The sequence below is a fragment of the Labeo rohita genome, chromosome 3 (assembly GCF_022985175.1).
Source record: "Labeo rohita strain BAU-BD-2019 chromosome 3, IGBB_LRoh.1.0, whole genome shotgun sequence".
Classification (NCBI taxonomy): domain Eukaryota; kingdom Metazoa; phylum Chordata; class Actinopteri; order Cypriniformes; family Cyprinidae; genus Labeo; species Labeo rohita.
The window spans coordinates 7,879,647-7,930,684 of record NC_066871.1 but is presented as its reverse complement, the minus strand read 5'-3'; the positions used below and the strand labels follow the sequence as shown (position 1 = coordinate 7,930,684).

At 36.9% G+C, this 51,038-nt stretch overlaps 5 protein-coding genes across 6 annotated transcripts; 3 read left to right on the top strand and 2 right to left on the bottom strand.

The window, feature by feature from the left end:
• Nucleotides 1-360: 360 nt before the first annotated feature.
• On the top strand, nt 361-32,178 carry kank2 (KN motif and ankyrin repeat domains 2). Of its 2 annotated transcripts, none has more exons than XM_051105651.1 (13): nt 361-661; nt 12,019-12,104; nt 17,807-17,869; nt 19,082-20,467; nt 22,621-22,833; nt 22,918-23,023; nt 23,229-23,969; nt 24,074-24,161; nt 26,158-26,377; nt 27,192-27,334; nt 27,409-27,609; nt 30,296-30,394; nt 30,513-32,178. In XM_051105651.1, exons 3-13 carry the CDS (start codon nt 17,824-17,826, stop codon nt 30,567-30,569), a joined length of 3,300 nt encoding a protein of 1,099 aa, XP_050961608.1. In that variant the 5' UTR covers nt 361-661; nt 12,019-12,104; nt 17,807-17,823; the 3' UTR covers nt 30,570-32,178. The 2 variants fall into 2 exon arrangements, with proteins under 2 accessions (XP_050961608.1, XP_050961609.1); XM_051105652.1 differs by lacking the exon at nt 361-661 and adding an exon at nt 11,366-11,928.
• A 4,384-nt stretch (nt 32,179-36,562) lies between these two features.
• Nucleotides 36,563-37,405, top strand: hbae3 (hemoglobin alpha embryonic-3). Its single transcript, XM_051105952.1, has 3 exons — nt 36,563-36,812; nt 36,900-37,107; nt 37,194-37,405. Exons 1-3 carry the CDS (start codon nt 36,718-36,720, stop codon nt 37,320-37,322), a joined length of 432 nt encoding a protein of 143 aa, XP_050961909.1. The 5' UTR covers nt 36,563-36,717; the 3' UTR covers nt 37,323-37,405.
• Nucleotides 37,406-39,814: 2,409 nt separating this feature from the next.
• LOC127162979 (hemoglobin subunit beta-1-like) lies at nt 39,815-40,821 on the bottom strand. Its single transcript, XM_051105939.1, has 3 exons — nt 40,730-40,821; nt 40,434-40,656; nt 39,815-39,943 (listed from the first exon to the last, which is right to left on the bottom strand). Exons 1-3 carry the CDS (start codon nt 40,819-40,821, stop codon nt 39,815-39,817), a joined length of 444 nt encoding a protein of 147 aa, XP_050961896.1.
• A 1,535-nt stretch (nt 40,822-42,356) lies between these two features.
• Nucleotides 42,357-43,011, top strand: LOC127163358 (hemoglobin embryonic subunit alpha). Its single transcript, XM_051106556.1, has 3 exons — nt 42,357-42,483; nt 42,568-42,775; nt 42,858-43,011. Exons 1-3 carry the CDS (start codon nt 42,389-42,391, stop codon nt 42,984-42,986), a joined length of 432 nt encoding a protein of 143 aa, XP_050962513.1. The 5' UTR covers nt 42,357-42,388; the 3' UTR covers nt 42,987-43,011.
• A 1,799-nt stretch (nt 43,012-44,810) lies between these two features.
• On the bottom strand, nt 44,811-45,541 carry hbbe1.1 (hemoglobin beta embryonic-1.1). Its single transcript, XM_051106555.1, has 3 exons — nt 45,395-45,541; nt 45,079-45,301; nt 44,811-44,960 (listed from the first exon to the last, which is right to left on the bottom strand). The coding sequence occupies exons 1-3, from the start codon at nt 45,484-45,486 to the stop codon at nt 44,832-44,834; spliced, it is 444 nt and encodes a 147-aa protein (XP_050962512.1). The 5' UTR covers nt 45,487-45,541; the 3' UTR covers nt 44,811-44,831.
• Nucleotides 45,542-51,038: the final 5,497 nt, after the last annotated feature.

Sequence of the window (51,038 nt, the reverse complement as noted above, 5' to 3'; positions counted from 1 at the left end):
CAATATATTATAATGTACAAACACAGTAGATGGTTGAACATGTTTCTTTAAAGCAGTTTTCGAGCCCTGTTTTCATTGCAGCTCTTATTAATCTCCTCACAGCTTGATTGTCTGCTCTTCAAAGCGACCTCCATATGGTCAACGTGTCACTGATATGTAACGAGACAAAGAAAAAACGCGCCTGTCCATCTGTGACCTAGTAACAAATTAATATTAGCTTAATGTGGCCCATATGGGCGATGGATGTCCTCACAGATCGCTCTGTAGCGGCACAATGACGTAAGGCCAATGTGACGTCATGTCGCCAGCATATTACCAGCGTTATCAAATTACAGCGATTCAACATAACCGCGTTAAAGCTGAATTGTAATGTAATGCATGATTTTCCAAACGCTTCCCGAACGTCTGTAGCATTTAATAAGTATGAGCAAGCGTTGTTGTTTTGTCGTTTTACTGAACCGCTCTTCATCGCGACGGGTTGTTTTTAAGTGAAAATAAGAAAGGCAAATATTTGACGAGGATTATGGGATTAAAGGAAGAGTGGACGCATGTGTTGGCTCTTTAAGAGCAGAGGGAGGGGTTCGCTTCACGCTTCGGCTGCGGTGTTTTTGTCTCTGTCAGTGAGACTGCTGGCCTTATCGACTGAGGGGACTGGAAGGGGGTAGGTGACAATACACACATGCTTTATGCTTAACCTTGTGATTTTAACAGAGGGAAAAAACATGCAGTTATACTGTATACGTGTATACTCTCGTTTTTCCATTTGCTTTCACGGTTGTGATGCTTCAGTCTTTGTGCTGCTCGGTTTTACTGTGAGTTACAAAGTAACGGTACTAGGATGGGGATTCACCATGCAAAACGGATTTATTGCTACTATACGATTTATTTCTGGAATATTGCGTTTATTTGAAACACCAAAAAAAAAAAGCTTGCTTTTATTGGTTTATTATTATAGGCATATGAAAATGAAAAAGCATCTTGAGAAGCGCGCACAATGCCTTAACTGATACTGAGAGTTCAGATGCAAGCTTGTGGAATGATATTTAATTCATAAGAAATATTATCAGCTGATTATTTAACAAAAAACACTGGAAGTGTTAAAACATTTGTTTTAATGCAATCTGGGTTTATTTGCGGGTGCGCGCCTTTTTGTTGTAGTCAAATCAGGTCATAAAGCGCCTTTTACGCGCTTTATCTGAACTTCTGTAATCGTGTGTTTAAACAGGCACAAAGGAGGTGATGGGTAAACGAGTGCTGATGGCGGTTTGGGGTAAATTCTTCATTAAATAAAAGCCCCGTGACTGCTGTGACTCTGGGGAGAGGGTGGGTCTGCTGGAGTTTTTCATGACTTCCAGATGTTCATCACTTTGCTGCAGTGGTTTTGAATTCACGGGCCTTGATTTTGGTTGGCCAGAAACTGTTGGGTTTAACACGTGCGCTTTAATGTCTGATTTAAATTAGCATGTTAGTGATTGTTGAACACCTCTTGAACGTGTGAAACTAAGAGCGCATGCATCTCAGCAAGCTTGCGAAAACGTATAACAATGTTTTAGTTGCATTTCTTTTGTGTACGTTTTTACTATATTGTTTTAGTCACGCCACGCGACTTTTTGTTTTTGTTTTGGGGGGTTACTTGCATGCTTTCTCGCCTGTCTTGTGTTTAACTAACAACTAGTGAAGGTTGTAAAGCGATCACCGCACGCGTCACCAGAGCTCCTGAGACGCGCACGGAGCAGGAATGCGCGTCGTTTGGCGAGAGGGGTGAAGTCGTGGAATTCCTCGCACAGGAATGCGCGGTTATAAACCCCATTTGTACGGGTGGACCACACGCTGGGCGTCTAAAAGTTGTTTGCAAGACTAATGAAATTAAGCCACCGGATTACGCGAATCTGTCCCCAGCGCTTTTAATTTCCTTTAATTGTTGGTGTTTCTCAGGGTGTCACTTAATGATTGACATCCTCTCAAGACCCCGCCCACCCACAGGAAAGAAAAACCACAAATGGGATCTGTTTAGCATCTCTGTGGTTTCTCTTTGATAGTACTGACTCTTCTCTATTTCCTAATGTAAAGACTCCAGTAGGCTATCTCTCACACACATCTACTCTAGAGTTCATTAAAGGGAACCCTGGGTATTAGGACTTGTGTGGCTTAATATAATGTCTCTTAACCCCTAAAAGACTTAAATTATTTTTAAAAATCCACATCGTTTTGTAGTGAGCTGCTGAAAATAAAATACTGTTACAATGCCACTTTGTGCGGCTTTTGGTTGTAATTTTAAGTCGAAGGGCAACGAGAGAAGCGATGTAAGTCTTCACTGCTTTCTCAGCGATAAGAAGAGGAGAAAAAAATCTGGACGAAAAGAACTTCGTAAAAATCCACGTCTTTATTATCTCCATTTTAGCCATGGTGCATTTGAGGCTTTTAGTAGAGCACAGCTGCTAAAAGAACTTACAAATGGCAGAGACAAGAAACGCTAGATGCCATCCTGGCAGGATGTAAACATGGCGAAGCTTGTCATGACGCCTCAGCCAATGAAGGAGTTTCTCAGTGCGGATTTCACTCGATATCCGAGTGTGTTTAGACTTTTTGCCGGGAAAAATCGATACGGCATTTTGGTTTAAGATTATATCCATTGCCACCTGTAAGCTCTTTCAGTGGCCGTGGGTCATTGTATCAGTATTTTATTTTCAGAGTTGTGTTGTGGTAAAAATTGCAACAGGAAGCACCATTAGTTTACTGATTGCAACCATTTCTCATCATAATGGCTCCCCCCAAAGTTCAAAATATGTATAAAACGACATGGATTTTTTTTTTTAAATAACGTAAATCTTTCATGGGTTTTCTACTACATATTTTAGTAAGAGACATCATTTACTTTATAAGCCAAGCCATATAAGTCATAATACCCGAGTTTCCCTTGAAGTGATTTCAACTTGCTCTCCAAATTCATTCAGTCTTTAATAGCTTACTATCCAACCTTTTCCTGAACGCAAAAGTCTCTTCTGGAACGGTGCTTTATATTTCCGGTCTCTGGTGTTTTTAGTCAAATTAACATATTTTCCAAGCCGATAACATAACGTTAAACCTCTGCACATTTTTATATTTAGCAATATTGAAAAAGTTTCAATTCAGTCTTTTTTTTTTTTTTTTTACCCCATTTTAACATGGATTTCTATGGAGAAGGGAATAAAAAGCACCCAAGTGGAACTTAAAATCCTTCATGGCACCACTCATCGGTTACTCAGGAAAAAGGTGGATATGGCAGAATTAGTCTTTTATTTGTGACTTTTTGTAGTGTTCCTCAGGTTTTTTCAGAAAATGCTCCTGACTACAGTATTTCTCCTGAGCATCCTCTGAGAGATATGGATCTGTGTGACAGTGGGCAGCATTTGGTCTGATTCTCAGCAATTTTACAGCTTGTCATGTTCACTTTAACTTACCCCCAGCAGGCATTATTCTGCTTGATAGCTGTGTAAATCGTTCTGTCACTATAAATGTGATGTTCAATTCATCTTAGACAATGCCAACAATCATCAAGCAAGCAAACAATCACCATCATTCTGTTCATTCGGCAATAATTTCTAACTTTTTTGGGTTCAATAGCCTGTTAGTTCCTATTGAAACGGCACATCACCCAAGGATAAAATCGGTGTAGTTTCCATTGAAAAGCATGAGTGCTTGCCATTACCACATGCTTGTTTGCTGTATGTTCATTTTTTACTTTTCTTAGTTTATTTGACAGTGACATCGCTCATTCATCAACAAAAACAGGGCTGTAAATGAGCCGGAATTAGCCCTACAGACTAAGTTTCATGTGTTAAAGACGAGCGAAAATTACAATTAAATAATTTATCACAAATATCTTGTGTAAAATTATGCATACCAATTTATGCATAATGCAAAACCAATATGATGCACACCCACCAAACAAACTGGAAATTTAGTAGCACACTACAAAATATCAACAAAAGTCAACAACAAGCAAACAAAGCCAAGTGTTTGCAAAAATGTCAGTAAGCAGCTAGCATTTTGTTGTTTACATATCTGATTAACAGTCCACAACTTCAGCTGAATAGAAACTGAAGGGCAAGTACTAATTCCACTGTTGCAGAAAATGCAGACTCACTAAAAGCATTAAAATGCAATAGATTAGCATATTTAATTACATATTACCAACTCAAAAGTATATGTTTATTTAAATTCTGACCACTATGAAACCTGTTAAGGAGGTTTGTTTATATAAAATTTTATATAAACAAGGTTTGTTTATGTAAAAAGGTCATGTAATTAGCCCCTTTCACACAGTAATACAGTAAAATTACTGGAACCACTTTACTGGCAAATACAAAAAGGTGCTGTTCACACAGGCATCGATGTCTTTTTACCGGTAAAGCACCATTCACACATCAGTTTCAAAATACCTGTAAATTCTGTGATGTCATTAACTGGCAATAACCTCTAAACAGCTGTGCCTCCCGGTTTTTGTGAAGGGGTAAACACGGTCAGGCCTTTTGGTAATGATTTCATTTTTGTATAAAACGTTCATGTCGGCACCAATAGCCCAATGGTTGGTGTGCAACTGTGCTGCCGACTACCCGAGTTCGATTCCGCTCTCAAGGTCCTTTGCCGATCCCGCCCCCTCTCTTTACCCAGTGCTTTCCTGTCTGCTCTCAACTGTCCTGTCAAATAAAAGCAAAAAAAACGTTCACATTCATGCAGCTGCTTTTGGCCCGGAGACATCGTAATAGACAATTTCCTGTGAAAAACAACTCCCGATGATAGAGCTGAAAGATTAGAGATCAAAAACAAGCTAAAACGACATGCCTGCTATTGCGTTTTTATGTCACATTCACCTTTGTTCATACTATTGGGTAGGATTAGGTGTAGTGCAGATGGTGTTATTTTAAAACGTCATGGAGCATTAGAGTTATAGTGCCACTCAACGGACATTTCAAGTCAGAACTGCGGTGACACGTACAAAACCAACGTAACATAAAACGTACCATATGTACATTCATATGTTCCGGCTTTCAGCACTACTCAGTGGACATTTTTGTTGGAAACTGCAGTGATATGTACTTATCGGGACATATTTCGCGAAAATGTTCCCACAGGTACATTTTTGACATGAGACCAGGTTGGTGAAAGGGGCTATTGTCTATGTTAGCCCATGCTCATCTTTTTTAAACAATATGTGAAACAACCGATGAGTAGAACCAAGTCTCCACCCTTCATGTTTTCTGTTTCGACAGTCTGTTTTACTCTGTTGCATGTCAAAGTATGGAAGAAAACATCTGCCGCTACTTCCATTAAATAACTTTTTCCCACATATCATAATGTCTGTTTGTGACGTAATACATGACCTTTTAAAAAACGCACCCTTTTGGTAACATTTAGCTGAAGACACAATCGATTTAGCCATGTTGTAATATAGCTCATTACACAAATAGTTTTGGAAGCACCATGCTCCTTTTCGCAATATATGTGCCTTGTTTTTTGGCCCAACAGAAAGAAAAGCTTTCTAATCCAGAGAAGACATTAATCTGAAAGGGAGAATGGAAATTTTAGAACAGACTGGAGTCCCTAGAGTGAAGGTGTGTCTCAATGTTTGTGTGCTGCATGTGTGGGACATGTGTTCTGGGGTGTGTGCTGAGCCTCTTCCAACCTAGAAATGCTCAGTGAAGTCTCAAGCAAAGGTTCTGAGCAAACTTCAACGCACAGCCGTCATTTTAACGTAACTCTATATTCAGCTCCATTAGGATGTGTGAGAGTTGCCCTCTGGAAAAGTTTTGGTTTCCACGTGAGAGGTCTGGAACCTGGAAATGGCCGAGGCTGTGAACGTTCCCTGTGAAATCTGCTTCCCTTACTCTTTGTTTACATTAGCGAGCAGAGTCTGACTAACCCACCACAGCTGCCCCGACCGCAGTGATGAATCGGCACTTGTGACCTTATCGCTGCTGCGTGACACTACACTTACAGCACACCTCTTCTGTTTGTCTCTTACTTCTTCTGAGCATTTATATTCCCTCCCAGCTTCTCCGTGCCATTCATCACCCTTAATCCCGGTTTTCTCAGGAATTTGCCTTTAATTCTTTTTTGGAGGGGTAAATTTGGATGTCTGTGGTGATTCCTGTTGCCCGGCTCCACCCCGCAGGCTGTTTCCTGTTGGAGGTCAGCACAATGACCAATGGCGACGCGGCGTGTGTTTGTTCTGCTCCCGCTCCGGCGGTAACGTGAGCAGAAAGAGGCCCCTCCCTGGGCCTTGAGCTTTGGCTTCAGGCCGTGGTGTTTCTCTGGATGCCGTCGTTTTCTCCATATACCACTCCCTAATGTCAAAAACAGCCCTGTATGTGCAGGGCATGCGGACTGTTTCCATCATTGGTTGTAGTTCTCTATAAGGTCCTGGTTGGAGCTTTGCGACAGCCTATATTTACGAAGCTAGCAGGTTTGTTACGTAACACCTAACCCAGCGGAAATGTCTCCAGACGGTCCACAAATTAAGAAGAACTGAGCACCGAGTTACATGTGTTATTCTTCCATGAATGGATATCAACAAGAACTGGTCGCACAACAACAGCTTTGGACCACCAGTGGAGAAGTTTTCCTCCCAGAACAGCTTCGTCTTACTCAGGGTCAGAAATTAACGGGGGCTTGCCTCCCTAAATGGGAAACTTTTCTTTCAAAAGGCAATATTTGAATTTGCCCCCTGGAATTGATTTACATGGGCATTTTATAATTACTTTCCCTAGAAAAAAAAAACAACCATCACAAAATTTGAAATGGTTTTACTGGTTAAACCCTATTGTAATTGTTAGAATGGCCAAGGATCAGCAATCTCCACATAAAACTGATCAGGCAGAACAAACCGTAAGTCGTAGAGACTTGAAACTTGGAGGGTTGGTAGTACTCACACCGTCTACAACGTCACCAAGGCTCGCCCCAATCGGCCTGACGGGGGTGCTACAGCGATCAAAAGTACGAAATCGCTCATAACTCCTAAACTGTACATTGCAGTTATGTCTTATGTTGGAACCCTTGGCTCACGTCAGACAAAACACATGCCTGTTTTTGCCCGATCGGAACCAAACCAGTGCAGGAAGATTCTCCGGGGAGGGATTATCAATACTTATCAAAAAAAAGATTAACTTTCGACTCTCTGTCACAAAGGGATGCCAAAACGTTTGAAAGGCGCAGGGCTGCTTTTACTAAAATGGCTATATCTTCTGAAGGGAATGAGATATCTTCACCAAACTCACAACGTGTATGTAAGAGCTGAATTTGGGGTTACATGAAAAAAGTTGGAGAGCGTGACCACTTGGTGGCGCTATAAGGGGGGGAAAACATAAAAATGGCCATAACTATGCAACCGTTTGTCCTACCGATTTGAAAATCAGTATGCACAGTCTTGGTCCAAAGTGCCACACGTAGCTATAAGGACATTTCGAAAAACATGAATTTTGAGAACCTGTTAAACAAGGTTAAGGTTAGAGGTCGATCAGAACAAAACTTGGTGGGCTTGTTCGACTCACGGCGCTAAAGGTCTGTGAGAAATATGAAAGAAATCGGCCACTGGGGGGAAATATCACACTTTTAAAGAGCGTGAACAATTGTATATTGCGTCTTCACATGTACACACAATTTTTGTATCATACAATAGATATGATATGATATGATTCTGAACAACTTAGCCTTTAGAACCACTCACGTCAATTAAATCGTTTGTTAAATGATTGAGGAAACGTAAAAAAAACCCTACTTTTCCAAACTAATCTTAGGTTTTCACTCAATCTGACAAAAAACACTGCAGTGCAATTCTCTGGACTCTCTAGGTCAATAATTATAAAAAAAAATGTTTGGGAAAATCTTTGGGAAGCTATAACGGTGCCGTTTAGAAAAGGGGACTGTCCAAATAAACCCAAAAAGCTATAAAGCCTAAACAAAAACTCAAAAACTTCACAAAACCTGGTGAGCACATGCAACAGGTAATTCTAAACAAGCATTCTATTTCTGTTTTAAATCACCTGGATTTGCCCAAAATATTTTTTTTAAATCATTGATTTAGGAGGTTACAGACTTGCTAAATAATATGTACTGTCTTTTTTCATATATGCTTAAATGCCTTAAAGCACTTGAACCCGGGTAATCGCTACAAGCCCCATTATGATGAATGATAAAAGCTTGAGTTGAAAGAGCTTGAACATTTACAATAAAACACCAGTATGCGCTTGTAATAACAGTCAGTTATCGTCCACTGGTGTGCATGCTAATAAAGTTATCTTTATAGTTATCATTCTTGGGGCCTTAAGAGTTGTCAAACTTCCATAGTTCAAAGGTACAGCAAAGTCCCAGCTTTGTCTTGTATTTTCTTGAGTTGTTAGAGGAATGCACTAAATGCAATCACAATCTGAGCCTTTTTAAACTGTGCTAAGACAGTATTTTTATCACGTCGTCCTGACACTTAAGTTTTAGTTTAGCTTTCCTTAAGCCTCATCTAGTCCTGGTGTGCTTTTTTAAAGCATATGGTCAGCAAAGAGCACAAAACGTAAAGCCAATGGCATTCGAAATGACTCACACTGGGTTTCTTAGTCTGAAAGCAGACGAAAGTATTTTTGTGCTAGATGTTTCCATTTAAATATCACCCTTTGCTGTTTTAGCCTCTCCTGGTGTCCATCCTGTACCTACTCCCTTTGTCTTTCTGCTCTCCTTCCTGCTGAATTTGCTGTGTTTTTTTTTTTGTCTGCTCTGTTACTGTTTCTGTCTTTTCTGTTTTTCTCTACCTCCCTGATTTTTGACGTCTCCCCTTCGCCTTGGCTGGGAGGAAGTGACCGACTACTTTCTGGGTCCTTGGGGAACTATAGCTCCCTTTCCTGAAACTCTTTCTGAACCTGAACTCTATGTATGTGCACTGTATGTACACATGTACACACTTCTTTTCAATGGACCGTATCCCTCATGTAGTTTAGAGCACACTATCGTCCTCATCTCTCTGAAGTTCATGAACTTTTGTTGAGTACGTGCTTGAAAGTGTGTGGCTACATGTGAGACATTTGTGTTGTCAAGTGTGGTGTCAATCTTTCAAACGTCAGTTTTATGTGCTCGCGTTGGCCTTCTCTAAATTTATCACTATCCACATAGTCTTTATGCTAAAAATGAGATAGACTTTATAGTATGGTATGTGACACAGTGTATGATATAGAGTGTGGTTTACTGAATATACAGTCTAGCATTCTTCTTATTTGTAACCATTCAAAAGTTTGGGGATGGTGAGATTTTTTTTTTTTTTTTTCAATGAAATAATTGAATCCTTTTTTTTTCTTCTGGAAAGGACACATTATCAAACACAGGATCAAACACAACAGTGAAGACATTTATAATGTCTTTATAACAACTTATTTTAATATCAAATAAATGCTGTTCTTTTTTTACATTTCTAGTCATAAAAGAATCATCTTGGTTTCCATGAAATATGAAGTAGAACTGTTTTCAACAGTGTTAAAAATAAGCAAATTAGCATATTAGAATGATTTCTGAAGGATCATGTGACACTTAAGACTGAAGTAATGATGCTGAAAATTCAGCTTTGCATCACAGGAAAACATTACATTTTATAAGATATTAAAATAGAATACAGAAAACATTACTTGTAGTGGTATCGTTAAATATTATTGTTTTTACTGTATTTTTAATAAATAAATGCAGCCTTGGTGAGCATATGAGACATTTAAAAAAAATAAATAAATCTTATCAGTTATAACTTTTGAATGGTCGTGTAGATTATAAGCATAATAATTTGAGCTTGATTAACAGTGATTTTTTTTTTTTTTTTTTTTTTTTTTTTTTGGTTTCTCCCTGATTTCTTTAATGAAAACAGTACTCAAGCTGCACGTAAAACGTTTATTTTATATCAGTGTTTTGTTTTACATAGACCTAAAAGACCTAAAACAGTCTGTTTATTTGCAAATTTAAGTTTGATTTTGAATCTCAAATTTACACTACCAGTCAAAAGTTTAAAGATTTTTAATGTTTTTTTTAAAGTCTCTTCTGTTCACCAAGCCTGCATTTATTTGATTCAAAGTACAACAAAAACAGTAAAATTTTGAAATATTTTTAAAATAACTATTTTCAGTTTGAATATATTTTAAAATGTAACTTATTCCTGTGATCAAAGCTAAATTTTTAGCGTGTTTACTCCAGTCTTTAGTGTCACGTGATCCTTCAGAAATCGTTCCAATATGCTGCTCAAAAAACATGTTTATTATTATTATAATAACAATAATTATTATCAATATTTAAAACGATAGGGTACATTTTTTTTCAGGATTCTTTGATGAATAGAAAGATCCAAAGATCAGCATTTATCTGAAATCTGAAAGTTTTTGTAACATCATACACTATACCATTCAAACGCTTGGAGTTATGAAAATTGTTGTTGTTGTTGTTGTTTTTTTTGTTTTGTTTTTTGTTTCGGGGAAAGACATAGAAATGAACACTTTTATTTGGCAAGGATGCTTTAAATTGATCAAAAGTGATGATAAAGACATTTATAATGTTACAAAAAAATCTGTTTTAGATAAATGCTGTTCTTCTAAACTACTCAGCTGTTTTCAACATAATAATAATAAATGTTTTTTGAGCAGCAAATCAGAATATTAGAATGATTTCTGAAGGATCATGTGACTGGAGTAATGATACTAAAAATTCAGCTTTGAAATCAGGAATAAATTGCCTTTTAAAATATGTTCAAGTAGAAAACAGCTATTTTAAATAGTCAAAATATTTAAACATTTTGCAGTACTTTGGATCAAATAAATGCAGGCTTAGTGAGTAGAAGAGAAAAAAATCTTACTGTTCAAAAACTTTTAACTGGTAGTGAGTATATTTGGCATTTTATTTGTTTTGATGACATAAAATGATGTAACACAAACACACACATATTTACTCATAAACCACTAGCGAATACATCCAGAAAAAGAAACCTCGCATTGTAAGAGTTTATGGTTACGGTAAGATACTCTTTTTGTTTTCCAGAAAGAATGGGACTTTCTCAGCAGTGGGCAAATGAGAAGCATTACGTGTGTTTTAAAGGCAGTCTCTCTCTCTCTCTCTCTCTCTCTCTCTCTCTCTCTCTCTCTCTCTCTCTCTCTCTCTCTCTCTCTCTCTCTCTCTCTCTCTCTCTCTCTCTCTCTCTCTCTCTCTCTCTCTCTCTCTTTCTCTCTCTCTCTCTCTCTCTCTCTCTCTCTCCCTCTCTCTCTCTCTCTTAACCGTGCTCCTCCCAGCTCTATATTAGAACCAGCTGTGGAGTTTGAGGCTGAATGAATGGCTCTTTGTGATTTGGCTGTCACTCCTGTATAAGGCTCTGTTTCTTTCTCTGGCATGACAAAAGTGTTGGAACAATGTAACCTAATGTTCCCACTTTGACATTGTTACTCCATAAAATCATATCAATTCACCACTAAGACTGTCGAGAAAAGCTTGAGAAGAACATGCACTTGATTGTAAACTTAATGTGTGCATGAGATCAAGAGGAATCAATTTCCAGCCAGCAGATTTTTAACCACAAGGTCAGCTGAACCCCGCTCTTGAGGAAGTCTTTGAGGTGTGTTTTTGCGAAGGTCCACGATGTTCTGGAATGTTTTTGGGTGCCGTCTGGTGTCCGGCAGGGGTGTGTCCGTCTCTTTGGGTTTTAGGCGGGTGACTCAGTAGAACTCTGGACCAAAAAAACATCCGAGCTTTCCCAGGCTCGGAACGAATTGCCGAGTAACAATGTTGTTGTGGTAGAGGGAGATGAGGGGTGTGTTGTGGTGGTAAGCAATGATGATAGAGAGCCAAGACGAATTAGTCTCTCACAGTAGAGGCTTTTTTGGATCAACAGTCTTGAGGAGTGGCTCCTCTAGTGCTCGAGATGACAGCGAACGTCTAAAATGAAGGGTGCGACCGACATCATACAAAAAAATCTGCCAGTGCTAGTTATAATTTGAGGTGTTCTGTAAACAATTCATCTTTTTCTCCCCTTTTTAGGATTTTGACGGCACCCATAAGAGCGTCGAAGGAATCGAAAGAGGAGAGCGAGGAGGTTGGGGAAGAGAGACCATCATTGCAGCACAGTGAGTTATTTAACTCTGCCTGCTATCTTTAGACATGATACAAATTACTCAAGCGGTTCCCTTGAGTTTAAGGAGTCAATTTATTCCCAGTTCGTAGATAAGCGTCCCAAATTCCACGTCATAGTCAAGAAAAATGAAGCAGCTTGTTGCAAATGGACCTTGGGTTTCACACAGTGATAAAGAGACCTTTGAACATCATCCTCAAAACTAAACACCCCTTAATGTTTATCCGTTATCCGTGAGCGAAACTAATTTTCTTGACATGTTTTCATAATATGAAACAAGCTTTGAGGAATTTGGTTTTCCTGACTCCACAAACACGACGAAATTACTCCTACTGGCCGCCAAATGTAGAGATTGCTAATCTTAATAATGTGGCGGTGGGTGTGGGACACCCTGGAGGCAGGAGATGTCAACTTCCGCTGCTCTGGAATGTAAAGCGAGGGAAGTCGGGTGAGAGGTACGGAGAGAGGGGCACGGGTTTAGGGCGACGCATTCTTTCCGGAGGAGGGTAGAGACTGGCTGTGCTGGTGAAAGGTCTGCTGCATGCCACTGAGAAATGGCAGGGCGCTGCTAGGGAGGGGGGCACACTGTGTTCTGTTCACTGTCATCTCAATGGGACACTGTTTATGAGCAGACAAAGAGCGAGGAAGGTCAGCGCCACACATGCACGCATGTCTCGGCAGGAGAGGGTGGACGCGGTGGGCTGGAGAAGGGGATTGTTCGGGAGCATAAGGCACAGCGCTGAAACGACTAGGTTTCTGCATTTACTGTAATGTGAATGCCAGTGTGCGCTGTTTGATTTCCAGGGTATTGCTGCGTTTTTGCTAAGGTGTTGTAAGTGGTGTGCATTTTTTATTTAAGTGGATGTTGATGCGCAGCTGCTGTTTCGAATCAGTGACTAAGTGTGATTATCAAATCCAAAAGATTGCGATTAAATGAAATATGCACTACCAGTCAAAAGTTTTTGAACAGTAAGATGTTTAATGTTTTTTAAAGAAGTCTCTTTTGCTCACCAAGCCTGCATTAATTTGATCCGAAGTACAGCAAACACAGTAAAATTGTGAAATATTTTTACTATTTAAAATAACTGCTTTCTATTTGAATATATTGTAAAATATAATTCATTTCTGTGATCAAAGCTACATTTTCAGCATCATTACTACAGTCTCCAGTGGCACATGATCCTTCAGAAATCATTCGGATATGCTAATTTGCTGTTCAAGAAGCATATTATTATTATTATCAATATTTAAAACAGCTGAGTACATGTTCTTCAGGATTCTTTGATGAATATAAAGATCCAAAGATCAGCATTTATCTGAAATAAAAAGCTTTTGTAACATTATACACTATTCAAAAGCTTGGAGTCAGTATTTTTTATTTATTTATTTATTTATTTATTTATTTATTGGGAAAAGCAATTATAGAAATGAATACTTTTATTTAGCAAGGATGCTTTAAATTGATCAAAAGTGATGATAAAGACATTTATAATGTTTCTAATTCAGATAAATGCTGTTATTCTGAACTCTCTATTTATCAAAGAAACCTGAAACAATTCTACTCAGCTGTTTTTAACAATAATAATAATTTTTTTTTTTAGCTAATCAAAATATTAGAATGATTTCTGAGGGATCATGTGACGAGTAATGATACTAAAAATTTATATTTGAAATCACAGGAATAAATTACATTTTTTAAAATTTTCAAATAGAAAGCAGTAATTTTAAACAATAAAAAAAATCATTTTTTTATGTTTTTGCTGTAATTTGGATCAAATAAATGCAGGCTTGGTGAGCAGAAGAGACCTTTAAAAGTCAGCAAAAAACTTTTGACTGGTTATGTAACATAAAATGATGTAACATAAACACACACAAATTTACTTGTAAACCACTAGTGAATACATCCAGAAAAAGAAACGCATTGAAATAGTTTATGGTAGTGTGTGTACGGCTCGTTCTGGAGCTAAATATGACACTTTACTTTAAACTTTAACAGTTTATTTTTTATGTACAGTGAAATAGTGTTACAATAGTGAACTGTCTTATTTTTTTTTTTTAATATTTTGGTAACACTTAGACAATAAGGCTCATTAGTAAACATTAGGTAGCTACTTTAGCTAACGTGAACTAAGAATAAAAAATACTTCTACAACATTTATTAATCTTAGTTAATAATAATTTCAACATTTACTAATGCATTATTATATTCAAAAGTTGTGCTTGTTAACATTAGTTAATGCACTGTAAACTAACAATGTATGTATTTTCATAAACATTAACAAAGGTTAATAAATACTGTAATAAATGCATTGTTCATTGTCTGTTCATGTTAATACATTGACATTAACTAATAGAACCTTATTGTAAAGTGTTACCCATATTATTATTATTATTATTATTATTATTATTATTATTATTATTATTATTATTATAATCACAAATTTTTGACCAAATTGAGTAGCCCTGCATAAAAACGTAAAAATCTTTTACGTCTTAGTGTTTAAGTATTCAAGTCTTTCCTATTGTATTGTTTGTAAAATGTTGAATAACTTTTTTGCATTTTATATATTTTATTGCATTTTTTACATTTTATATTTATATTTTATTAGAAAAAATTAGAAAAAAAGAAAATGGTTCCTATATTTATATTTATATTTACATTTATGTATAATAATAATAATCATATATAAATGTTATATTTACAAGATTATCTATTACATATATTTCTTAAATCTATACATGTATGTGTGTATTCATATATAAACATATAAATATACAAAGCACACACACACATATTATGTTTAATAAAAAATATAACAATTAGTTTTTATTTTATAAAGCAATTAATCATGATTAATTATGATTAATTGATTTTACAGCCCTAGTTTCTAGGTGTTGCTTGGTGGATGAAAGTCAAAAGAGAGCATCCCTTTGGCTCTATGAAATTTTAGTCTTTAGATATGGAGTAGATAAGGGTGTTTTTTGCCTGTTTTATCAGTTAATAGGAATGCCTTAAGTAGGTTATGGCTGCTGGAAAAAATCAACAAGCTGATAATTTGACTTAGTGCTAAAAATGCAGTGCAAATGATACAAGATGAGTTGCACACTAACGTTTAACATATAAGAGTTTGTTCAAATCTTAACCCTAAATATGAAAAACAACAATAACGATATTAGATCAGAGAAATATGAGCGAGAGACAAAGAAAGATGTGTTTGAGGATAGCAACACAGTGAGAAAGACAGGGATGTTTGTGCGTTGTTGCTGTAGGCTGGATGTTTGTCATGCTGTGTGCCTTTACTGGAGTCTCTAATTATGGCACATCAACCGTCCCCCTGTCAACACTCCTCACAGCACTGACGCTCAAATTTTCACGCATACACACACAAGTGTGTGTGTTCACGCTCACAGTGACATTTCTCAAGCGTACTCAACATTCACTTGTGGCTGTGGCGGGGGAATAAAAAAACCCACTAATTAAGATGGTATTGACTTAAGCAGCTCGGCATGTTTTAATAAAATAATTTTATCCTGCATGGCCTCATTATCATCTTTCTACACTGTAATATATTTAATGGGCACACTCAGAAACAACATGCAGTGTTTATTTTTAAAGGACCTTACAAACCTGCAAGGACAGGTTTTAAATTCCCTTCTAATAATAATGGCAAAACTGCATTTTTTTTTTTTTAGTTCTTTCTGTGTTTTTTTTTTATTTGCATAGTTTTTCATTCTGCTTTGACCTCATTTGCATTAAGAAAAACGTCATATTTATGCTACATATCCCATTTAATGAACTAAGGCAATCTTATTGTAAACTTGCACTGTTATGAAAAATATGTGTACACTATATGTAACTGTAAGTTCAAATAAAATATCCCACATAGCTGTTTACGTCCTGAAATTATGCAGGTGACACTGCAGTGAAAACTAGTGTATTTGTTGTGCTTTGCAACTTGAATGGTAGTGATACTTCAAAAATATTAATTTAATACAAAACAAATACAACAGGATATGAAATGAGTATGAATGAGTGAGATTTCCAGTGAAAGCCAGCAAAAGCACACAGGATGGGTAGTGGGCAAGAGAGCTCATTTTGTCAGCTTAAGATCTACAAAAATACCAAATCAGTTCAGTCAGTGTTTCCGTATGCCCTACTTTCTCCTCAAAAAGGCAAGAACATAAACAGACTGAGAGGGTCATGAGATTAGACAGAGGGGAAAAGTTTTGTGTGAGGCAGCAAGGGAGAAGCAATTTCCCATTATGAACCGAAATGACTGAAGCAGTCAGCACTTCTCTTTGAGATGTCTGTGAAGTTTAAGCCCAACTCTGTGGTCTAATATGCCGTTAATGTCGGGAACAGAGATAGCTCGTGGCACTGCACCCCCCTTCCCACTGACTAATGACCTAGAAAGTTAATCTTTGGCAAAAAGGCACGCTAGCTGGGAAAGATGCAATGCTGAGGGGAAAAAGAGAGCAGTCTAAAAGCACAAAAGCCAGATGAAAAGAACTAAAAAAAATGGTTATAGCAAGGCCTGTGCGTGTAATGCACTGGTTTCGTTTTACCTAATTGATTTAAACCTGGAATGCTTTGCTTTGGTCGAAATGCGCAACTGAGAGAGCGGAAGAAGAAAAAGCGGACAGAGATCAGCTGCTATCTCCTGATCATCAGCTGACAGAGTGAGGGGAAAAATAAGAGGAGATAGAAAGCATGGAAAAAGTGTGGGAGAGAAAGACCAAGCAACAGTGCCTGTGTCTGTCTTTTTTTACAGTACCTCGATTCTGAGAACCACAGAGAGCGTATTCAGATGATTCCTAATAAGGCTGTAACTAGACGCTCTTTCTCCTGTTGTCGCCTGCCAGAGAACTTTCCCCTCTTTTTTTCCCCCTCTCCTCCAAACAAGAGAACTAGAAACAAACAGAAACTGAACAGTCTAACTTTGTAGGAGATAAAGGAGGGGATGAATTAAAGGGACTTTGACCTCCCTAATTAAGACTTTTTGTGTGTGGGGGATCCTAAAGGCGCATATTGAAGTCAAAGTTGGGTAATAGACTATTTAAAGATTTATTTTTATAGATATTCATAGATTCATCTGAACAGAAAACCGAGAAGACTCTGATTCATATTCTTCTTAAAGGGATAGTTCACCCAAAAATGTCATGAATTACTTACCCTCATGTCATTCCAAACCTGTAAGATCATCGTTCGTCTTCAGAGTACAAATTAAGATAATTTTGATGAAATCTGACAGCTTTCTGACCTGCATTGACAGCAATGTAATTACTATGATGGATGAAGATAAACAAAGGTCTTACAGGTTTGGAACGGTAGTTCTGTGAAGCCTTTCCCTTTTCTTAGCAATGCATATTATTGATCAAAAATTATGTTTTGATATATTTACAGTAGGAATTTTACTAAATATCTTCATGGAATATGATCTTTACTTAATTTCCTAATGTTTTTTGGCATAAAAGAAAAATCTATCATTTTGACCCATGCAATGTATTTTTTGCTACTGCTACAAATATATCCCAGCGACTTAAGACTGGTTTTGTGGTCCAGGGTCACATATTTGTATGCAGCTGCTTTAAAGATTTTGAACGAGAGCTGACCATTAGGTTTGGTAGCTAGATATAGATCTTACAAATTAGTTTGGAAAATTGGTGTTGGTTACTTACAACATCTGTCTTGTTCAGGAGAGATTGGCTGGTGAATGACAATCATGGCTCAGGTGCTTCATATGGACTCCAGTTTTCCAGGTAAGGTCCCGCTTTTGAATTCGGATACTACGCTTACTCTAATGTTTATATATAGTTGAAGTCAAAAGTTTACATACACTTTGCAGAATCTGCATAATGTTAATTATTTTACCAAAATAAGAGGGATCATACAAAATGCATGTTATTTTTATGTAGTACTGACCTGAATAAGATATTTCACATAAAAGACGTTAACATACAGTCCACAAGAGAAAATAATAGTTGAATTTATAAAAATGACCCTGTTCAAAAGTTCACATACGCTTGATTCTTAATACTGTGTTGTTACTTGAATGAGGCACAGCTGTGTTTTTTGTTTAGTGATAGTTGTTCATGAGTCCCTTGTTTGAAAGTTAAACTGCCTGCTGTTATTCAGAAAAATCCTTTAGGTTCCACAAATTATTTGGTTTATCAACATTTTTGTGTATTTAAACCCTTTCCAACGACTGTATGATTTTGAGGTTCATCTTTTCACACTGAGGACAACTGAGGGACTCATATGCAACTATTACAGAAGGTTCAAACACTCACTGATGCTCCAGAAGGAAACATGATGTATTAAGAGGGGGTGAAAACTTTTGAACAGAATGAAGATGTGTACATTTTGTCTTATTTTGCCTAAATATCTTTTTTTTTGTCATTTAGTACTGCCTTTCAGAAGCTACAGAAGATACATGTTTCCCAAAAAACATTTACCCTGATCTCCAAATGCAAAAAGTTTTAACCTCCCAGCTCTTAATGCAGTTTTTCCTTCTGAAGAATCAGTGAGCATTTGAACCTTCTGTAATAGTTTCATGAACAACTATCATTAAACAAAAACAAAAAAACACAGCTGTGGATCATTCCAGAATCAAGCGTATGTAAACTTTTGAACAGGGTCATTTTTATAAATTCAACTATTATGTTCTCTTATATGTAAACGTCTTTTATGTAAGATATCTTATTAAAAAATACAAAATAAAAATACCATGCATTTTGTGTTTTTTTTTGGTAAAATAATTAACATTTTGCAGATTCTGCAAGGTGTATGTAAACTTTTGACTGTGTAGTGATTCTGTTATCCTTTCCCCAGTTCACTCGCACTTAAGAGACTAACTAGTAAAGTGAAGCTTTGATCTAGTCATAGCCTGAAGTTTATTCTTTTCCCTGTTGTCTGATTCCAAGATTAGACTCAGATTTCCTGCAGTTTAAAGTTGTTTCCTCTTTCCTTAGGGAAGATTAACCCCCCGGAGCCCCCCTCCTTGCATGGAAAGGACACAGAAGCTCCATATTCAGTAGAGACCCCCTATGGCTACCGTCTGGACTTGGACTTCCTCAAATATGTCAATGATATTGAAAAGGGCAACACTATTAAGAAGGTGCCAGTGCAGCGGCGCCCACGTTATGGCTCGCTTCCACGTGGCTATGGCTACACAGGCTCCTGGTGGACCTCCACTGAGTCGCTGTGCTCCAACGCCAGCATAGACAGCCGTCACTCGTCGTACTCCTACTGTGCGCCGGGCTTTCACAGCTCACAGCGACCCAACTTCAGTACGGCACGTGTGGAGAAGACCTTGCTGGATGCTCGCCGCAAGCTGGAGGAGGAAAAGGATGGCCGTCGTTTCTCGAACTTGGGCAACATGAATAGCAGCATGGCAGGCTCCAACACCTCCCTGTCCAGTGCCCACAGCTTCAACCGTGCACAGGGAGGCGGCTCCTATACACCTATGAGCTCTGGTTTGTCCACACCTGTCTCACCGACGCCCGCTCATCTGCAGCACGTACGGGAGCAGATGGCCGTCGCCCTGCGGAAGATCCGGGAGCTGGAGGAGCAGGTGAAGACCATCCCGGTGCTGCAAGTGAAGATTTCCGTGCTTCAGGAGGAGAAGAGGCAGCTTAGCGTGCAACTCAAAAGCCAGAAGTTCCTGGGCCACACATTGGGGTTCAGTCGGAGCCGTCCGCGAGGAGAGCTCTACATCGACATACCCGAAGAGGAGGCGGGAAACGGGACAGGAGCCGCGAACAGAGCCGCAGGAAGTCTTTCACCCACCACTCCGGGTTCCCTTCAGGACTCAGGATGTGAAATCGAAGAGACTGTAATTGTTGGCGGAGCTCGTCCGGGTGCAAAGCGGGAGGTGCGAACTGTCGGCGTCGGGCCTGAGGTGGAAGAAAGGATGTACCGTCAAGTAGGAGTAGGGGTGAGAGAAGAGGACTTGGGGCTGGTGCCTGAAACCGAAGCCCTCAAGACTAAAGTGGGGCTTTTAGAAGTTCAGCTAAGGAAAACGATGCAGGAGCTACAGAGCGCTCAACAGCAAGTCGAAGTGGCTCAGAGAGAGAGGCAAGCTCTGTCCCCTCAGGTGGACCATGCGGTGAGAGCCACCAGTCTCGGCTGGCAGGAGCAGCAGGGTCAGACTGGTGCGGGCCTGCACACTGTTGTCAGTTTTACTCAGCAGCCTCATCAGCAGAGGACTGTGGGGATCCAAGTGTACACGCTGGAGCAGCCCACAGTGGTGGGTGTGGGGACGCTGTTAAGAGCCCAGGGTTGCACTGCTCCCGCTCAGCTTGCATCTGCACCGGAAGGAGCCCACAGGAGACATGCAGAGTCTCCGGTAGCAGAGGGTGTGTATATCTTTCGCTATTTACTCACCTTCATGTTGTTCCAAACCTGAACTATTTTTTTTTAACTTGAAAGGAGGCAGAATATTCATGTTGCTTATTTGTACAATAACAGTGAAAGGAGGAAAAATGTTTATTTGTAAAATTACAAAGAACACATCAAAAGAAGCACCATGAAAGTGGTCCATGCTTCATGTTAGTATTCTGGCACCACATGTTTTGTGTGAGCAACAGACTGAAATTTAAAGGGACAGTTCACCCAAAAATGAAAATTCTGTCATTAATTACTCACCCTCATGTTGTTTCAACCCCTTAAGACCTTCACGCATCTTCAGAACACAAATTAAGATATTTTTGATGAAATCGGAGAGCTTTCCGAACCTGCTTAGACACCATGTTCAAGGCCCAGAAAGGAAGTAAGGACATCATTAAAATAGTTCATGTGACAACAGTGGTTCAACCTTAATTTTATGAAGCTACGAGAATGCTTTTTGTGCACAAAGAAAACAAAACTACAGAGTTTATTCAACCATTTCTTATGTTCCCTGTCAGTCTTCGATGCGCATTTATGACAGTACCACACATGCATGTGGTGCTGCTGACACAAGAGCCGACATTCTGATAGGATCCGACTCTTGTTTGCAAACAGAGGAAAGCACACACATGCGACGTGGTATTCTCGTGAACGCTCGTCTGTAGCTATGTTTCCATCACCCTGTTTTTATGCGCATTTTAAAAATCATATCAGAAACGAGAGATGTAAACGGCAAGATTTGAAAAAAAAATCCTTAATTTGCTCGCTTGAGGTGGTTTTGAATTGTGCGAAAAAAGGGTTAATGTGAATAATGGGAGATGGAAACACATCTGAAATGTTAGGTCACACTTAGGTCCCATTTTCGCTATTAACAAAGCAATAACTATGACTTTTGCCTCAAACTACTAATTTGTTGCTTATTAGTAGTTAGTAAGGTAGTTGTTAAGTTTAGGTATTGGGTATTGGTACTGGGATTAGGAATGTAAAATATGATCATGCAGAATAGGTGCTTTATAAGTACTAATAAATAGCCAATATGTTATGAATATGCATGCTAATAAGCAACTAGTTAATAGTGAGAATTGTTCCCTATACTGAAGTGTTACTAAATGTTATGGTCATTCTTAAATGCATGAGTAAAGTCTGTCATCAAAGTATTTCTGTACAACTACCTCCCAGAACAAGACAGAAGTCATTCACCTCCGAAAGCAATGACCACATTTATTGTGTTTCGTCTGCTCTCTGAGGCACAAATAATTTATTATATATGAAAATTATTATATTCAGTGGCTTCTCCACCATTTTTTAGTGATATTTAGTCCCAGTTTATCAGAAAGTGTTCTCTTTGACTCTCTTGGATTAAAATGGTGTTTATTCACAAATGTTTTATGTGATATTCCAATTTTGTGCACAAGTTAAATTCACAACTTTGGATGGAAACTCGGCTAATGACTGACACGGAAGAAAAACAAATTGTTGAATAAAGTCATTATTTTTGTTTTGAAAAAGTGCATAAGAGATGGCTATACTTTTCATTCCATTTTCATTCCATTGTTTGCAGTAAAGTGAAGAATATTGTATATTTTTACTTTTTGGATTGATTATTATTTCCAAAGAAGTGTAGTGTGATGTGTGTAGTGTGCCCCTAAGCTTGCCCTTAAAAAGAGAGTTCACCCAAAAATTTAAATTCTGTCATTAATTACTCACCCTCATGTCGTTCCAAACCTGTAAGACCTTCGTTCATCTTCAGAACACAACTTAATGTTCTTACTGCCTTTCTGGGCCTTGAACATGTCAGTTGCATTGCTGTCTGTGCAGGGTCAGGAAGCTCACAGATTTCATCAAAAATATCTTCCTTTGAGTTCTGAAAATGAACGAAAGTCTTACAGGTTTGGAACGACATGAAGCTGAACAATTAATGACAGAATTTTCATTTTTTGAATGAACTATTCCTTTAATGTGGTCTACTTTTATGGTTGAAGTTCCTGTTCACTTTTACAGTGTTGAAAATAGCAGCATGGATATTCTCCTTTTTTTCCCTTTTGTGTTCTACAAAGAAAGAAATTCAAACCAACATTTTGGATGAACTCTTTGAACTAACCCCTTTCTTTTTTGCCTTCAGAATTGCCGCGTGAGTTTCCCATTGCAATAAGCTCAAAGCAGGTGCGGGAGGTCTTGAGAAGTGAAGTATCCAAATCAGTGCCGGTGACCAACCAGGCAACTGCTATGGAGACAAAGTGCAGCCAAGTGGCTGCTGTCTGCCAACGGCTAAAAGAGGGAGAAATTAACCAGCAATCTGCAGAAGAAGCCATCCAAATTGATCCAGCAAAACCAGGTTTGCTGATAGCAACAGATAAAACATTTTCTTCATATTCCAACTAGTGATTCTCACACTGTCCGCTGTGTTTGTTTTGTCCAGCCTCCCCTCAGTCCACCCTAAGGTCAATCATGAAGCGAAAGGCTGATGGAGAACCTGGCTCTCCATACACCAAAAAGAACCTGCAGTTCATAGGAGTCAATGGAGGGTAGATACAGATTTAGACATGTGATATTAAACTGAAAACAAGATTCAAGCTGAGTGTCATTTGCACAGAACTATTATTTTGCTGCCTTGCAGCACTTGTGTTTCCTTCAGGAACTGCACATCTAGTTTAAATGATCCATTTGGGATCCATTTCATTAGATTAGAGGGTTTTATGTAGTAAATAACAGCCCTAATGTGTCCTGCAGGTATGAGTCGACATCCTCTGACGACAGCAGCTCGGAAAGTTCAGAAGATGAGAGCGATGCAAGCGAATACCACGAGGCTACGGAAAAATTACCAGAATCTGCTGCGCAGCAGTCTCAGGTGACCTCCTGCAGCCTGCAGCCCATCTGTGAGACAGCAGCTGCCCAAACACCTCAGCACAGCACTGCCCAGCCACCAGCCAATCACACTGCACCACAGCAAAGCACCAGCCAATCGCAAGCCACGGATGAAGCTACCCAGCAACAGGTCACCCAATCACCAGCAGCAGAGGCAGGCATACAGCAGCACTCTGTACACCAATCGTCAGTGACCACCACGGCTCATCCGGAGGGCATCGTTCAATCCGCAGAGGCGAAATGTGTTTTTCAAGGACATGCGTCTCCAAACACTGCCGCTTCTCTTGAACAAGACTCTGTCCAGTTGTCATCCACCAGCACTGCGGTGCAGCAATCCAAAGCCACCGATTCAAACGTCCAGCCAAATCTCACTCAGCCAGAGGTGTCGGGCCTTGCTGCTCAGCAGACAGCCACTCAGTCACAATCCACCGGTGCTAAACCTCAGCAAGATGTTAGCCAATCAAAAACCGCTGACCTCATCGCCCAACAAGGAGCGACACAGTCACAATCTACTGATGTCTCAGCAAAACAGGACATAGCCATATCTTCTGCCACAGATCCAGCTGCAAATACAAGCACCACCCCCACTAACAAACAGCCAAGCAGGTAGAGAGACTCAAATCAGTGACACAAGCTATTATGAGATTGACTTTTGATTATGTAAGTTTGCTGTAAATGCTGAGTCACCAGTGTTTTCTTTGTCTTTCCAGACTGGAATTGAGTGGCAGTCTCATGGCAGCTCTCCACACCTTGCAGAAGGCACTCAGTGAACCAAATGCATTTAGCCATCAAAATGCAGTATGTTCATCAGCTGTTCTTGTGCTTAAAAGTCATAGACAGCGTAGTTATTAACTTCAAGATCTAATTGAATGGAACCCTGGTTATTGTGACTTGTACTGCGTAATATAGCATAAATGATGTGCATTGCTGAAATACTGTAGTGGAAGACCAATAAAAGATTTACATCATTTAAAAAATCTGTATTGTTTTATACATATTTTGGATTATCGGGGTGGCGCCATTATTTCTATATTATACTACCGGCGCTATGTTTTGCTATTTTTACCACAACACAACTCAGAAAATAAAATTCTGATAGGATGCCATATTGTGTGGCTTTTGGTTGTAATTTTCAGTCGAAGTGCAATGAGAAGTGATGTAAGTCTTCACTGCTTTTTTAGTGATAATAAAAGGAGGAAAGAATAGGAAGATGTATGAGAAAAATGATGGTATGGCATTTGGTTTAAGTCTGCGCTTATATCCATTGCCACCTGTTGCTCTTTCAGTAACTGTGGTCGTTGTATCAGTGTTTTGTTTTTGAATTTGTGTTGCGGTAAAAATAGCAACAGGAAGCAGCATTAGTTCACCGAACCATTTCATATCATAATAGCGCCCCCATAGTCCAAAATATGTTTAAAACAATGTGGATTTTTAAATAACGTAAATTTTCTTGGGTTTTCCACTACATATTTCAGTAAAAAACATCATTCATGTTATATTAAGCCATACAAGTCTTAATACCCCGGGGTTCCTTTTATTGTTGTTTTAAAAGTGAAGTATGTAATTATTTTGCTTAGAAAATTAGTAGGTACATGGATAGGACCCGATGTGTTCTGTAATATGAAAAAAAATACACAGTCAGTCATAAAAATGGAATTTACAGTATAACATTAAATGTCCTGACTGTACACTTAATCAAGTCACGATATGTATCAGTACCGTACTAGGCCTTCACAACAACTTGTTAAAATAAATGTTTGGTTTAACTTGAAATTGTGACAAAGTATATTACTATTGTACAGTAGAATGTACTGTAATAATAAAGTAATAATAATAAACTAATAAAATTAATAAAACTTAATTAAGAAATATCAACAATATATCAACAATTCAAGTTTTTACGTTTTATTTTTGGCAGTAAAGCAACGCTTTGTTTGCCAAAAATAAAAGGAATTGTTTTTTTTATTAAACTACATTTTAAAATATTAATAATATTAATGGTTCATGCCTTCATTTGGTTACCACCCTTTCTTGATAAATTTGCATCAAATCATAAATTCAGAACACTTAAAATAGACAGCAGAGAATTTCTTATGTTTCTTTTGTTCATAAAAATTTAATCAAACCAATAAATAACAAACCAGAAAAAAAAGGAAAACATATAACTCGTCCTGTACTATTTTTGCCTTAGGCATGAATAATACCTCAAATTATTAAAGGGTTAGTTCACCCAAAAATGTAAATTCAGTCATTAATTACTCACCCTCATGTCATTCCAAACCTGTAAGACCTTCGTTCATCTTCCCAGAAAGGGCCTTGAATCAACCGTGATTTTACAAAACTATTAGAATACTTTTTGTTTGCAAATAAAGCAAAAATCACAGTACTTTTATGAACACGCTTCAAAGACTGACATGCACAAAAAAATAATCTCGTAGCTTCGTAGTTGCGGTTTGCGGCTGAACCACTGATGTCACATGGACTATTTTAACAATGTCCTTACTTCCTTTCTGGGCCTTGAACATGTCAGTTGCATTGCTGTCTATGCAGGGTCAGAAAGCTCTATTTGGATTTCATCAAAAATATCTTAATTTGTGTTCTGAAGATGAGCGAAGGTCTTACAGGTTTGGAACGACATGAGGGCGAGTAATTAATGACAGAATTTTCATTACTGGATAAACTATCCCTTTAAGTTTCTAATCAGAATTACAATTTTCATATTGAAAACTGTTAGACTTGAATCAAAACTATGTATAAATATATAAACATGGTAGTTGTCGTCTTGTGTCGACAGAGGACAGCCTACACCACAGTTCTGCAGGAGTGGCTCAGAGTGTCCTGTCATAAGGCTGCGGACACTGCAGTAGTCAAAGCGTACATGGACACCTTTGCCTCCATTTCCCCGCAGCTACTGGAGTTTGTCATCAACATGGCTGACGGCAATGGAAACACAGCTCTGCACTACACTGTCTCTCACTCCAACTTCCCTGTAGTCAAGCTGCTGCTGGATACTGGTGAGAGACACTCTTCACCTCTCTGAGCAATGCTCACTGCTGACACACTATTTTCGTAGGTGCTGTCAAACGGCCCAGCAGGGACGTGCTTTGACACATTATATCATGTCTCTCTTCTCGCTATTTTATATTGTTAAAATTGCAAAAGTCAGTAGAGAAAGGGAAATCAGTAGCTTTCAGTACTTAAAGAGTGTCAATAATTTTTCTTTATTAATATTTTAAATTGAATGATTAATGCTGTTTAACATTTGGGGTTGGTGTGTTGTTTTTTCAGTGTTTTTAAAGACGTTGCTCACTAAGGTTGCAATTGTTTAATTAAAAAGTACAGTAATATTGTAAAATTTCAATGCAATTACAATTATTACATATATTGAATAAATGTAATTTATTCCTATAATGCAACGCTGAATTTTCAGCATCATTACTCCAGTCTTCAATGTCTCATGATCCTTCAGAAATCATTCTGATATGCCGATTTGCTGCTCAAGAAACATTTGTTATTTTTTAACTATGTTAAAAAACAGTTGTGCTGCTTAATATTTTTGTGGAAACCATGATACATTTTTTCAGAATTCTTTGATAAATGTAAAGTTCAAAAGAACAGCATTTATTTGAAATAGAAATGTTTTTGTCTTTACTGTCATTTTTTGTTCAATTTAATGCATCTCTGCTAAGTATTCATCCCTTAAACTCACTGACCCCAAACCTTTGAACAGTATTTTATTTGTGGCCAAAAACATGTCGGTACGTTTTATTTAGCATGTGACAGAGCTATATCTGTACCTCATATTTATCAGCTGTCCTTGTTGTGTAGGTCTCTGTAATGCTGACAAGCAGAACAAGGCTGGTTACACAGCTATTATGTTGACGGCCCTGGCTGCCTTCAACTCTGACAGTGACCTTCAAACCGTCCTACAGCTGCTCCGCACGGGCGACGTGAATGCCAAAGCCAGCCAGGTGCGCCCCCTTCTGGTCACTTCTGTATGTGTCAGTCGGTGTATTATACTGATGAATGCCTGTGTGTGTTGTAGGCAGGGCAGACGGCACTGATGCTGGCGGTCAGTCATGGCCGAGGCGACATGGTGAAAGCTCTGCTGTCCTGTGGAGCTCAGGTGAACCTGCGTGATGATGACGGCTCCACGGCGCTCATGTGTGCCTGTGAGCACGGACACGTGGACATTGTGCGGCAGCTGCTGTCTGTGCCGGGCTGTGACGCCACGCTCACTGATAATGTGATTATCTCTTTTTTTTTATCAAGCATGATTCCATCGTATTTATTTCCACCTTATTTTTTCTTTCTTCTTTATTGCTTATCATTGTCAATTTTTGCCAGTTTTGCGTAAAGGTATAGTTCAGTCATTTACTGTATATATATATATATATGTGACCCTAAACCACAAAACCAGTCTTAAGTTCTTTTATGCCAAAAATCATTAGGATATTAAGTAACGATCATGTTCCATGAAGACATTTTGTAAATTTCCTACTATAAATATATCAAAACTTAATTTTTTGATTAGTAATATGCATTGCTAAGAACTTCATTTGGACAACTTTAAAGGTGATTTTCTCAGTATTCTGATTTTTTTTTTTTTTTTTTTTTTTGGCACCCTCAGATTCCAGATTTTCGATTAGTTGTATCTCAGCCAAATATTTTCCTGTCCTAGCAAACCATACATCAATGGAAATTATTCAGCTTTCAGATGTAGATGTATAAATCTCAGTTTCAAAAACGTGACCCTTATGGCTGGTCCAGGGTCACTTTTTTTTTCTTCTGTGGATCAGATATTTTGAAAAATGTGGGTCACCAAATAGCTTTGGCTCCCATTGACTTTCACTGTATGGATAAAAGAAAAATACTATGAGAACAATAAGTCAGTAGGAACAAAAACTGTTTTGTTACTCACATTCTTCAGAATGCCCTCTTTTGTGTTCCACAGAAAAAGAAAGTCAAACATGTATGAAATGACATGAGGGTGAGTAAATCATGATAATGTTAATATATGTTAATATATGATAAACTTTCATCTGCACAACAAACATGCAGCGAAAAAAAAAAAAAAAATAAAAAATATAAATATATATATATATATATATATATATATATATATATATATACACAGTTGAGGTCAAAAGTTTACATACACCTTGCAAAATGTTAATTTTATTACCAAAATAAAAGGGACCATACAAAATGCATGTTATTTTTTTATTTAGTACTGACCTGAATAAGATATTGCACATTGAAGACATTTACATATAGTCCACAAGAGAAAATAAGAGTTGAATTTAAAAATGTTTCTTAATACTGATTCTTAATACAGTTAAACTGCCTGCTGCTCTTCGGAAAAGTCCTTCAGGTCCCACAAATTCTTTAGTTTTTTTAGCATTTTTATGTATTTGAACCCTTTCCAACAATGACTGTATGATTTTGAGATCCATCTTCCTCACACTGAGGACAACTGAGTGACTCATATGCAACTATTACAGAAGGTTCAAACGCTCACTGATGCTCCAGAAGGAAACATGATGCATTAAGAGCCGGGGTGTAAACTTTTGAACGGAATAAAGATGTGTACATTTTTCTTATTTTGCCTAAACATCATATTTTTTTTTTATTTAGTACTGCCCCTCAGAAGCTGCAGAAGATACTTGCATGTTTCCCAGAAGACAAAATAAGTTAAATTTACCCTGATGTAAAAATATATATATATATATATATATATATATATGATATTTAGGCAAAATAAGAAAGTACACCTTTTTTTCCTCTTATAACTATTATTTTTCTCTTGTAGACTATATGTAAACATCTTTTATGTACAAATATATTATTCAGGTCAGTACCAAATAAAAAATAACATGCATTTTGTATGATCCCTCTTATTTTGGTAAAATAATGAACATTTTGCAGATTCTGCAAGCTGTATGTAAACTTTTGACTTCAACTGTATATATCACATTTTTACGAAATTTGATTATTGAGAGGTCCTCTGCCTGCAGACCCTCATGTCTGTCAAAGTCAAAAATCTTATTAAAATATTATTTTAAATTTGCTATTTTTTTTTAATGCTAAGACAAGGTTACTGTAAGGTTTTAGGTACAAACCTAAAAAACTTAAAGAATTAGTTCACTTACAGAATAAAAAATTCCTGATAATCTACTCACCCTCATGTCACCCAGGATGTTCATGTCTTTCTTTTCTTTCAGTCAAAAAGACAGAGGTTTTTGAGGAAAACATTCCAGGATTTTTCTCCATATAGTGGACTTTAATGGACATCAAGGTCCAAATTGCAGTTTAAATGCAGCTTCAAATGGCTCTACATGATCCCAGTCGAGGAGTAAGGGTCTTATCTAGTGAAGCAATTGATTATTTTTACTAAAAAAATAAATAAATAAATAAAATGTATATACTTTTCCTCCACAAATGCTCATCTTGCACTAGCTCGACTTCACGCATTACCTAATCACATTGGAAAGGTCATGTGTAACGGTAGGCAGAAGTATCGACCTAGTGTTTACAAAGCAAACTTGCAAAAAAAGTCAAATGCCCTTTAAAAAAAATGGTAAACAACCAAGTTGGACGATTTTGAAGTTGGAAGAGATAATAAGATGGAGTTTTTTGCTCCACCCACAGACAAAAAACTAGCTGCGTTTTGCGTACACAGAATGCAGAGCTATTGCAAGACAAGCATTTGTGGTTAAAAAAAAAAAGTTTTTTAATTACTTTTAGAAAATGACCAATCGTTTCGCTAGATAAGACCCTTATTCCTGGCTGGGATCGTGTAGAGCCCTTTGAAGCTGCATTGAAACTGCACTTTGGATCTTCAGCCCGTTGGCTCCCATTGAAAGTTTATTAACCCTTACATTTAGCTTTTACAAAAATGGTGTGTGACATCTTCTGTTGCTGTTTTACAGGATGGCAGCACAGCTCTCTCCATAGCACTGGAGGCCAGTCAGAATGACATTGCCGTGCTTCTGTATGCGCACCTCAATTTTGCCAAGCCGCCTTCCCCTGTGAGTGTGCTTGCTCTGTTATCACCTAATAGCAAAAGTTAACAAATGTCACAATGACAGCTGTTACATCCAATATCTACCTTGTAAGCTGCGCCACCAACTTGCTCCTTTTCTACAGGTATCACCAAAGTCTCCAATCCTGGGATCTTCTCCTCCCTCCTCGGAACTAAAGTAAATAGATGTCAGGAATCTGATGTCACCTCTTCCAGCAAACCATCCTTGTCCATTCCACTGTCTGTGTGTGTGTGTGTGTGTGAGTTTGTGTACGTGTGTACAGTATGTGTACCCGTAAGTTAGCATGTACAACTTTTTAGAAATATAAAAATTGTGCACTCTTAAAAGAATCACAGTAGCACTTGACACCATTGGTCCTTATACGTTGGTTTCTATTCCTTTTGTGGCGTTTTCCATTGTAGCAAACATTTAAATGGATGAGATTCGAATAAGAATAACAACAAGCGTGTAATAGCAATATCATTCATCTAGCGATCCGTTGTTACACAGTTTATATAAGTGCATTTACTTTTAACAATCCAGCAATATTTAGCATTCAAATCATCCAGTTATAGTCATACAGCAACTGATTACATTTATAAGAGCATTGTGTAAACAACTAAAAAAACGTGTATTTTAATCAAGTGTCCTTTTATGGTTTTTACTATTGTCAGTCTAAGAAAAACACATTCTGAGTTTCCACACCAGCTGTTTTCAAAACGTTTGATAGCCTTTAAATAGTGATTTTCAACAATGTATTTGATTATACAATGCGGTTGTCTCACCCTACAACGGGAAACGTGGTCCACTTACTTCTCTAGGAGATTTTTAATGCTGTCTTTTACAGGTAATACACTTCTGATAACATTTTAGCATTTTTACTAAATGAATTCATATTGTGAGACATTGTCATCCTGCTTTAGATAGTGTTTATATTCAATTTGTGGGCTTGTGGAAATCATCTGGCTGTACAGGTTGTTTTTAAGCATTGCCACCACAAATTTGTTCACAGCCGGTGCAGTATTATGGTCTCTTGAGATACTTTGTTTACTCTAAATTTGTGGAGGACTGCATGGTTTTGTTATTTTGTTAATGTATTAAAGGTTTATTGAACAAGGGCTCTCCAAAGACATAGATGAGCATAAAATGGCTTTTCCAGAGCTAATAATTTTTTAATCCTTTGCCAGTTGCAATCATACTTAGCCAGTGAAGGAAATATGAAGGTACGCAAGTTTTTTAGTTGGATGATATAAGTCATATGCGCATATTTGGTACTGGCATGTGTTCACTGAGCACCGATTGATTTAGTTTATTTGTGCTCAGTCGCTGGTGGTTTTAGGCTCCAGAATGTGGGGGGGAAAGGCTCAGTATTGTCTATGACGAATGTAAAATGTTTTCCAAAATGAAAATAATATATATCATCTCCAAAGTTTTAGTGGAAAGACTATAGGAATTTTTTTTTTTAGCTTTTTTAACCACACAAGATTAGCCTTTTAAATGGAAGAGCTTTGTTTATTAATTTGAAAGATAGATTGAAATTTGTTGGTTTACCCACTTTGTACACATGCTTTCTTATTACTAGTTAGTACCTAATTAGTTTTATACTCTTTTGTATTTGTTTTATTTAACACTTTTTGAATATCTTTAAATTTGTAATATCTGTTCACAGCTTTGTATATCTTTTGGCACATTTGCCGGCCATGAATCTTTATGTAAAGTGCTCACATTTAAATTTGTCTGTTTGTTTGTTTCCCTCGATTTTGGAAAAAAATAAATTTAGATAGAAGGAAGTGGAGTGGAATTGAGTTTTTATTAAATGTGTACACATTATAGACCTGCAGGACAGTGCAGCCATTTTAAAAAAGAAACGTGTCCGATGTTCATACTTTTCGTTTGTACGCCAGAGGGCGCAATAATACAACGATGAAGAAAACGACTTTCAGTCCATCTGTGTAGATGAAGCACAGACATAAATACTTGAGCATGTTCTGTGTATAAACATATTGGTTACACTTTATTTTGTGGTGTCCATGTTACAGTGTAGTTTTACATTTAAGTGCTAAGTAATATTAATTAACAACATGTACTTACTTATTGAGGATTAGGGTTTGGCTTGGGGTTACTTGCATGTAATTATGCATAATTAATTATTGTTATAATAGTAAGTACATGTAACGTGTAACGAGGACACCTTAAAATTAAGTATTACCGATTTTCTTATTGCAACTAACACTTTTTATTAATAGGGAAACTCATTTTGTTCTGGCGCCTGCACATTTATGTAATTTATGTTCAACACAATGTATTTGACCTTTCTTTTAAAGAATTGAACTTCTTTCTCAAAACAATATTTAAAACAATATTTAAAAAAATAATGGGGTCACCGGATTTTTATTTATTAAAAATATATTTGTAGTAACAAGCAGCTGTTCTGCTGTCAGAATACTATAAATGTTTACAAAAAACCTGCAGGAATAATGCTATTTTTGTATAATGTTTATACCTTATAACTGAACTTATAAAATGTGAAGTGGCTAAATACTAAATAAAGAAAGAAAAAGCAACCCAAGAGAAAACCAACACATGACGAATGCAATTTCAACTATAGCTACATGCAGTATCAATGTTATTCCAGTGTCCAACGAAAAAATTATAAAAATGCTTTGCAAGAACAAAATGTGCAACCTATACTGCACCATACCATACCTAATAAAATGATAAATAAGCATTAGTGTGACCAAGAAAAGGCGTTCGTTTGTTCATTCATTCATTCATTCATTCATTCATTTTTTCCTCTTCTTCTTCTTATTATTATATGAAGAAAATCTAATTTGGTCTTATTACCGAAGTACAAGTAGACTATAAATGTATAAGCCTACAGACACACATAGTATAATGATATATACACATATGTACTACACAAAATTAGTTTCATGCTTATGTAATATAGACACACACATAATAGCATTCATTCATGGTAAAATATAACATGCATTTTGCACGCCTTCAGCACATGCCCCTGAGTGAAACATCTTGCATTCTTAGAATGCATCTTGCATTCGCAGCATGCTTCAGCAAAAAGCCGGAAGATCTCTATCCCTGAGCACATTCGTTGTAATCGAGATCAGTGCCAAACATTGGGTGGACCTACTTCTGAAGTTGCTGATAAAATGTGCTCATGTTTATAGAAGATAAGACTTGAAATCCACCCTTTCTCTACAGCAATAGTAGCTTGGTGAAATATTAGACCTAATGCCTGTGGGTTTTATCACTTCCATACAGTCTGAAGGAGTCTTTAATTAAATGTCAATATTGGCAACGTGGACACAAATCACAGCACCATTCTTAAAATAAGTCATTTATCGGCTATGTGCCAATGTGCCATCGTGAGCCCCTCTTAGTGGCTCGAAACATGCTTGAAGTAGAGTATGTTGTGCATAATTGTGAGTTTTATGAATATGTGTTTCAAAAAACCTTAATTTATGTGCGTTGACTTAAAGACCTCGCGTCAAAAATATGAATACTTTCATTCTTTCGTTCCTTCGTTCGTTTGTTTAATTTATACATGTATTTTGTTTGTTTTGTTTGTTTGTTACATTATCCATCTTACATAATTCACGTACAGTCCATATAGACCATAGTTGTGATAAAAGGGTGGTGTAATATTTCTGATAATATCTTTTTCACTATTAGAGCTTTCCCTCGGTAAGCTCCTAATTTACTGCTTAGTAGTAAGTAAGCAGAGCAGGGGTGCGTTTCTCAAAGCAACTATGGTCGCAAGTCCCAGAATTCAATGAAACTAACGACCATAGTTAGCTAATCGTGGTTTGGCTAAACGCACCCCTGGGCAGTAACTGATTACATGTAATCTAGATCACGTAATCAGATTCCAAAAATGAAGTATTTGCATTTAGATTAAATTGCATTTTAAAATATTCGTACTCAAACTACAGTTACTTTATTACGTAATATATATGATACTTATGTTTTTTGTTCATATTATGTACAAAATAGCAATAAATTATGCATAATTTATTGATTCTCCCTAATTCCCCTTTTTCATCTTTCAAATGTTCCTTTTCTAAAATACCCTACTGCTTATATACATTCAGAAAGTCTTCCAGTTTTGTGGACATTCACACAAAGACCAGGTGGCAAAACAGCATTTGACCGGTGGATTTACAAAAATAATTTCAGGTTTAGGAAGTGTTTTAATATTGTAACAACTACTAATGAACACATTCGTTTTTATTTGAATTATCTATAGGTTAACCATGCATGTCTATGTCTTTAGAAGGCTTTTATCTCTCAAACACTTTAAAATGCACAAATTCATGAATTCACAAACTTTTTTTTTTTGCTTTCACCTACTATATTTACTTGAAGTGCATGCGGGTAAACAAATAACATATTTCATGTTTTAGTAAGTGTTTCATTTTAATGATTTTATAATTAATTAATTTAATTTAACATTTTTATGATTTAATTAATTATTAGATTTTAATTAAACGACGTAATATAATGTTCAATGCACATCATGTTAATAACAATAAACGGAATATATTTTCTTAATCTGTGTATTTTTATATTAATATGGCACAAGATTATATTCGTCAAAAGATAGGTCAAAAGTAATCTAAAAGTAGTCAGAATATATTACCTAAAACATGTAATGGATTACGTTACTAACTACAATTTTTGTCATGTAATTTGTAATCAGTAACTGATTACAATTTGTAAGTAATCTACCCAGCTCTGTAAGTAAGGTAGTTATGTTTAGGTATTGTGTTGGGTTAAGGGATCTAAAATGGTCATGCAAAATTAGACATGTATTAAGAAACAATCAATATGCTAGTAATATGTGTGCCAATAGGCTAAGCAACTCTTAACAATAAAGGTTCTTTATTGGCATTGATGGTTCTGTGAAGAACCTTGAACATCCATGGAACCTTTCAAACAGTGTTGGGGAAAGTTACTTTTAAAAGTAATGCATTACAATATTGAGTTACTCCTTAATTACGTTACTTAGTTAATTTTTATGGAAAGTAATGCGTTACTTTACTTTTGCGTTACTTTTTAATTCTGGGCAGGTCTTGCTTGTTTGTTTTCAATATAAAAAGTTATATTTTTGGCAAATGTAAAAGCCTTTTCACACCAAAAGCCTCAAGCTTTGAGAAAAGTAAATACACGTCTGTACAGCAGACCGCAGAAGAAAAAATATCAACTCTTAATAAAAAAAGGAAAAATGTTAGATTATCTTGAGTAATTTTTGCTTATTAGTATGGTTGAATTGGATCATCGAAGGTCGGCAGCATTGGTTAATAAAATGGTATTAAATGCATAAAGGCTATTTGCATTATTTAACATATTTAATTATTGCAGGTTTGCGTCCTATTCTGAGTTGAATTTCACTGTTTTTATTCATTTTGAGGAACACTGAATCTGTTTTTTGTGAGTGAGATAAATTAATGCATGTTCACATTTATACTAGAACTAACATCTTACTCCCGATTTCTCTCAACATGGGGACAGGAGAACTTTTAATCAATAAATAGGGGGGAAAGTAACTGGCGTTACTTATTTGAAAAAAGTAATATTTTCTTGTCAATTAAAAAGTAATGCGTTACTTTACTAGTTACTTGGAAAAAGTAATAATATTACGTAACTTGCGTTACTTGTAATGCGTTTCCCCCAACACTGCTTTCAAATGCAGAAAAGGTTCTTTATAGTGGAAAGGGTCAAAATGGTTAATTTAAGAACTGTTCATTGTATGGTTCTTTGGGGAACCAAAAATAGTTCTTCTGTTGCGTCACTGTAATAACACCCCTTTGAAGCCTTTATTTTTAAGAGTATAGTTAATAGTTATTATTGTTTCCTAATCTAAAGTGTTACCATAATATCTGTTTTAAGCATTTGGATTTTAATTTAAAAAATAGTAGCCTATTAGTTGTTAACTTGCACGTACAGCATAAGAACCTCCAGAAATTAAAGAAATTAAGAGATGTTTTATGTACAATGTCACAAGTCTACAGTTCACCAGTAAAAATCTAAATGTTTTTTTAACGAACGCCTTGAGGGTTCTGAAATTAACGTTTGAAAAATAGATAAATGAAGTGTATGTGTTTACGTAAACATGAAGTTTCATTCACACTTAAACAGCTGTCTTGCTTATCAAGATTCAAGACATTTCCGCCCAGTGCTCTACTTGGGAGGTGGAGTCAAAAGTCGTTTTTTCGAAACAATGCCCTGCTCTCCTTTAAAAAGGCCTGCCAAAAAACCACAGCTACGTTGATTTTTTGGCAGCCTGTCCAACAACTAATCTAGTCACCATGAGTCTTTCTGCAAAGGACAAGTTGGCGGTGAAGACCTTCTTCGGCAAGGTTGCTTCTAAGGCGGAGGACATTGGCAGCGAGGCTCTGGCCAGGTAATTTGAACTGCAGTTTCTGCATAGATGAACGGACATGTTTGACATGTGCTGCTATTATATCTCTTTTGTTTTGAATCGTTTCAGGACTCTGTTCGTGTACCCCCAGACGAAGACTTACTTCTCCCACTGGGCAGACCTGAACCCCGGCTCACCTCAGGTGAAAAAACATGGCCTGACCGTAATGAACGGTGTCCTCAATGCCGTCGAGCTGATGGATGATCTTAAGGGCGGTCTGCTCAGCCTCAGCGAGCTTCACGCCTTCATGCTTCGCGTGGACCCCGCCAACTTTAAGGTAGGTTTTGCTGAGAACATTTGTCTGAGGATCTCATTTCAATTAAATACTGTCTATATTAACAACCGATTTTTTTTATTCGACAGATCATCAATCACAATCTCCTCGTTGTGCTCTCAATGATGTTTCCTGACGACTTCACTGCTGAGGTGCATGTTTCTGTGGACAAGTTCCTCGCTCAAGTCAGCCTGGCCCTGTCCGAGAAGTACCGATAAAGTCGACGCTGTATTCATCTCCGATGCGACACTGTATTCGCCTTAATGAGGATGAAAATAATAAACTAAATGTATAAAATCAAGTTATCTCTTTTGTCTTATTTTGTTTACACACAGAAACACACCACAGATCTGATATGTAGAGTAGGGTTGGTACATGTACTCAAGGATATAATTTGCCAAATTCAACTATGATGTACTCACTTAGTTGGTACCATAACTAATAAAACTGGTTAGACCCAACGAGTTAACTCAAGTATTTGAATAAATGAACTAATCAATCAAAAACAAAACAAAAAAAAAAAAAAATAATAATAAAACAAACAAAATAAACTAAAATAAAATACAAACATAGGTCTATATAACCCAATATTTCTGAGTAATATGAACTTATTTCCTCTAAACCTTTGTAACCTTTGTGCTTCACACAACCACTGGTTTATATAATAACTTTTTTTTTTACTGTTTTAATATACGATCTTGCTTACATTTAAGATCATTTAACAGAAATTTTCGAATTAAAAAATTAAAAATGTAACAGTAATTTAAGTTAAATCAAACTGTAGGCTATAGTAATATATGAGTTCAGATGCAAAAGCAGCTAAACATAACATAACACATATTATAAGTAAATCAAAAACTTTTTCTTCAAACTCGCTGAAATACCAGCCTTAGCCCAATCAGAAGTACCGGTACCTACATAGAAACCTATACGTCTGAGACTGATAAAAATGCATTTTTTTAAAGAAAGATGTCAGATGGATTTAGCTGGTTTTGCATCTGAACTCTTCATATAATTAAGTAGGTTGGTTATAAACAGAATATCTTCATATTGATTATTCAGCATCTTAAACTTGGGAATTAAATAAACGTTACTGTTTCAGAAGTTGGTTGTGTTTTACTAAAAGTTATTCTGTAAATACTGCCTGACACGTAAATCGTTTTTAAGAACCAGCTCCTTGACAAATGCATGCTGAAAGTATTACTAAAATGTACAAACTATAGTGTGTTTCTCCTCACTATTGGCCAGTGTCCATTCATTTAATGTCGCCCGAAACACATGAGATGTTTTTAAATTCGCGTACAAAATCATCTTATAGTTCTTATTTAAGTTATTTGAGTAGACTATTTGTTTTCTTGACAAAAGCTCAAAACATGCCTAAAAGTAGAATATGTTGTTTATAATGGCACACCGTTATTTATGTATTTATTTGTTTATTTGTATGTTATACTTCACGAGTAGCAATGAAAATTCCTTGGATGGCTCTCTGTCATTGTTCTGTCTCTAGAGTTTGAATAATAAATATGCCTATACATGCGTTTTAAGTCTTATTACTCCGTTTTATTGCTGGCCAAAGTAATGAAAATTACCATACGAACCCTGCATTAACCCTTACAGACGGTAGTTTTTTTTTTTTTTATCAATACTTTGATTTGTTCTTTAAATAGCAAATAAACAGCTATTAATAGTTCATGATGAGGTATTACGAATGAACCGTTATGTGTACATTACAGGTATACTACGAAGCATACAATACACACAATAAAGTACTCACAAACAATAAATAAACGCATCACGTGTAGCTTTTGAGTCGAGATCTTATCATTATGACGTCTTGTTGCCTTTTTAGTTTTCAGGAAGGGTGGGGAAAATTAGATATACAGACAACGGTGCCAAGACTGTAAGAGATTCAAGCTTTCTTATCTGGTTAACCATTCATAATGCCTGACATAGCACCTCTCTGCATCAGCCACTGACTTTTAACTACGCGCAAGACATCTCTGGAACCGACCATCCGTCATATTTCCTCCGAACGGCAGGTAAACGTCAGGTAAAATATTTGTTTGTTTGTTTGTTTTGTTTTGTTACTTGTGATTATACAAACATAACGTATAAATGACGTTTATTTATTTATTTATATTTTATTGAAATATCCAAAATATAAAAATCTGCGTTTGCCTTTCATTCTAGAAAATGTGTTTAATGATTGAGTGTGATCTATAGCTATAAACATGGTCAAGCTGTTTGGGAACTTAATGAAAATTTAAAATATGCGGTTTTACCTTCAAGCTCTTCACAAAACATAAGTATCGTTTAAGCGTTAAGCCAGCTTTGGGTATTTTCTGGCTCTGTTTATTATTATGGCAGCAGCTGAGAGTGCCTGATATAGTATCGGACAGGTTGTGTGTGGCGCTGTCCAGTGCTGAAACCAGCAGGATGTGGCTAATAGTGAAATATCTATCTTTGTAAGATAGGCTTCCAAACGCAAAGTGTTCATGTCAAAACCGGATGCCTATTATCAATAATATGCATAGACAACTAAGAATGAGAACAACAAAATTGCATGCAAATTTAGTGTATATTTTTTGCATATTAGCCTATGCATTAACATTAATAACAGAACAACACTAATCAGAATTGTTTAGGTTTTTTTTTAATTGGAAGATGCACATACATAATTCTGTGCGGCTTTTCAAAATCAGATGTTCAGTTAATGGTACTGCTTTCCAAGTGCAGAGACTGCAACTGCCAGAAACTTCTGCCATGCTGCTTGAATGTCCGGAGTGAAGGCGCGACCAAGCTGGGAAGCCACAACAATGGTCAGGCAGTCACCAAGGAGCTTTGAAGAGAAAGTTACAAGGTGATCAGGATTTCATATACACTCAAAAAAAAAAAAAAACGTTCTAAACGATAGCAATATAAGAACCATTTTGAAATTCTTAAAAGAACTTTTATGTAAAAAGTTTTTACACTTTCGTTTAGTACCACAAACATTAAATTAATCTGAAGAATCTTTTTCACTACAAAGAACTTTTTGCGTAATAGAAAGATTCCACTGATGTTAAAGGTTCTTAAAAGAACCATATATGCCAGTAAAGAACTTTTTTTATAATAATGATTATTTTTTAAAGGGAATGAATGTACTGTAATGCATGACTGAGTTATAAGTACCATTGCATACTACAGAGTGTATACTACATACTGCATTGTAGAATGCAATTCCAAAAGCACACTTAAAAAGTGGCTTGTGAATTTTGAAAAAGGCCACGCGAGTTATTTAACCCCGCCTCCTTCCCTACTCAGATTCAAACTCAAAAGCGAAGACCCACCCTGAAGTTGTCCGGATCCACGTGAAGCTTTTCGGAGTGCAACACGCTCAGGGGCGCATAGGTGCTCTTGATATTATCCATGTTCTGGACCGCTTTTCCGAGTCCGTTCAGTACAACTTTGCCGTGAGCAGCCACTTTTTTGTTACCCAAAATGGATGCTGGGTCACTCAGGGACCCAAAGGAGCCAAAGTAGCGTTGAGTCCAAGGGTACACGATGAGACATCTGTAGAGGAGCTCGTGTAAATGTAAAAGAAGCCAACAAATTGCATTCAAGTTAACAGATTGGCCACACTCACCTTGCCAAAGCCTGGGCCCCAGTCACATCCACATTTATTTTTCCCCACACGGCTTTAATGGCCTTGCGCTCGGCGTCAGTCCACTCTACCATGATCAGTTGATACTTTATTGCTGCGATAGCACTAATTACTTGTTAGTTAGGTCGCGTTTATTTATATCAGTCACCCGCCCATACAATCATGTAATCCTGCAAAACATATGTCATGAATTCAGTTCAAATGACGTTAATCCAATCTGAAAATTGGCTTTTCACTTAGTACTTATCAGCGCAACAACACGAGTAGCTTTAATGAGCCAAAACTAACTTGGACTGAAGCAGGGCTGATATCTCGATATCTGCTTTCCGTAAACAGAGTCAGTAATTTTCAGGTATTCCGGAGATCCACCTTCAAAACGGCACTTGCCGGTTATTTCCTTTTAATTAAATATACTCAAATGTGCCCGAAGACTATGATTGATTATTTAGGTGTGTTAGTTAGTTTTAACTCTAAACTTGTTGAGCTAGAGAAAATCACAATATGACTTTTAGTGCATCACTGATCAAAATTTGCATGTGTGTACCAAATGTCCCCTCAAATGTAGTAAATCATGAAAATTTTGACATTATGAGCCAACTTTCTGTGTCCCCGTAAACCAAATGGCTTAAAAAATATACTAAATGGCGTTTTTAAGAACAGAACAACGACCATTTGACAAATGTGACCCTAGACCACAAAACCAGTCTTAAGTAGCACGGGTATATTTGTAGCAATGGCTAAAAATACGTTGCATGGGTCAAAATTATTGATTTTTCTTTTATGCCAAAAATCATTAGGATATTATGTAAAGATCGTGTTCCATAAATATATTTTGTAAATTTCCTACCGTAAATATATTATTTTTTTTGATTAGTAATATGCATTGCTAAAAACTTCATTTGGACAACTTTAAAGGCGATTTTCTCAATATTTAGATTTTTGCACCCTCAGATTCCAGATTTTCAAATAGTGCTATCTCGGCCAAATATTGTCCTATCCAAACAAACAATCAATGGAAAATCAATCAAATCAATGGAAAGGCTATTTATTCCGTTTTCAGATGATGTATAAATCAACCAATCGGTCCAGGGTCACAAATGTCACATTAACATCCGTCCCACTGAGCATTTGAGGTAATCTGTGTAGTTCATGTTGAATCATAAACTGACGACTTCAAATAGCTCTCTATTTTTCTTTTTTGGTTTATACGTTTATAAACAATTACAGAATAAAAATATGCGTGTGGTTATATTAATGGATGTAAAAGTATGCCAAAATTTAACAAACAGGTTCACAAAATCCTTTATTTATTTATGCATTTATTTTAAGTGAGAATCGAGCTTATTGCACAAACAAGAGCAACATAGGGGGAAAACAATCTTAAACAACGGACCGTATACAAGAAAAAAATGTTACTGGGGCGGCACACAAAGTACAAAAGCTAAAAGGCACATATTTGTACCTTTGTACCTCAAAATAATGCATATTGGTACATTAAAACCACTTTATCTTCCAAAGTCTGATAAGTCATAGTTGGGGGTGAGAGGAGGGTCTTGGGTGTATCGTCCTGATGGCAATATAAAACCACCACTCCTCTTGCCAGCAACCTACAGAAGTTTGCTGCAAAGTCATCCTTCCACGATGAGTCTCTCTGCCAAAGACAAAGAAGCCGTCAAAGCCCTTTGGGCCAAGATCTCAGGAAAGGCTGATGACGTTGGTCATGATGCTCTTTCTAGGTAAGGTTACTGATGGTGCGTTGTAATATGCTAAGCCATGATGTTTTCTTCATATCTGCAATTCAATTCACTGTGTCTGTCTAGGATGTTGGTGGTCTACCCCCAGACCAAAACCTATTTCTCTCACTGGAAAGACCTGAGCCCCGGCTCTGCCCCAGTGAGGAAGCACGGAAAGACCGTGATGAGCGGCGTTGCTGAGGCTGTCAGCAAAATCGATGACCTTACCTCTGGACTCCTGAACCTCAGTGAGCTTCATGCTTTCCAGCTGCGTGTTGACCCCGCCAATTTCAAGGTAAGTCCAACGAAATTCATCAACTCCGATTCGTACTCTTGTAGTCACTGTAACCTAATCTGTTTCTTGTGTTTTTCCGTAGATTCTGTCCCACAACATCCTCGTGGTTCTGGCCACTCTTTTCCCCAACGATTTCACTCCAGAGGCCCATGTTGCTATGGACAAGTTCCTCACTGCTGTGTCTCTGGCTCTGTCCGAGAAGTACAGATAAGCGCATGTTACTGTCTGTAAGTCGGACCGCGTCAGACCAGATGGATGCATGTATAAACACTCTGTCCTGCTATGATGCAATAAATGATTATGAAAAACATTAACTAATCGTCTGTGGTGCATGTTTTTACAAGTCATAAACCCATCAGTATTTGTTTGTCAGTAAATTATGTTTTAAAAACATCTCTGTTGACATAAATGGTAGTGAAAATAGCGAATGCATGTCGGAGCACAAATATTGCAACTGTTTTATTCATTGTATAGAGCAACTAGCCAACATGTTAATATTGTTTTATATAGAATTACCAGCCATTATGAGCAGATTTAAACATGTTAAAGTTTACTTGTTAACTGACACTAATCAAACGGAACCAACCACACAAATAAGCAAATAAATAAAACTTAAACTTTAAATAGGCTAAAGAAGCATATTACAAAATTTCTCAACTTTAAGTGTAACTGAAGGCAGAATTGTAAAGCGTTTGAGTAACTGAACTTCATAGTCATTACTTTTGGAAGACAGTTGTTACAATTTAATTCAGTCCTTCAACGTACAAAGGGCATATTTCACTGATCATAAAAGTTGCGTACTTTTTTACTCTTGCACACTTTAAGTATAAAAAAGTATAGATACTTTAAATACATAAATGTGGAAAGTTTTACTTCAGCTAATACGATTGAGATTTTTTTCACATTTATTAAATTATAAATTGACAAGTATTTATTAAATTATAAATTGAGTAAATCATATTGACAATTTCATTTGCGCCATTTGACTTCTGCAGTCTAACAGAATAGGCTTTTCCCTACGTACAGTATGTAAATCTATTATGTATTATATTATATTAATAAATATAATATAATTATTATATATAATAATAATAATAATAATAATTCGATTTCCAGACCTTTTGAAATCCTGAGATGTACGTGTTATCACGCTAATATTGTTCTGTAATATATTGCATCGCAAGGTTTTATTTTATTTATTTATTTATTTTTATGTATATGGGCAGATCTCGGACTCTGCTGTAAAAAGTTATAAATCAAAATGTTTAATAAAGAAAGAATAAAAAAATCGATTAGTGTATTTTATAATAATATTATAAAATTGGGTTAAATCTCTCCAAGTGTTCTTTGGTGCATTCTTTTTATTTTATTTTATTTTATGGACAATCCAAGACTTTAAGTCTCCTTAGATTACGTAATAAATCAAATATCATATGTGAATTGTGTTTGAAATTGTATTGCATTTGTGTTTGGTTATGTCTGTCTGTTGCGTAGACGATTACAGCTTTGGCCAAATTTGTTGCAGTCAATTATGCAAACAGCTAATCATTAAACAATTGCTATTTGTCTTCTGCATTTGGGTTACAGGCTAGTAATGGCTCGATTAACTGTAAATCTATTAAAATGTAAAATTGTGTTGTCTCTGTTGTTTTATATCACAAAATAGTATCTTTTTTATCCCTTAATCCGTCTGTTCATTTGAATGAAACTTTAGGCCTAACACTCTCTGTCCTTATTACAGTTATTTTGATAGTTTCCTATTACTAAAAGAGGTGACCAGATAAGGTTATGCACGAACTTGGTGCCTATTTTAATAAAAGATGATTAGTTAAAACAGCTGATACCAAGGCTCATGCGTTTCGTTTTCAGCTCAAAAGCTGTCTGCCGCAGCAGTGATCCCAAAGACACAATGTATAAATTCATGCGGATATAAAAGAACACATGATACACTGCATATTGAATACTGACACATTTATTTGCTTCAACTCAGAAGAACATGTTCGTTTATTTAAACATCAGATGATCTTCAGTGTAACAGTCAAAGCAGGTTTTGTTTTTAGTGGTACTGTCTTCGAAGGGAGGAGACCACGACGGCGAGGAATTTCTGAAAAGCGGCCTGGACCTCAGGTGTGAATCCAGCGCCCAGTTGTGCAGCAACAACGATGGTCAAGCAGTCACCCAGAAGCTGTGGGAGGACAAGAGGACAGTGTTATATAAGGGATTCATCAACGTTGAAGTCAGAACAAGACTAACAGAACGTAAGAAGAGCAATGGCCATCATTATAATCTCCATATCAACGTACCCTGAAGTTGTCAGGATCGACGTGGAGCTTCTCAGAGTGCAGCACACTTAGTTCAGCATAGGCGGCTTTGATGTTGTCCATGTTCTTCACAGCTCTGTCCAGGCCATGGAGCACGACTGCACCGTGAGCAGCAACCATGGGGTTTCCCATGATGGCAGCGGCGTTGTACAGGTTGCCAAAATTGCCGAAGTACCGCTGGGTCCAGGGGTAAACGATAAGACATCTACAAACCAGAACGAGGAGAAAGAACATTTTAGAGCACAGTATAGAAATTAGTTGCCGGCCTTAAGTTAATGTAATTGCCACGACTCAATACCTTGCCAGAGCTTGCTGACCAACGACTTCGTAGTTCATCTTGGAGAAGATGTCCTGGATGGTGGTCCTCTCAAAGTCTGTCCACTCAACCATGTTTCCGACTTTAGATGTTCAGACTAACTGCCTTGAACAGATACAAAAGAGTGCAGTGAAGAGAGACAGTTTCTTTTCGGTACTTTTAAATGCGCTTCGTCGCCCCACCCCTTGGCGGGTAATTGGGTGACAAGTTTGTGGGTTGGTTCAACCACGTCCACCCAAAAAAGATGCATATCGTAGCCAACATTTCTCTTCTAATATCTGCAAATAATTTAAATAATTGTTTATCTAAAATTCCGTAATGTATTTAGAAGAGACATCTCCTTAATTTACTGTAAAAAAACATTTTGCAACATGTGTAGAATGTACCAAATCTGAACATGTAGGCAGAACATCAAAATTTTAATAATCTCTAGGAAGTATTATGTAATGTAACACAAGCCTTTCATGTTATTCTTGCATCACAAGTCTTTTAGCGACCCCTGCTGTTCATGTGTTTTAACATGGCTGATATAACAAATAGAGACAGAACTAAATTTAACCAGCAGGGGGTGCCAATTAAACTCTCTCTCTCTCTCTCTCTCTCTCTCTCTCTCTTTTTTTTTTTTTTTTTTTTTTTTAGAAATAAAGGAATACAAGAATACTTCAAAAATAAAATACATTTTATTATATAAGCATATTTATATTATATTAACTGTCATACAAAAAATAACTTAATGACTATTCAGTGAGAGTTAGGCGCGAAAGAAGTCCACTCAGTGTGGCTCAAAATGCTAGAGGGCTGCTGCTTTGTTGAGTCTGTAAAATGCGGTACTTTTCTGTAACATTAGCCTATTCCTTAATGCCAAATATCCAGGCCTTAACACTTTTGTTCACTCAGTCAAAGTCACAATATCCTATGTAACGATGTGATTTAAGCACTAATTCACCAGATGCCAATCTTACAATCCCCTGAGCAAAAACGTTTTGGAGACTCCCGCTTATCTTCGCTTACAGGCAGTACTTGCAGTTAGTGCAACCAAAGACTGACTTTGGTGTGGCGCTCTTGAGCCAATTTCAGAATGACTGTGGAGCGGAGAACGACGTGATCTGACGTGATGTAAGCTATTATTCACAAAGAAAATGCGATGCTTTGAAGCCTTCGTATGTAGGCACATATGCAGGAAAGAAATCCAATCCGTACAAGTAACTTTATAAACTATATTAGGGCTATAGTTTACTGCAAAGGTAACACTGGAAACGTCTATACAGGTGCTGGTCATATAATTAGAATATCTTCAAAAAGTTGATTTATTTCACTAATTCCATTCAAGAAGTGAAACTTGTATAATGTATACATTCATTCCACACAGACTGATATATTTCAAGTGTTTATTTCTTTTAATTTTGATGATTATAACTGACAACTAATGAAAACCCCAAATTCAGTATCTCTGAAAATTAGAATATTGTGAAAAGGTTCAGTATTGAAGACACCTGGTGCCACACTCTAATCAGCTAATTAACTCAAAGCACCTGCAAAGGCCTTTAAATGGTCTCTCAGTCTAGTTCTGTAGGCTACACAATCATGGGGAAGACTGCTGATTTGACAGTTGTCCAAAAGACGACCATTGACACCTTGCACAAGGAGGGCAAGACACAAAAGGTCATTGCAAAAGAGGCTGGATGTTCACAGAGCTCTGTGTCCAAGCACATTAATAGAGAGGCGAAGGGAAGGAAAAGACGTTGTAGAAAAAAGTGTACAAGCAATAGGGATAACCGCACCCTGGAGAGAATTGTGAAACAAAACCCATTCAAAAATGTGGGGGAGATTCACAAAGAGTGGAGTGCAGCTGGAGTCAGTGCTTCAAGAACCACTACGCACAGACGTATGCGAGACATGGGTTTCAGCTGTCGCATTCCTTGTGTCAAGCCACTCTTGAACAACAGACAGCGTCAGAAGCGTCTCTCCTGGGCTAAAGACAAAAAGGACTGGACTGCTGCTGAGTGGTCCAAAGTTATGTTCTCTGATGAAAGTAAATTTTGCATTTCCTTTGGAAATCAGGGTCCCAGAGTCTGGAGGAAGAGAGGAGAGGCACAGAAGCCATGTTGCTTGAGGTCCAGTGTAAAGTTTCCACAGTCAGTGATGGTTTGGGGTGCCATGTCATCTGCTGGTGTTGGTCCACTGTGTTTTCTGAGGTCCAAGGTCAACGCAGCTGTATACCAGGACGTTTTAGAGCACTTCATGCTTCCTGCTGCTGACCAACTTTATGGAGATGCAGATTTCATTTTCCAACAGGACTTGGCACCTGCACACAGTGCCAAAGCTACCAGTACCTGGTTTAAGGACCATGGTATCCCTGTTCTTAATTGGCCAGCAAACTCGCCTGACCTTAACCCCATAGAAAATCTGTGGGGTATTGTGAAGAGGAAGATGCGATTATGCCAGACCCAACAATGCAGAAGAGCTGAAGGCCACTATCAGAGCAACCTGGGCTCTCATAACACCTGAGCAGTGCCACAGACTGATCGACTCCATGCCACGTCGCATTGCTGCAGTAATTCAGGCAAAAGGAGCCCCAACTAAGTATTGAGTGCTGTACATGCTCATACTTTTCATGTTCATACTTTTCAGTTGGCCAAGATTTCTAAAAATCCTTTCTTTGTATTGGTCTTAAGTAATATTCGAATTTTCTGAGATACTGTCAGTTGTCAGTTATAATCATCAAAATTAAAAGAAATAAACACTTGAAATGTATCAGTCTGTGTGGAATGAATGTATACATTATACAAGTTTCACTTCTTGAATGGAATTAGTGAAATAAATCAGCTTTTTGAAGATAATTTAATTATATGACCAGCACCTGTATATGCCTGGCTTGAATTTACATGCCAGACAATCGTAGCCTAGCCTAACTTCACTGAGGCATACTTAAGCACTAATTTAAATTTGATTATTAATAACTAATTAATAAGTTTACATATGCTGCAGAGCATGGCAATCACATGTTGCTTAATGGTTATTACAACAGCACAGGGCATCAGAACGCGTTAGCCTGAACGCACTAGACTAGAGTTCCAGTGGGATTGAGAACCACTTTTCAAATATTTAGTAGACCAATTATGAGGTTTTTTTTCTCACGGTGTCTTTCTACGGAGGCAAACAGGCTCCTTTGGGGCTAACAGAAATCTAAAAACAACCCATGTACTTGCTGGTTTGCGTAATCGCAAGATAATATATGCCACAGTTAAGATGATGTAAAGGCTCACATTTTTGCGGAGCCGAGCAAGACCGGGGATGGTTATAACATTTTTGACATTTCTGTCTATATCTTTAAGTTCTTTTAAACCAGTCCGCTCAGTTATGATAGTTACAAGTGTCTATTATCAAATAGCATAGCTGTTATCTTTGCAGCACAAACTAAATATGCATGATTTAGTTTTAAACATTAGGAGTGAAATTATACAACTGACCCCATAGACTGGGTTAGTTGTAATATAACCTGGCCTGGGGTGAGATATAATATAATGATATCCTAACATTATGCAACAAGGATCATGAAAAAAAAAAAAAAAAAAAAAAAAAAAAAAAAGATTTTGAAAGCTTTTTATACTACATTGACTTTTCAACATAACTGGTGTGTTTGTATGTGTGTTACATTAGCATCATGATAATAAAACTCAATAATGTACATGTGTGTTTAAGCATGTTTGTTAATATCAGACATAGAAATTGGCCATAATAAAATTGAACTTAAACATTTGAACATTTAGAGACACCCCTAGGTTTGTCTTTCTCTTCCAAGAGGCATACTGCAATTCAAAGTAAACATATAAATAAAACAAAAAAATTGCTTGGAGTAAGTTATAACATGTTTCAGTTGAATGTTACAACTAACCCCGAATCTTGGTAACCCATAGTCTTGTAGCCATAGTCTTGTAGCTCACCTTACAACTAACAGCCAAAACATTAGCACTAACGACTTGCATGAAAATTATCTACATAAACATACAATAAACGTAAATTTAAAAAAGTATAAAATCTGCTTTAAAAATCAGTATAAAATGAATTCTATAATCTGCTGTGTCTGCCACAGAGCTCTACTTCCTCACATGTGGAATAAGGACTGAACTAGGACTAAACTAGGAATTAGGTGATTTGTAACTTGTTCCTTATTTGAGAAATTGGAAGTGTTACAACTGACCCGTGTTACGACCGTCTCCGGTCTCTCCTACAAAGGCGAATACTTGAGAAACTTGCAAAATGTAAGTAAAGCCTTACTCCTTCAAAGTGAGTTGTTTAATTTAAAATAGTTTGTTAATTTAAAATAAACCTTTGTGTCTTTTCTTTATCAATTGTATATATATATATATATTTTTTTGTTGTTGTTGTTGGTTCCTTGTTTACCTGTACCAACCATTCCCGTGTTCCACAACTAACTTTAGTTAATTAACAGATTAATTAACATTGAGAACATTTAGAAAATATGACATTTAATGTGTCATATGTGTTTTTAATCAATAACCTAAGACATTTATTTGTACATTTCCTTATGTTTCTTCAACATTACAGATTGTCGATAAAATAATGAAAATTGTGCGAACCAAATTTTTAAGATATTCAAAAAGCCCTTTTTATATTAAATCACCAGGAGGAAAAAAAATTATTTAAATTTTCACTACATATTTTCAGTACGTTCAATAACATCTGTGACAAGTTCATAGATACAAATGGGTGTTCACTGTCTGAATTCTGTGATAAATCGTGATAAAACGGAAATAAAATATCTCATGGTCCCCAGTGGGCATATTTCATCTGAAAACAGGAATTGCTGTCGTCTTTTGCCTTCTCATAAACTTAGGTGTCTCAAACAAACGATATAATATTTCCATATTGTCTGTTAAAAAAAATAAATTGGTTCAAAATCTACAAATACCTATTAAACTGTGTAAAATCATTTCGAGTGCAAGTATTGTTGCTACAACATACCCCGGTGAGTTGTAACACTAAAACCTAAGACATACGTTTTAGCATTTTCTTTACTTGCGGGATTTTTTTTTTTGTGGTTTACATATGAACTTGCTCCAAAGAAACTTTGTGCAATGCCCCCATCACCACGTTCATCGTCATGTTAAAAAAGTAAAACAACAAGTGCAAAATAATAGGTACATAGAAGACCTAACTATAAAACCTTTTAACGTTTATGACACACTTTTTCAATTGTGGCAAATGTCTATACACTGTCCAGTTTTGTTCAGTCGTTGTGGATCAAATATACTGTTACAACTGTTTAAAACCTCTCCATCTGTTCACTCCTTATAATTTAATGAAATGAGCAAGAGCCTATTGATTAAGGTGTTATATTTTTAATTTTCGATTTTTATGTTGTAAATTCTTTGTATTTGAACACAGAGATCACAACTTCTGCTATCACCTCAGAAGAATATATCTATGTCTCTATAGAGACCTCAGAAGGTGCTAATTTCAAAAATTTTAAACCAGGGAAAGGCAACGTCGGTCCTGGAGTGCCGAAGTCCTGCAGAGTTTAGTTCCAACCCTCATAAGTTCATAATTTAGATTTTAGGTAATGTTTCGTTTATGTCTGGGTAATAAAACGTACTTTGAAACC

Excerpts from the sequence above, each read along its gene's own strand:
- hbbe1.1 (XM_051106555.1), bottom strand. The coding sequence starts at position 45,486 with ATGGTTGAGTGGACAGACTTTGAGAGGACCACCATCCAGGACATCTTC. Across the intron at positions 45,302-45,394 it reads GGTCAGCAAGCTCTGGCAAG|ATGTCTTATCGTTTACCCCT; the intron begins GTATTGAGTCGT and ends TCTGGTTTGTAG. Across the intron at positions 44,961-45,078 it reads TCGATCCTGACAACTTCAGG|CTTCTGGGTGACTGCTTGAC; the intron begins GTACGTTGATAT and ends GTCCTCCCACAG.
- hbae3 (XM_051105952.1), top strand. The coding sequence starts at position 36,718 with ATGAGTCTTTCTGCAAAGGACAAGTTGGCGGTGAAGACCTTCTTCGGC. Across the intron at positions 36,813-36,899 it reads GGCAGCGAGGCTCTGGCCAG|GACTCTGTTCGTGTACCCCC; the intron begins GTAATTTGAACT and ends GAATCGTTTCAG. Across the intron at positions 37,108-37,193 it reads TGGACCCCGCCAACTTTAAG|ATCATCAATCACAATCTCCT; the intron begins GTAGGTTTTGCT and ends TTTATTCGACAG.
- LOC127162979 (XM_051105939.1), bottom strand. The coding sequence starts at position 40,821 with ATGGTAGAGTGGACTGACGCCGAGCGCAAGGCCATTAAAGCCGTGTGG. Across the intron at positions 40,657-40,729 it reads GGGGCCCAGGCTTTGGCAAG|ATGTCTCATCGTGTACCCTT; the intron begins GTGAGTGTGGCC and ends GCTCCTCTACAG. Across the intron at positions 39,944-40,433 it reads TGGATCCGGACAACTTCAGG|CTCCTTGGTGACTGCCTGAC; the intron begins GTGGGTCTTCGC and ends TTCTCTTCAAAG.
- kank2 (XM_051105651.1), top strand. The coding sequence starts at position 17,824 with ATGACAATCATGGCTCAGGTGCTTCATATGGACTCCAGTTTTCCAG. Across the intron at positions 22,834-22,917 it reads AATTGATCCAGCAAAACCAG|CCTCCCCTCAGTCCACCCTA; the intron begins GTTTGCTGATAG and ends TGTTTTGTCCAG. Across the intron at positions 30,395-30,512 it reads TTGCCAAGCCGCCTTCCCCT|GTATCACCAAAGTCTCCAAT; the intron begins GTGAGTGTGCTT and ends CCTTTTCTACAG.
- LOC127163358 (XM_051106556.1), top strand. The coding sequence starts at position 42,389 with ATGAGTCTCTCTGCCAAAGACAAAGAAGCCGTCAAAGCCCTTTGGGCC. Across the intron at positions 42,484-42,567 it reads GGTCATGATGCTCTTTCTAG|GATGTTGGTGGTCTACCCCC; the intron begins GTAAGGTTACTG and ends GTGTCTGTCTAG. Across the intron at positions 42,776-42,857 it reads TTGACCCCGCCAATTTCAAG|ATTCTGTCCCACAACATCCT; the intron begins GTAAGTCCAACG and ends GTTTTTCCGTAG.